Here is a 72,089-nt window from a genome sequence, read left to right as displayed (position 1 = left end):
CACACTAAGATGACTACATACAAGTGTACGCATCCTCTCTATGCAAAAAAAGGAAAGAAGGAAGAAAAAAAAGTATGCCTTGTCCTCTATATATTAAATCCTTCACTTCTCACTCTTCTCTCCAGTATATAAACTCATTGCCATATTGCATTCTCATCACTCAATCCATCAAGTTGTAGCCTATCTCCCCCTTTCTCTCACACACTTACATATAAACATATATACCTTTTGCTTGTTTGCTAGACGTTACCTCTAAAATGGAGAGGAGTCAGTTGCTCAGACAGGTTGCCCACCAGAGACAGACTCTCTTTGATGAGGTTTTTACTCATACTTTACTTTGATTTGCAGATACAAAATTACATACAACAAGTTATATTCTCTACTTTTCTAATATGAACATGCACAAGCGTGAAATACTTATCCATTATACGTGACACTAGTTTTCCATGTAGTAATATACACTCTACAAAACCAATACTACTATATATGTGCATGTGTTTGCATAAATTACATGTCTGCAAGCGTTAGTACATATTAAAGTGTTGAAGTATTTGAGCGAGTACACAGTGATAGACATGGTGAATCGACACTAAATTTGAAACACTTGGGAGATGCAATATAGATGCATTGATCTAGATATTATAATTTCTTTGTGTGCACACATAAATTTCATCCATACTATTCCATGATTTTATGTTTTGAGGTTTTGATATTTTGTATATTGTGTCTTTGTAGGGACTCCTAGACGAACAATTTGCCCAATTGGAGGAGTTGCAAGATCGTACTAATCCAAATTTTGTCGAGGAAATTGTCACAACTTACTACCAGGATACATCTAGACTAATCCTCAACATAGAGCAGGAATTGTGAGTTATTTTTTCATTTAACTTTCTTCTTTTATCTTTTCATCTTTATTTCTTTTTTCTTTTGTACCTATTTTGTGAAGGTGATAATGACTTTCTGATTGTGTTTATGCAGGGAGAGGAGGCCACTTGATTATGGTAGGCTGGATGGCTATATGTATCAATTCAAGGGAAGTAGCACAAGGTATATATTTCAACCAAAAAAAAAAAAAATGGTGAAAATTGCATATTACATTTACATTATGAAAGGTAGTAGAGCCGTGTTGGGTTCAACACAATAATGTTCTTTATCTCCATTATATTCTATTGGTGCAGCTTTGGAGCCAAAAAGGTTAAAGCTGAGTGCTCATTGTTCAGGGAATATTGCAGAGCAGGAAATGGAGAAGGGTAATTCATCTTCCAACTTAATTCCATATTATCACATTCATTCACACCCATGGATGGTTGTCAAATTTAAGTCCTTAGTTTTATTTAACCGCCTTTGAGTAAGGCCCTGATGGAGTAATATTTTCTCTAAATTGTTAAAGATTTTCAGTCATGCAAAAAATTGCATGCAATTACTTCTTTTCTCAAAGTCTGTTTTTATTACATAAAGGCATAGAAATTTTGTGTTCATGAAACGGGCGTCACTAATTCGAAGCTCTCTTGAATGTAACCAAAAACTTATCAAAAGAAAATTTCTAATAACTTATAAGCAGAAAACAAAAAGTCTTACTAGACATGTCCTAGTTATTCAAAGATATCCATTTATAGGTCCAAGATCTCTTACTCTTAGTATACGGAAAATCCATGATCCATAATTGATGTCATATAATCATATCAATGTCATAATCATTCTGTTGCAATGAACAAAAGCAGATGCATGAGAACTTTCCAACAACTGAAGAGAGAATATGCCACACTAAAAAGGAAACTTGAAGCTTACTTTCAGGTGCCCTTTCTATTTTCTCTTTTTGAGTGGGATTCTATAGAATTCATACTGATTTTTATCCATAAAAAGGAGTGCTAATGCTATGCATTTTACCTTCATTGCTTTGATTCTTAACCATTCAGCTAGCAAGACAAGCTAGGCTCACCCAGACAGCATCTCGACCCGGGTAAGGAATTGATCAAAAAGAAAGTCAGGGACAGATCCTAGCTACTTGTGTTAAAGTGAGATTGGGGAACTTTGTACTTTGTCTGTGTACGAATTCACCCTAGGAATGTTTTGGTTTCTCAGTAACCTATGTTTTTTTTTTCTTTGGTAGAATAGTAACCTATGTTTTTATATATGTATCTTAGCTCATAAATAAAAATGGAGTAGTGGAAGTTTTGCTGTATCTGTGTATTGAATCTATTGATGACTAACTTGATGCAATGGGCCAGTATGTGTGACAGAGAATACCAGGTTCTATTCCTGTGCTTCAAAGTTTATTCCAAAGCCCAATTGGAGAAATTAATTACTGGGCTAGTGGGCTCAGTCCTTGACCAGTCCTACTTATGTAGGCCACAGCAGAGCCTTCAGCCAAGTAATTGGGCTCGTTTTGAGATTATTTTGGGCCAGTTTTTGTCCAGTCCCACATTCATAGGCCATAGAAGAGCCTTCCGACAAGTATTTGGGCTTGTTTTGCCTTATGCACCATTATAAGCTTACCCCACCACCCCCCCCAAAAAAAAAAAAGAAAAAAAAATCCAAAAAATTTACCGAAGTATTTATTTGGGTGGAACAGCCTCTGTTTATTGATTTAGTTGAGACTTTAAAAATAAGTTAGATCATTTTTTTTGAGGCCAACAAAAATATTGTTATAGCTATAAAGTACATAATTTAAAAAGTTATACATAAGTGAAATAAGCTTAATAATAATAATTTAATGGCAAACATGCTTTTATATAATTTAGCGACCATCATATTTTACTCGTTCAAGCATTTGCTATTAGGCTAGTAGTAGTTTCCTTAAAAAAAAAAAAAAAAAAAAAAGAAGAAGAAGAAGAAGAAGGCTAGTAGTTGAGGTTTCAATCAAGCTTTAAAGGTTTTATATCATTGATTAAAGCTTATCTTCTGCACAATCAGGGAAACTTTTGGAGCTTGATCATATGATCGGTATTGTTAAAATAGAAGCATGTCCTAGAGATATAAATGGTGGCACAGCCATGGGACTTTGATATTCGCCATTGCCAGTATCTACCACAACACCTAACCAAGTGTCGAGGGCAAAAAAGTTTTTCCTTCCAACAAATGAGATTTGTGTTGGGTTGGGAGCCTAAACCGAAACTCGACGATGGGCTCGAGGCATGGCCCAAAGGCTATTGGTGAAGATCTGAAGAATTCACTTTATTTTATGCTTTGGGCTTAGGTTGAGACTGATAAGAATGGCCTATAAACAATTCCTACAACAGACACGTCAGCATGATTAAAAAGCATACTACAAGAAATAGCTCAGTAGTAAAATGTTTCTGCAGTAAAATAGCCCAACGGTAAAATGTCCCAACGGTAAAGAAAGATAGGACAGAAGAAACCTCCAGCTGTTAGCTATTTCACAAGTTAAGGAAAGTATCCACATTTTCAAACTCATCATCCATTGGCTCTGGAGAAGAGTCTTCTAATACAATAATATGAGAGAAAAATTATATAGTAACAGTTACATCATAACCTTCAATAATAAATGAGTAAATGAATATTATGGGCTCCATTATAACAAATAATGGGAAAAACTTAGTGTGAGATGAAGGGAGAGAGAGATTCTAGCTAGCACATCAAGATCATTGTAGTGCTAAGGTATGCTCATGGATATGGTATGAGTAGTGAGTAATGAGCAATGAGGGACATCTCAGGTATTATGAGTAGTGAGAGAGAGTGTTTAGTGAAGCTACTAGGACTTTCTGCTGAAGATAGATAAGTGTTTATGAGTAGAGGTATGAGGAGTGTTTGTAAGCTAGGAGCTGGGAAACTTAGTTTCTAAGCTTTAAACTAAGAACTCAGTGACTTTTTCAGAGCTTAGAGAAGGCTAGACAAAGTAGTTAAGGAAGAACCCCTTTCTATTAGTGTGTCCCTTAGTGTATATTGGTCCCCCTCTGAAGGATTAGTGGAGAGTTCCATTTATAGTTGAGTTTGTGAGAGTAATTAGCAAATAATCTCTACTAAATCTTCTTCAATCTTCAAAAAATCCTTAGAAAATCGTTCCTAGGATTTTGGCCAAGAGTAGTAAGCTCAGCTTTAGGATGTTCTTGCTGTTTTGGGTAATAACAGCTGGGATTCTGACTTGGTATTAAATGCTGATTGGCCTCAGCTGATGGGATTAAAGCATGTATTAGGCTAATGATTTTGGTTTTCCTACTGCTAGAATTAGAGCTCCCTGAGGCAGATTGTATCACCCCAAGCTAGTTGTTAATCTTGGAGCCCTATGCTGGGAACTCTGTTGGAATCCCTTTGGTGAATTGATTTCAAGTTGTTCCAGAAGCTTTCATGGCTTGGTTATGGTTGCCCTTGGCCCTTGACCGAATGGGTTGGAGAAGGAAGGAGATACAGCTGGCTGAAACTTCCCAGCTTTTTGTCATGTCACCTCAATTTTATGTCACATGAGAAATGATGGAATTCAACTTGGCAAGGAAGGGTTTAACCCCTACTGGACACATGTCTTCTTCTAATTTGATTGGACAAGCTGGAATTGATGGCAATGGGCTTCAGCTGCCAGGTTGTACTGAAGTTTGACTGGACAGCTCACGTGAGCTTTAGCTGTCGGGATTTGTATATAAGCTGAGTTGGTTCAGCTGGGCTTTGTAATTGAGCTTCCTTGGGCTTGGTCATCTCTACAAAAATGAATAGTTTTGTCATAGGTAATATACATGGGCTTTTGTAGTTATTTGATTATGAAAAAATAAGCATAGTTCCCATAAATTTTGTGAAAGAAATATTTTTGAGAGATGAGTAATTTATATTTCCCATGAGTTAGGAACTTTAGTATATATTTTGCCAAGAAATAGTTTTGGGCTTTGAGCATAATGTAGTTGTTTTTGCCAAAATAGTATTTTGGGCTTTTATAAATAGTTGCCAAAATAGATTTGGGTTTTGTAAAGTAATGTCAAAATAGTACTTGGGTTTTATAAAATAGGTGCCAAATTAGTATTTGAGCTTTATAAAATAGTGCCAAAATAGCATTTGATCTTTGCAAAATAGGTGCCAAATTAGTATTTGGGCTTTGTAAAATAGTGCCAAAATAGCATTTGGGCTTTGTAAAATATGTGCCAAATTAATATTTGGGGTTTGTAAAATAGTGCCAAAATAGTATTTGAGTTTTGTAAAATATTGCCAAAATAGTATTTGGGCTTTGTAAACTTTTGTAAAAATATTGCCGTGTAGCAACGGACTTTTAAGAGGTGTCGTGTAGTAATAAGCTTTTAAGAGATACCGTGTAGCAATGGGCTTTAGAGGTGCCATGTAGCAACGGGCTTTAGAAGTGCTATGTAATAACGGGTTTTAGAGGTGCCGTGTAGCAACGGGTTTTAAAGGTGCCGTATAGCAACAGGCTTTTAAGAGGTGCTATGTAATAACGGGCTTTAGAGGTGCCGTGTAGCAATAAGTTTTTAATAGGTGCTGTGTAGCAATAGGCTTTAGAGGTGCCATGTAGCTACGGACTTTTAGAGTTGCCATGTAACAACGGGCTTTTAAGAGGTGTCGTATAGTAATAGGCTTTTAATAGGTACTGTGTAGCAATGGGCTTTTAATAAGTGCCGTGTAGCAACGAGCTTTATGAGAGAGTTTTGTTAGGCCTTTTGGATTTTTCCCACAAGGTAAATGATTTTGGGCTTTTTGTGGAGATAGTATAATTTTGTGGACCAATTTTGGTAACAACATGATAAGTATTTTTGTGAAAACCCAAGTTGGATGGTATGTGGGTAATATGTGTGAGAGGGCCCAAGATAATTTATGGGACTTATATAGGGAATATTTGTGAGAGCCCAATACCATGGAGAATATTTGAGTAATATGTGTGAAATATTTACGTGGGCTCAAAATAATTTATGGGCTTATGTGGGTTCTTTTGTGAGTGGGCTAATGAAATTAAGGCCTGAAAATTTGTACCTCAACACCAAGTATTTTTGATTGAAAAAAAAAAAAAGGGCTAGTGAAAGAGAAGAAAATGCCATATAAGGTCAAGAAGGGTTTACTCACCCCAACCCTAAACTAACAATGACTCACAATGAAACTTAAGATCCCAGTTACAGCATAGGATAATAATGAAAGAACATCTCCGTGTGCTAGGATAGCGCTTTATTTGCGTCTTTTTTTTTTTTTTTTTTAAAACAAAATTTTATTGTGACATATGTGCATATATGAGCATATATGATCTTTATTCCTGTGTATGCTTGTGATGAATCATGAATGTGTGCGCAAATTTATAAAGCCAACAAATATATGTAGTTTATTTATTTATTTTTTTTGGGTAAAAATATATATGTTGCTATGATTATATGATTATGTATCAAAAAATTTGAACTTTAATGAGAATCCTACTACTTTGATGTTGTAATTTTGGGACTAAAATTGGGTCTAGTGTCCAGTCGCATTTAACCCATCAAGATGATGACACATGTCTAAAAGTAAATACATTCTTCTCATCATTATTCAACATGAAACTTCACTCACGTGTATACCCAAAAACTTCATAGGTTGGCTAGCCATGAAGGATTAGACTATCAACAAAAATCAAACAGGTGCAATGGGGCTTTAATGGTGATAGCAATAGTCTTTTTTGCAGAAGGTTCATAGCGAGTAGAGATTTTTATTGTTCCTATACAAAGCAGAATTTGGGAGCAAGTGATGGCCCCATGTCTAGTGTCAAGGATCTATAAAACTTGGGAAGACCTGGTAAGTTTTTGCATAGATAATCTAAGAGGATCAAGTTTATGAGTCATTCTTTGCAAGATATGTAACAATTTACAACATGTGGATTCAAATAAATAAATAAATAAAAAATAAAGAATCTATGGAGTGATGTTAAGACAGACGATCAGATACTCAAGTTTATAAAAAGAGATGTTAGGGGAAGAATGGAGAATAGCAGCCAGTTGGATAGCACCATCTTAACAAAATTCTCTGTGCAAATTGGGGAATATTAAGATGTGTTTAATCTGTGTATAGTCCCTTATTGTAAGGGCTGGTGTAATTGGTTGGCTTTGTATTAGCTGTTGTTCTGTATAGAACAGTATGAGAGCTAGTATCTTGAAGTTGAGTTTGATTAATTGCTCAATAGTGTTTTGTTGCTTTGGGTTTGCTAGCTTCTGCTATTGAAGCCAGGGAAGCTAAGGGTTGCAAAGCTTACTCCTTTTTTTTTTTTTTTTTTCCTTTATTTCAATGAAATTCTGAATTACCGGAAAAGAAAAATTGACCATAGTTACTGATGTTAAAAAAAATAATATAAGGCCATAATTAAGCGAAAGTAAATTTAAAATTTTGATTAGAATTTCCAGAAAGTATGGTCAAATTGGTTGTTCTTTTGATTTGCCTGCAAATTTGAACTCGTAATTGGGTGATCTTATGAAATTTGGCTAAAGAATTTATTTATTTATTTTGGGAAAGTCACTGAGATTTCATTGAAAACAAAACAGTATACAAGAGGGAGAAGAATCCCAAAAACAAAGCAGGGACTCTAAAACAGGGGAGCTTCCCACCTACACCCCGGCTAAGAAACTAAGTGAGAGTTTGGATTCAACTTATTCGGCTTATTCTACGTTTGCGTTTTTGTCTCTTTTTTTTTTTTTTTTTTTTTTTGCCTGCCGTTGTTTTTGACTTTTCAACTTGTTTATTGTACACTTTTCATCAACTCATATACTGTTCACAACAAAATAAGTGGTGGAATGCACACCAATAGGTCCCATTTACTGTTCATGGATCCACAAACTTCACTTTTCAGCAACTTTTTTATTAAAAATGGGTCCTATGATACTATTCACACATTTAAAAATTATTTTGCTACAGTGTTTTTAGTATTCAGTATTCAGTTTTCAGTTTCAGGAAAATAAGTTCTATCCAAACAGACCTTAAATCAGGAAGCACAACATATTCAAGACTATCGAGGATCAGTGAGGATGCTATCATTCCCCCAATAATTGTAAATAGTATTAGATTTTGGCAATTATAAAAAAATGCCTATTTCTGGTTTGAAATTTCCATAAATCTTTTTTCAATGTTTTTGGTAACTTGGTACCCAATAATTGAATTTATTATACAACTATGAAGCACGAACGTGGATATGACCACGAGTATGACATGATGACATGACATTTTTTGAAAATAGGGATATGGGTATGATGGGGATGGTTATATTAATTAATTAATTATATATATATTCAAAGCTTATAAATTTTTTTATAAAAAAAATATTATTTGTTTTTAAATAATTGTTAAAATAATTTTTGAAGTATATTAAAGCCTAAACACTAATAATATGTACATTTGTCCACTATCTACCTAAATATTGAAAAATGAATTATAAAAGTTAACTACTTGGCTTGATAAATAGTGGACTTTAACTCATTAAAGGCAAAAAAGAAATTGAAAAGAAACACCTATTTACACATCTTTTGTTCACGTAGGTGACTAGAAATAAATGAGCTCTTCATGTGTGACAGTGTGAGGTAGACAAAACAAAAAAAGTTACATGAACAAAATAAGGAAAAAGGGCAAAGGAGAAAAACTATAAAAGATAAATAAACCTAAGAGCTAGAGAAGGAGAAGAAGGAATCAGCGTGGGAGAAGGAGAAGAAGGAATCAACGTGGGAGGAGAAGAAGGAGAAGAAGAAGAAGAAGATTGGCATGAGAGGAAGAAGTGGGAGAAGTGGGAGAAGATCGGTGAAAGAAGTAGTGCATTTCATCTTTTTTTTTTTTTTTTTTTTTTTTTTTTTTTTCTTTCTTTTGGGCACAGGCTATGTCCCAACTATGTCCCTTCGTGTCCGTCATTTTTCAAAAAATAAAAAAAAAAGGCTTGCAACCATCTTCAATGCATTTACCGTGTCTCGTGCATGTTAGACCCAAGCACAGTAGTCCAAATGTTATGTCCATGCTTTCCAATAACACAGTTACTTTTCCTTGGTTTCTAGTAGAAACAAAATTTTGAGCAAAGTTTGATGAAGGAAAAGGAAGTCAAGGCATACCAGGAAATTAAAAGGCAAAATACCTAAACCAAATCAAGCAAATACCCAAACTTAAAAACAAATACTCAAATTTTACACAAAGCCAGCTTCTCAAGCAAAACCCATGATTTTTAGGCTCCACTTAAATAACAAATTTGACCCACTAAACATCAAATTATTTTATAAACTAAAAAGTTTTAACCCTTTCAATTATTTTTTCAGCCCAACTTAAATAATCTTGATCCAATATCTGAGTAGAAAGTTATGCCCAAAATAATAAGGCTTGTACAAGTTGGAATCTTAATCCAAGTTTGACTTGGATTTAATATGAATTTCCTTTGATTATTTGCTCCAATTTGGCTGGCCTTCTTTAACTTCATTATGACCGTTGTCAAAATTTAGTCCATTAATCTTCTTCATTACACATATTTGCTTATATCTTTCTTGGTAATTCTTGCTAGAATTAATTTCATTCTCCTACAAAAGACATATTCATGCATTAAAATTTTTTTTAAGCTCAAAATTAATTATTCAACATTATTCCAAAACCAAATATAAAATGCATGAATTAACACAAATAAGTATGATAATGCTCTTTAATAATTAATGATATAAATATGCAAAATTAAACTATTATCACATCCCAACCAAAAATTTAAGTGACTTAAAACAAAGACATAAAATAGCAAATTTTCATTACTTTAGTAAAAAAGAATTAATCAAATGCAAAAATACTAACAACTACTAAAGATACTCTATAGGTCATCAACACTCATTGCATGAATAGTTTAGCCAACACAAACATACTCTTGGTCTTAAGATAAAACATGACTTGAATTTATATCTAGATTTATGCTTCAACTTAACATTGTTCAACAAATAAAATCACTTAGAAAATGTGTGTAACACTCTTAAACATATGTGAGCTGAATAATGTAAAACAATGACAAATATCTCACATATGAATAAGATGAAAAGTGGTGAAAAAAATGAAAAAAAAAAAAAAATACATAGTCTCATGAAAGGATGTCAAACGCTAATCATATTACATCACGTGTTGATTAGTCATGTCAATATCCAAACCATACCTTCTTTAAAATCAAGTAAGACTTTTATATGGATGCAATGTATGGTAAAGAGGAGAGATTAAACAAAAGGTACCAGCAAAAATGAAAGGTGCTTCCAAAAATATTTGGAGAAATAACTTCTTTTGAGCATATGGCATTCAATTTTATCTTCTTAACTTCTTGAACGTAACACTTTCATTTTAAAAAAATCAACAACAAATTCATTCTCTTATTTTTCCTCTTTCACATTCTCCCCTTTTTTTATCATTATTTTTTTGAGTCATCCTTCTTTTCTTCCAATTATTTCACCACAAATATACCACAATAAGACAATTTGATCATGTAAATTCTTGAAACACTTGAGAAAGTGATTAGGAAGGAATAGCTAAAATAACATGCTTAAATGGGTTATTAGTGATAATGTACCAAGAAAAAGAAAATTAAAGGCTCAAAATACACAATTATGGCCTAAGATCATATTTTAAGAATTATGGTAGTTCTTCAATATTCATGACTTTAAAATGTTCAAGTGTGACATAAAATTAATGAACTCTTAGCATTTAACCAAAAAAGAGAATAACAAGACTAAACAACAAAAAAATATGTGCTTCCAATTGAAAGATGAGATCAAAGCAAAATAATCGTAAATTTTTTTTTGAATGGCTCAAAAACTCACATGGGATAAAATTTTTGCATTTTATTTTCAAAATTTTCAAAGTCATCTCTATTCTTCAAGCAAGAAACATGTTAATGTGACTAAAGTGCATGTGCTAAATAATTAAGCATGAAAAACAATTGAATTTTTTGGATAGCAATAGCATAATGAACTTCGGCTTAAAACTCATGCTAAAGCAAAAAAAAAAAGGGTAAACTACATATTTGGTCCCTAATCTTTAGGCTATATGTCAATATGGTCTCTAACCTTTTAAATGTGTCAATTTGGTCCCTAACCTTTTGTTATTGTATCAAAATGGTCCATGATGTTAAGTGATGAATGGAAAATGATGATGTGGCTAACGGCCCCCAAAAAAAAAAAAAAAAAAAGGTTATTGAAAATTTGACTACCAATTGTACTAACATTCAATATAACCTTAAATTAAAAATAAAAAAATATAAAAAAAAAAAGAAAAAGAAAAAGAAAAGTGAGTAACACAGCATGTGAGGAAAAATTTGGGGTCAAAATCCCTAACTCACGACTGTAGAACAAATCTTTAGGGACTTTAGGTAAGGACTCAAGCCATGATGGTAACACTCCAGAAAAGGAGTTCAATCCAAAGCAGACAACTTTCAACTAGCCCAAATAAGGCAACTCGTTGGGCAAAGAGCCTTGAAAATTGCTGTTTCTGAAGGATAAATGAGGGAGGAATGATAGGTTTCCCGCTTGTGGAGCAATATTTTATGTAAGACCCATGTGAGAAAGGTTCAAGGTAGTGACTCAAAGGTGTTTGGCACCACAAGAGATCCCAATCCAGTTGCAATCAAAGGTAGAGGTAGACCGATTGCTTGCCAAGGTTTTGTAAGGGTCATTGGTAATATGGCCTTTGAGAGCAAGAAGAGCTAATTGGTTTATGGTGATGCTAGTTTTTACTGTCAGAGTTAAGCTAGCCGTAAAATAGTGCAATAGCAACAACACAAAAAATAAGAAAAAGACAGGAATCTCCATGAGTTTCTATCTGTCGATAGGTTGAGATTTGAGGTTAGCTATATATACAAAACAAGTGTGGCTAAAAGATGTGAATTATATAAATGGAGAAATCAACTTTTTCATCCTAAATTTTTCCTCACGTGCTATGTTAATCACTTATCTGATTGTTTAAAAAAAAAAATTTAATTTAAGGTTATGTTGACATGTTAGTATATTGTGGAAGTTGATGTGGCAGTAAACTATTTTTTTTTTTTTAGTCGTTAGTCACGTCGTTATTTTCCATCTATCACTTAACGTCAGAGACCATTTTGACACAATATCAAAAGGTTAAGGACCAAATTGACACATCTAAAAGGTTAGGGACCAAATATGTAGTTTACCAAAAAAAAAAAAAAAAAAAAAAAAAAAAAAAATTGGACTAAAACCACATTAACTTAAAAGAAAAACCATTTACAAATCATTTCAACTTTTCAATTCTCTCCCCCTCCCCCTCAACCTAAAATTTGTGTTGTCCTTAATGTAAACAAAGGAAAATAGCAAAGGGTAAAGATTATAGGCAGTACCTTGAAGCTTTAACACTTACAAAAAGGGTTAAAAAATACAACCAATAAAAATTTAACAAAAACTATGACACAAAGATCAACGCTAATTACTTGGCGAGTCTTAATAAATAGGATTCTCCAAATTAATGGACTCCTCTTCATGTGAAAAATTATCAAGAAGTGGCTTAAGACGTAGTCCATTCACTTTAAATATATTATCATTTTTAAGGTTCTCAACTTCTATGATACCATGTGGGAAAACAGTCTTGACAATGAAATGTACAATCCATGTAGATCTTAATTTTTTGAGAAACAAATATAACTTATAATTATACAAAATAACCTTTTGAGATGGTTCAAAAGATTTTCTTAAAATATGTTTGTTATGAAAAACTTCATTAATTCTTTATAAATCCAAGAATTATTGTATGCATCACGCTAGATTTATTCTAACTTTTTCTGTTGTAATTTTCTTAGTGAACTAATGGCCTTATGTAAGTTTAAGTTTAACAATGGAAGATCTTTGCTTCTTTCCTTGTTTGCTTGTTTTTTTAACCCCTTTTAATTATGGTTAATTTCCTTCAAAATAAATGTTCCATTTTCCATTCTTTTGATTATACTTAATTATCAAAAAGTGCAAGTCCATCATTCCTCTACACGCCACTCATAGTGTCACCCCTAAACTCTTTTCATTACTACCTACAAATCAAAATTTGCCATATTTTCACAAAGCATGTCATAATATACCACCTCTTAACAAAGGTAAAGTGTACGCTAAAAGAATTAGTGTAATTGGGTAACATGCGAATAACAGCTGAGGATTGAGGAAGTCCAATCCAACAAGAGGCTTTATATAAAGAAAAATATTATGTTCATAATATTTTCACAACAAATCATAGGTGATAAATTATTATTGGTTCTAATTTGAACATATCACTTAAATTTTTTTTTTCCACTAACAACAACCCATAACAACCTGTCACTTAAAATTTGTTGTGAAAGTGCTGTGAAAATCTTGTGGATATATCATTTCTCTTATATAAAGTTAGCAAATAGTTTGGGTGCTTGCAACACATAAGTGAACTAAAAAATAAGACATTTTTTTTTAGAGAGAAGGAAAAAATGGCAAATGGAATGAAGGAAATTTAAAGAAAGTATTGAGGAAACTAAAAGGCTTGGACGCTCTGCCATCAATGAACACAATAGCTAATGCTGAAAAGGGTTTGTTTGATCTCACTTACTGCTAGCATTGCCTAGTGCTATCTTTGTGCGCCCTTTAGGGCTAGCAAGTGGGCTTTGATTTTGTTGGAATGCTGGGGCGGAAATTTGAACCTACCACCCAAAACTAAAATAACCTTTTGATTTTCTCTTACAAGCCCAACCTACTTTCGAATGATGCTCTCCATTGTATATGGCCCTCCATGTAAAAAAAGAAAGTGTGAATTCTTGGAAGCATTACATCAAACCGCCTCATTATTTTGTTGTCCTTGGCTATGCCTTGGAGATTTTAATGTTGTTTTTCTACAAGTTGACAAAAGGCGTGGGAGGCCTCTAAACACTATATCTACCAATGGCTCTATTGTCAATCACCAGGGCCTCATAGACCAAACTTTCTCAAGCAATCCATTTACGTGGTCAAATAAAAAAGACATAATATTGAAAACATCAAAGAACGTCTAGATAGAGCTTTCTCAAATGGTGAGAGGAGAAACACCTTACTAATGCCTTTGTGCATCATTTCCCAACTACCTCATCAAACCAAAATCCTATAATCCTCAAAACAAATGGTGAAGTTTTAAGCTCTCGAAATCCTTTTCGTTTCGAGGCAATTTGGACCAGAGATGGCTCCAAAACCCAAGTAATCAAAGATGCTTCGGAAGGCCTTGTATATGGCTCACCCTTATTCAAGGTAGTTAAAAAGATCAAGTTCTCAAAGAAGAACTCAATCTAGTGGAACAAGCATTGCTTTGGTCATGTACAGACCTAAAATAAAATTCTCTCTAAAGCCATCAATTCCATTCAGCAGCATGACCTCACTCATGCCCACATTCAATAAGAAAAGGCCCTAACATGGGAATACAATGAAAATCTTAGAAGGGAAGAGATTCTTCGGAAACAAAAGTATAGAATTCAGTGGCTCACTTCTCCCAATCTTAGCACAATTCTTCCACATCTCAACCATTATAAGATGAAGGAAGAATGCCACTGATTTTCAAAATAATGACAACAAGAAATGGTTGTTTGGGAGAGAAGATACTGCAAACCTTATTATGCTAATTATTAATAATAATAATGACAATTCTCAACTCTAAGAACCTCCATAAGCAAATTAATGAGATCAAACACTTCCCTTTTTAGCCTTAGCTGTTGTGTTTATTAATGGCAAACTATCTAAGTATTTCAATTTACTCATTACTTCCCTTAATCTCCACCATTCCGCTTGCCATTTTTTTTTTTTCATATCTAAAAAAAAAGTCCGATTTTTTGTTTCACTTATTTGTTGCAAGCACCCCAATTCCTCGCTAACTCTATATAAAGCCTCTCATTAGAGTGGGCTTCCTAGATCCTTGGCTATTGTCCGCATGTTATCCAATTAAACTATTTTTTTAGAAGATATTTTTCCTTTGTTAAGAAGTGGTCTACGACGATATGCTTTGTAAAAATGTGGAAAATTTCAATATGTAGGGTAGTAGTGAAAAGAGTATAGAGGGTGACATTACGAGTGGTGTTTAGAGTGAGGATGGACTTGCAATTTTAAGCAAGCATAATCAAAAGAACAAGAAATTGAACATTTTTTGGAAGGAAACCATAATTAAAAGGAGGGAGTTCTTGCGAGAATTTGTTGAGAAGTTGAAAGAAACAAGGTGGGGAAAATAAGAACTTCCATTGTTGATTTATGGGAGATTTGTCTCTTTTGCACACGATTAATGACTCCACTGAGAAGTTCTTGCTTTTTTTATTTTTATTTTTTTTATATATAAATGTTTTACAAAGTTGTTTCCATGGTTTTAGGATTAAAATTAATTTCGTGGCCTTTATAATCAAAGCTACCTTAGCAGCCCACATTCAGTCTATAGATACAACATGCTTGCTTTGCCACTCACAAGAGGAAACAACAATTCATATATTCACCCCAATGCTCCCCGACCCAATTAGTATGGTGATCTTCCCATTGGCCAATCCACATAGACTGAATCCCACTTTTATCCCCAGCTAATTAGGTCAAATTCATTCCTAGTCAAGGGAAATCTCAACCCACCACCCAACCCAACATGCCACTTTAATGGTTTAACTTGTCCAATTCACTTGGAGATAAACATCATATCCATGTGGGGCAGTGCAGAGCGGAGTAGGTGAGTAGTTTGGGTAGATTGAGTTGGTTGTTGCACAAGACTAGATAGTACCTTGTTTTGATTTTATTCCCAATTTCTACTTTTGAAATGTAACTCATGTTTTGAAACTATTTTGAAAATAAGGTATACATGCTTCATTTGGGAAAATTAAATTGTATTTTATATTAAATATGGCTAACCTCACTCCATAGCATAGCCTAACGAGCTCAATTTTGCAATTAATTCTCCCAAAGCATTTTTCTCATGCAAAAAGATAGCAAAGGACACAACAGTTAGATCCTTGTGAAGTGTGGATGCAATTTGAATGTTATCTAACAACTTATTGATCTTGAAGAAATTCATTTTATTTTGATGAAAATTAAACTTGAAATGATCATTTTGTGCAATTTTTGGAAGTTTAGGGGTCTTTGTGCAATTTTTGGAAGTTCAAAACCCTTCATGCAATTTTTGGAAAGTTTTCGGGTCGAGGTATGATTTTGAAGAATTTTGCAAAAGTTTGAGGTCAAATTTTAATTTGGAAAAGTTTGGACACTTTTGGGTTGAAATGTAATTTTGGAGAACTATTGGGGTTAACATGAAAATTTGAAAATTTTCAAGGTTAAAATGTGATTTTGTGAAAAATTTTGAGTTGAAACGTAATTTTGGAAAGTTTTGAGATTGAAATGTAATTTTGGAGAATTATTGGGTCAAAATGATTTTTTTGGAAGGTTTTGGGGTTGAAATGAAATTTTGAAAGATTTTTAGGGGTCAAAATACAACTTTTGGAGAGTCTGAAGGGCATTTTCGTAATTTCATATTTGATTTTTGGTTTTTGTAATTTGCGTGAGTAATGGCTGGTGGACCTTTTTTGTCTGTTGGGTTTGAGGGTTCAAACTTTAAAGTTGAATGTGTGGGTTGAAATTCTTAAAAAAAATAAAAAATTTGTTGGTCTTAGCCTAGTAGGTACTGTATTAGTATGCCTGCATCATTGTGTGGGCTCATTTTGTTAAGAGGCAAAAATGACCCATTATCATCAATTTTGAAAATAATTTTCCCAGAAACACTGTTTCTGAACTATATAGCAATGTACCACTTTTTCTGGTACTCGAGCTTGGTGAGCTCAAGTACCATCTTTTCATTGGTCAAACATCTTCTCAAAAAAAAAAAACGCCGCTATAGGGTCCGAAAACGTCACTATAGGGCTTAAAAACGCCACTATAGGGCCCTTGAACCTGTTATGGGACTAAAAAACTTTGCAGGAAAACGCCGCTATAGGGCCCAAAAACGTCACTATAGGGCTTAAAAACGCCACTATAGGGCCCCTTGAACCTGTTATGGGGACTTATAAAAATTTTTTTGCAGGAAAACGCCGCTATAGGGCCCGAAAACGTCACTATAGGGATTAAAAACGCCACTATAGGGCTCCTTGAATATGGGGCGAGAGTGGATTAAAAAACATGGTACTCGAGCTCACCAAGCTCGAGTACCAGAAAAAGTGGTACGTTACTATATAGTTCAGAAACAGTGTTTCTGGGCAAATTATTTCCAAAATTGATGGTAATGGGCCATTTTTGCCTTGTTAAGAAGTGTGCCATTTTCAGATTGTGGGAAGTTGGGTTAAAACTAAAAATTGGAGATGTTAGAAACAGATTTGGGCTTTGTAGGTATTATATATACAACAGAGTGCGATGATACAAGAAACAGTACGTAACTTCTAATAGAGATTACCCAGAAATTTTGCTTTCCTCTTTTCTTGATTCTGCTCTGCTATCTTGTTTGATGTTTGCTGTCGTCCTCTTTTCTCCATTGTCTGTGAGTTCATGCAAACAAATAGAGGTAGTAGAAGTAACAGTTAGTCGGAGCTAGCATACCACTTAGTGAATAAAAAAAATGGCGGTGAAGGTGAAAGGAATTAGGAAGTCCTTTGTTGTTCTTTATGGCTGTTGAGATAGCTGCTGTAATTGTTGAAGCTCTCCCTCTCGAGTCTGGTTTTGCTCTGAATGAAGACCCCCTCTTGCTTCTTTTCTCTTCCTCTTTGTGTTTGCTGTGATGGTTGGTTCATTGGTTGGACTTTTTTAGTGAGTTCGTTCGCTGAGTTCCTTTTGGTTTTTTTTTTTTGGTGGTTCAATTTACTGGGTTTGTAGAGGGGATTTGGTAGTATTTTCTGGGTTCTGTTTTCTGCTTTGGGTGTTTCCTTTTCTCTGGGATTTTTGGAGTTTTCTTTCAGATGGTTTTTTCTGGAGTTTATTTGAGGTATTTTATGGGGTTTCAGGGTTTATTTTTCAAGGAAAATCTCTGTGATTTTAGGTTCTCTCCAAGGCTGAAAATTGAAGAAGAATGACGTTAGAGAAGAAGGTGATGAGGGAAGGAAGGGTGTGAGGTAGGCAGACTAGGCCGTGTATATATGTATGTGAGGATTTGTGGGAGTCTAGGCGTTGCTGTGTGATGTAGGGAAATTAGTTCTGGGTTTGTGAAATTTAATAAGTAGGGTGAAGTGGGCAATGGTTTCCATTTATAGAAAGGGAATATTATCATATGGTCCTAGGAGCACAAGCAGTCATATAGTGGATGCTACTTTTTCAATAATGTGTACAATATTGCAAGCAGTGGTTCTTGTGAAGATGAGCAGAATTGATGCTGCAAAGAAGAATATATGTGAAAAGTTCACTAAAGAAATCAATCTTAAAGCTAACTTCTATATGATATGAGCCCTAATAATATACTTGGCAAAAAATAACAAAAACAAAAGCTAGTTATGTTGGTGAAATTTCAAGGAAATTAACCTCTACCGCTTCACCTTGTGTGTGGCCTAGATTCATTTATCCTGCATTAGACACTCAATCCCATAAACTTCAAATGTGTATCAATATGAGACTCAATAACTCTCATTTCTTCTCTTTTAATTAGTCAACCTATCATCTAATAATCATTTTAAGATTAAAAATACCTAACAAATTAGTTTCAAAAAATAAATACCTAACAAATTACTGACCTCCCATTGGAAGTCTGGTTTTGTTACTTTGTATTAGGGTTTTAATTGGAAGTCTAGTGGGTGGGTTCGGGTTGTGGGTTATGGCGGTGGGTGGATTGAGTTTCATGGGTTGTGGATTATGGCAGTGGGTGAGTTGAGATGGTGATGGGCGGATCAGTGGTGATGGGTGGGTCAGCTGGTGATGGGCGAATGGTGATGGCGAATCGGTGGTGGTGCTGATCTCTATTCTGATTTGTTTTTGTCTTTGTTTTTCTGTTTTGGTGGTTGTGATTTGGCGGTGGTTGTGGGTTGATTTTGGTGGTTGTGGGTTTTTTTTTTTTTTTTTTTTTTTTTTTTTTTTTTTTTGTGATTGTGGCCGCAACAATTTTTCTAGTTGTTGTAGTTGTTGTTGTTGTTGTGGTTGTGGTTGATGATGATGATGGGGGAGGAATTTAATATATTATTTTAATGTGTTGTAAATATTATTTTAATGTATAGAATTGAAAAATAAAACATCTGATAAATAAGATATTGTAAAATAATAAAATAGGCTTTTGGTGTGTCAAAATGACAATTTTTTTTTTTTTTTGCAACATCTGCTATGGATGCTCTTAGTGTTCTCTATATTGGCATAGAGTGTGATTCTTCTTTCGTAGGCGTAAATGCACTTTTAGTCTCTACATTTTAGTTTTTTTTTTTTTTTTTTTCATTTTGGTCTCTACATTTTAATTTTATTACTTTTAGTCCTTAACCCAATTAACATGTGTTATTTTCGTCATTTCCATCAGTCAACCAACAAAAATATCTGAGGTGGCTGCCGGAAGAATTAAAATATTATAAAAAAATGTCACATCAGCATCTAATTTTAAAAAAAAATAATTTATCAATTTTAACCCAAAAAAAAAAAAGAAAAAACAGAATTAAAAACAATAAAATACATAAATTTAGATCTAATTCATTTTGAACAAGAACACACAAGAACATGATCACAGATTTAAACATCAACACAAGAACATAAGAGTACAAACCCAGAACCAAACACATACTCAAATTTAAAAACACAAAGAACACAATAACAAACTATTTTAAACAAACTAAATAAATAAAAATTAAAAACAGATTGTTTAAAAAAGAAATTAAATTAATTAAATTAAAAAAAAAATTCTTTACATTATGTTCTTCCCAGTCATCATGAAGAACATGTTCATGTTCTTCCTCAAATAATATGTTTGGTTGTCGAGGAAATTAAAAAAATCAAGAACATGCCAACATGGAACATGTAAAATCAAAGGGCACAGATATATAGAATACAAAAACCTTCAAAGATTCAAAACACAAAGAACACAAACCCAAACCCAACCCTCAATCTCTAGCAAGCCCAGAACATCACATGAAAAATCAAACCCTCCATACAAACATCAAACCCAGAAATAAACCTAGAAAAATTCGAGAAACTAACCCACAAATTCGAGAAACCCAGAAACAAACCCATAAATTTCAAACCTAGAAAAATTCGAGAAACTAACCCGCAAATTCAAGAAGCCCATAAACAAACCTAGAAATTTTAAACCCAAAAAAATTTGAGAAACTAAACCACAAATTTGAGAAACCCAGAAACAAACCAATAAATTTCAAACCCAGAAAAATTTGAGAAACTAACCCACAAATTCGAGAAATCTAGAAACAAACCCACAAATCTCCACCACAATTTCCACCACAAATCTTCCACCTATCTCCACCGCACCACTGAGCTCGGTTCTACCACCTCTCTCTAGCGCAATCTCTACCATCGAGCTGAGAGATTGAGAGATGAAAGAGAGAGACCCACCGATCTAATAGAGACCCACTGATCTGTGAGAGATTGGAGGTAAATGTACTTTAAACCCAAATCCAAACTACCACCGACCTCAACCCCTCTCTCTCTACCCAAATCCAAGCCACCACATCTCAGCCTCTCTTTCTCTAAACCCAAATCAAAGCCATATCCCAAAAACTACAACCTGAACTTAAAGAGAAAAAGAAATGAGAGAAAGCAAAGAGGGAGAGAGTAGAGTTTGAGTGTTTGACCAGAGAGAGAGAGAGATAGGAAAATGAAAATAAGGGATGATGTTGTGTTTGGTTGACAAGAAAATTTAAGAAAAATTAAGATAGTTTGAGAGAGCGAATTGGGTTGCTGCTCGTTTTGCTGAAGATGAATTGATGGGTTTATGTTTTTATTCTTGCTGGATTTGTGTTTGTGTTCTTGCTGGATTTGTCTACATTTGTGTTTGTGTTCTTGCTAGATTTGTCTGCATTTGCGTTTATGTTCTTACTCGATTTGTCTTTGTGTTCATGTTTAATCTTGTGTTTGTTTTCTAAGAAAAAAAAAGAGAGAAAATGTCAAATAAAGAAAAATTTTCTTCTTGTTCTTAAATCTGGATTTGTGTTCTTATTATTCTTGTTCAAGGCACTCTTAAATCCCAATTCACGTTATTTTTTGTTTTTAATTATGTTTTTAATTTTTTTATTTAATTAAAATTAATAAATTAATTTTTTTAATTTAAATGCTTATGTGGCATTTTTTAATGTCAAAATAATTTTTATTATTATTATTTTAATAGTGCCATTAGCCACGTCAGATTTTTCTGTTAGTTGGCTGATGGTAAGGACTGATATGACACACGCTAATTAATTTAGGGACTAAAAGTGGTAAAATTAAAATGTAAGGACCAAAATGAGAAAAAAAATCAAAATATAAGAACTAAAAGTGCATTTACGCCTTTTTCGTATCATTATCTCCTAGTTGACAAGAATCCCACCCCGGACAATGATCAATCTCATGCTTGCAAATGAAATACAAATTTGTAAGGATACAAAATTATCAGCAAAGCAGCAGGCTAGTGATGACACACTACCGAATCCTATAGAAAATTTACATTTCTCTTTTGAATTGCTCATATGAATTTAAATTTGCATTGGCTTTTGTCTGTTACTTTCAGCCTAAAGAAAAAGTCTTAGGTCTTGATCATTGGATTGGTGGTAATAGCGTAGGATAGGTTCTATTAAGACTTGCAGCTACACATGTCACAGATCACATTTTCTCTTATGTTATTGTTATGTAAAAAAGATGTGGCTTTGTTAAAGCAATTGTTAGAAAGAAAATTCACCAAAATCTTCCAGTTATTTGGAAAATGCTTTGTTCGGCTGAATTCAATTGTTATTGTCGACATTTTCACTTATTGGATAGACAGATAAAATCTGGCTCAAGAAAATTTACTGATGTTAGTGATTCACAAAAAACCAATAGTCTTACTGTTACCCATGTTAGTGCACCACAAAAGGTGAGAAACCTATCTTAACATATTCTGATCCACTGGACTCACCCAAACCCCCTATAAGCTTTTTCAACTCTTTTAACAAAGTAGTAGATGTGACCACCCATTTGCAAAAGAAAATGTAAGACAGTGGGACAGTGAATTGTTAAATGTTTCTTTCTCATTCATCTCACTTGTGTTGTGTGTGACAGAGGAATAAAGGGTATGTGGGGGTACATGAAAACGACCACTTCCCTGCAAGGTAAGTTCTTTTGTCAATCATTGGTGGGATTTTTTTTCCTCTCCTAATTACTTTTATTATTTTCCTTTTTTTGGTCACTCTATGATTCTCTCATTCTTGGTGTGTCAGTGTGTGGCTTATCATTATTCTCCACCCATCAAATCTACCATTGTAACCAAAAATTTTCATGTTTTATAATAACTTTTTCGGGAAAAAAAGAAAAACAAGAACACGTATAAATCCGGTACAATAGAAATATACAGAATAAAACTAAATTAAGATATAAATATTGGACACACTCAATGAATGACCTTAATTTATTTGCGAACGTTCTTCACCTCTTTCTTTCTTTTCGAAGAGTTCATTTGGGAGAGACTGTTGATTAATGTATGGTGTTGCATGCTTAATATCCACGCTTTGTGATTAGATAAAGGTCCTGTTGTTTCTCAAAAAAAAAGATAAAGGTCCTGTTCATGCTTAGTGATTAAATGATAAGTTAATCTTTACAGTCATATTCCAGCATGGTTTTCAATTTTCTGAAAGAAATTATCACATCTGAGATACTTCTAATTAATCACATATAGGAGAGAAATGTTTAGTTGGGATTGATTTAAAGGAAGTACTTGTAAAAGTTCTGTTTTCTGTTAACCATTTGTTTGTTTATAGAATAATCAAGAGCCACTTTCAACTGCCTTAATGTCCCTTTTGCTTAAAAAGAATAGGCCAAAACTCAAAATTTACCCTCTAAGTTTCACCACTTTTCATTTTAGTCCTCTAAATTTGCATTTGTTTATTTTAATCCTCTAAGTTTTATAACTCCTCAATTCAGTCATTTGTTAACTTGACATCCATTGCTGCTATTAACACCCCCCCCCCCCCCCCCCACACACAACCAACCCCTACCCCACCCAAAATGATGTTGTTTTGGCATTATTTTAATATTTAATTTAATATTTATTTCATAATTTTAAAAAAAAAGACCCATAAATTATAAGAACCATCATCCCTAACTGTATTTGATGAACCAAAAGAAAAAAAACTCCCACCCACAAAATCAAATCCCTAATCCGATAGTTCAAGAGAAATTGAGAGATTGAGAGATCGAGATGGAGAAGGAGAGCAAGAGTTTACTAAACTTACCCAAAGGTGTATTGGCCAGAGTCCAGTACACCTCTTGGAGTGAAAGCCGCCGAGTGAACCTCCTAGAGCTGAGCCATCGAAAACACCTTGATCTGTCTCTCCCTCTCGTTCTCGTCTCTCTCTTTCTTCCTCTCAGTCTTTCAATTATCGGGTTAGGATATTGATTTTGGTAGATGGGGTTTCTATTTCATTTCTTCATATGAGGAAGACATTGTTTGGTTGGCAATGGATGGCAAGTTAACAGAAAACTGAATTGAGGAGTTTTAAAACTTAGAGGACTGAAATGAATGAATACAAACTTAGATGACTGAAATAACAAATTGTAAAACTTAGATGATAAATTTTACATTTTGGCCAAAAGAATATCTTTAATCAGTATATATACTTGAAAGATATATTGTTAATAGAAGTGAATATGATTAGAAAGTCATTATATCATGGTAATCTTAATCATAGTGGAAAAAATTAATCATGGCAATTATTGATGTGATCAGTTCTATTTTTTTGGCTTTATTTATGTTGATTTGTTTAGACCACAAAAACACACGTTAACCAATTTTAATGTCAAGTTATTAATTAATCAAATTATGAACATCTTTTGATAGGAGTGAACAAGACCATTATGTTGTGTAAATAAAATAAACGGTAGCAAAAAGATAACATACTTAATATGGTCCTGTAAAGGAAACCAATGGAACAAACCATTCCACAATAAAAATTATTGGGTTGAACTATAATTTTAAGAGTTGAAGTATAATTCTAAGCCACATATCCAATCAATTGTCAGTTTTATTCAGAAATTTGGGAACAGTCAAACATAGGAAAAAGTTAAGCCAATATTCCAGGAAAAAATTATCATGGCGCCATTGCAAGGGAAATTGATGCAAGAAAATAATGAGCATTTCCAATAAATAATAATAATAACCTAAAATGGATAATTCTCTTGTTTTTATGATACATCACCCAATTCCAACCTGAATTTTTTCCCATGGACAGTCAAATTGAATGAAATTTCATATTTTGATTCCATTTTCATATTCACCTCTACCAACTGTAATTCATGTATGTCACTAATTTGACTATCAATGATATATTTTTTCTATTTACAACAATGCAATTTTTTATATTTTTACAACATTTTTGAGCTAGTATTTCACGAAATATATACACATATATATACATATAAATAAAAGGGCCAAAATAAAAATAGTCCCAAAGTTTAAGGTTTAAAGCCAACTTTAGTCTAATTATTATATCAAAAAAACATATAATAAAAAATACATGTGATGTGGATATTATTTTTTATTTTTAGAAGAGCGTGGATACTAATTCAAACTAGTCGTTAACCCATGCGATGCACGGGAAAGCTATTAGATATAAGATTTTAAAAACTTTTCATTAAACTTCCCACCACAAAGATATTAAAAAAAGAAAAAGAAAACCAAAATGTCAAAATTGTTGTGAGAGAATTTCACTCTACTATAACCTAGTGGTATATTTTACGGAATCTCCATTCATGAACAGGTGATGTAAGGATGTAAAAACCAATTAACTAAATTGTTTGATGAATATATACATTACAATCTATAATATAAGCCAAGAAATAGCAAACAAAAAGGAAACATAGAATATGAAGGCATCTTTAAAGATTTTGCGTAAGTACCAAGAAATATATTCACACAGACTATTAAAGGAAAAACAAACACAAACACAAACACAAACATAGACCATACACAAACTACTATTAAAGAAAGAATACAAGAACTAAAGAGAGAAAGCTATGAAGAGAAATTTTCGTACCTTGAGAAAGAAGTGTTTGTAACAAAAGAATAGTTTACGGCAATACACATAGATTTATACATATATAGGAGACTAAGTCGACACCTCCTTCACTGTGAAAGAGTTTGCATTGCATACAAACATGATTTAGAGACTTCTACGTCACTCCAATAAAATCCAATTCCTAATGGGACTCTTAATTCATGGCAACCAGCTAAGTGGTATTAATCTTACTATACGTATCTATATATGATCTTCTAATATCTATCATATAAAATCAGAATTTTTTTTTTTTTTGTTTTTAAATAATGCTGACATGGAAAAAGAATCTGAAATAAAAAGAATATAAAATAAAAAGAAAAAGAAAATAGTGATGACGTGGAAAATTACTCTTAATTCATGGCAACCGGCTAAGTGGCATTAATCCTACTATACTTATCTATATATGATCTTCTAATATCTATCATATAAAATTAGATTTTTTTTTTTAAAAATAATGCTGACGTGGAAAAACAATCTGAAAGAAAAAGAAAATAGTGATGACGTGGAAAATTGTAAGAGTTTCAGAGGTTTCGGTTTTATATATATATATATATATATATATATTGATTACTATGTAACGTGTTGGAGGAGGAGGAAGCTACCCCTCAAAGTTTTATTTTTTGGGGAGAATCCCTTCAAAGTTAAAATAGGCTTGAAAGAAAATCTTGTTCTTATTTTTTACTTGAAGTAGAATTATAAACGAGCTAAGTTTTGTCAAGTAGTGCATGTTCAAACTTGACTCGTCAGGAAAAATAAAAAACTTGAGCTTGGCTTTGGCTTGAGCTTGTGACAAGCCTAAAAATAGTGTTTGAGCTTGAGTTCGTAGAAAAGTTAAAAAGTTTGAGCTTGGCTTGGCTTGGCTTGGCTTGGCTTGATTAATTAGTCAAGCCAAACTCAAATTTAATATCAAGCTCAAACTCGAGCTCAGGTCAAGTTTTTGAGCTTGAGATTAAAAAAAATTACATTGTTAAATGTTTAAATCTCTAAAATTAAGGGAAAAAAAAAGAAAAAAAAATAGTATACTCATTTTATCATGCATTTAGTCCTACTTATGATTAGTCATTATTCAAATTAATAATTTACATAATTAAATTTGTTCATTCATCATGCTTTATTTACAGCTTTAGCAATTGTTCAAAATATAATTTTTACATTTACATTAGATGGTGAAGGACTAGAAAAATACCTATTTGTAAATATTATGAATGAGAAAATATTAACATGTTTCATAACTTAACTTTAGATGATTGATAAGGAATGATCATATGTGACCTACTTAATTATTTATTTATTTTTAAATGTAACTATAGTCTAAAGTGGTTCTTGATCAATTTAAAGGAAGGAAAAAATTAAGATAATATAGGTAGTGGTTTTATGTTGGCAATATCATTATTAAGATATGTGTAATGAGTATATTTAATTAATACATATAAATTTATAAATAAGTCTATGCTTGAATTGTTATGTATCAAGCCTAATAGCTCACAATCTTATTTGTAAACAAATTTTTTTACTTGGGCTCGACTTGTTTATTAAATGAGTCTAAAATTAAGACTCAAGTTTGAACAAATTTTTTACCGAGTCGAATCCAAATTGTTCATGGTCTGCTTAGTTCATTTACCGTCCTACTTGAAGATGCGGACTTTATTTATTTATTGAAAAACAAACACTTCACAAAGCCAGCTAAGAAAGAGACTGCAATAGGACTCCAACGAAACTGACACATGAAATTCTTGTCCGATTTGATGGGTCAGGGTCTGGACTAGGGTTAAATAATTGTGGCATGTACTTTGTCTCATTCGACTAGGTTTCTTGAACAAGGCTTCTTGTGAAATTTGCTGGAAACAATTGGCCTTACAATGCATGAATGGGCAATAAATTGAGATGGACCTTCTTTGACCTTTGGACAAAGATTGGCTATGGTTATAGCCCAAAAAAATGAAATGTGTATTTGTTATGTTGCAATGCATATGAAGTTATGTGCATCACACATGATATAGAAACATGTTATCTTTTTATTGTTTTTTTCTCTTTATAAGAAGATCATAATTTTGTTAAAGCAGAGATAAAAACAATATATTTTGAGTCAGAGTAAATTGTTAGTTTCAAACTTGAAACTAAAATTCGTGCTTGACCTTTTTTTATGGTATTTTGTTTTTCTCTTTTTACTAGCGGGCCCCGGCATAGAAAAGATTGATAGGGATCTTTCCACAATATAAGAATCAATCCAATGGGCCAAAATGTTTGTAGCATAAAATGAAATGGGTATATGTTATGTTACAATGCACATTAAGTCATGTGCATTACACACGACAGAAACACATGTCTTCTTCTTATTAGTTCCAAGTTTGTAGCTAAAATTTATGCTGGGCCTGTTTATGGCATTTTGTTTTTCTCTTTTGCTAGCGGTTGGCCTAAGGGCCATGGCATAAAAATATTGATACGAATCTTTCCACACTATAAGAATCAGCCCAATGGGCCAAAATGTGGGCTACAAACATACAAAAGCTTTATATCTGCAATAAAACAGTGGGCTTGGGCTTTGATATAGGTATAAAGCTTTATGGGCCTTAAAAGCGTATAAATAAAAATATCTAAAAAATCATTTTCTTTTCTAAAAAAATATAGTTGTATAAGGCTTCCAAGGAAGGACTATCTTCCGTAAGGTGCTTCAGTGCACTTCTCGCATGTCATTGAAAAGAAATATATACTTCAAATTAACTAATAATTCTTATAGTAAGTGCATATTGCTACAGTTTGTAAAATGACTTATTTCTTTAGTTAGCTCACGTATAACTTTACCAAAATTTTTTTAAACACACTATATTTGTATCGAACGTTTTTGTTAAACAAGATAAGCCAATCAAAAGAAGTTGTCTTAAACATATATATACTAATTAAACTAGAAAAGTTTGAAGGTCATTATTCCTCAATTATTACCTTTTACCACTAGGTCATTACGGTAATGGAATTCTGTTGAAGATTATTATTATTGTTATTTGTCTTCGATGCACATGTAATCCTCTAATACATAAGAAGTTAGACCCAAGGTAGTTTGTAGAGCCTAGTATAAAATTAGTGCCAATAGGTCATTCTTTGGGCGTTACAATTGCATTTTCCCCCACGTAATGAAATAACATTATAAGTGTTTGAATAATGTAAAAAGAGATTTTTTTTCCTTATAAAATAAGTAAACAATAATTTATAATGTTCATAATGTAAAGGAGATCGAGTAAAAACAACAATGCTTAAGACTTATCTTGTATTTTGTTGAGGCTCCTTTTGCTATGAAAAAGCAATGTAAAGTTCAACAACAAAGGAAAGTTTAGTAAACTATGGTGTTGTCATAGTCTATTGCCATGGTCTTTTGCCACAGTATGCTGTCGTAGTGGAAGGCATTTAGGAGTGTCAGACCTGATAAAGAAGTCGACAGCGTTATATGAGCCATCTAGTGGTATTCTGTGGGACATTTTGCAATGTATAGGCTTGTGAGCACTTATTCTCACTAATTTACATAGAGGAAATCTACAGTAAAACATTCAAGTTAGTTGGACCATAAACTTGGCATGCGGAAGCTTCTGTTGGGGTTCCAAGAAAGTAAAATATTGCAGATGATAATATGATGAAGTAAGAGAAGAATTTGTTTGGGCAAGAGAGAGTCAGAGTCGGTGTGTGCATGCTTGGTAGGAGGTTTTTTAGAAGCTAAGTGAATGAGATTTAGAAGGAGAAGATATGAATAAAATACATTGATGTCTATGAGAGCCCCCTCATGTTTTGCCTTTCATTCTCCTTTTATACTAGATATGGTTTGGTTTATGCAAAATAGAGATGTCATTGGTCTGCTGAATAAACCATGATTTTCTGTCTTTCTGTCTTAAATATGAAGGGATTTAGGGGTCTTTACATTAGGAAGAAAGTTGTGGCAGACTTAGCTTAGTTGGAAAATTATAAGGTGAAAATAACACTTGACTTTAACTATAAAGGGAGGGAATATATTTTCTTGAGAAGTTAAAGAGTATATGGGAGCATTTAGTGTAGTGGATTACAACTTTCATTGGATCATAAATTGTATTGACAGGGATAATTGAGTGGAAATAACAAGGAATTATGATGCACACGGTCGAATTGAGTCAAACTCTTGGTTCATGAGCTTCAAGTTAACATCACTAACTAAGGGAATAACTACGCATTCTGCCACTCACCAAAAATCACTTCCACTTCTCCCCTCACTGAAAATCTGAGCTTGTCCATGAGCTTGGGCCATGAGTTAGAAATATTAGATGTTAGCTTAGTGGGTATGATTCCCTTGTATGCTGAGATAGTTAGAATTCACATCCTACTTTGTTACACCATTTTTTTTAATAACTAAAATCAAATTTATATTCTATCATTCATGACAATTAGCAATGAAAAAATATAATCATATATAGTTTATTTGATTAAAAAATATAACAAAAAAAAAAAAAACACAAACAAAAACAAAAAAGCGAAATTTTTTTAAGTAATCAAAATAAGTCAATAATTATTTCAACAATCACAATACATATTTGCTATGCCTTTTTTTTTTTTTTAATAAATTTTATGAATAGGAAAACGTTATTAGCAATAGACAAACAAATTATAAAAGACCAGAATTCTTAATAAGAGCAACCTCCAAATAAGGAGGACATAACACCAAAGGACCCCACACAACTACAATTGAAAGACCACTTTGTAAAACAATAAGCTGCAACATTTGCATCTGTGGAGACTCAACCAATTTTTTTTTTTTTTTTTTGAAAAAGAGAGACCTTAAGTTGCTATTTGCTTTGTGTTGGGTTTGTATTCATTTTTTACACTTACAACTTGTACTCATTTTTTGTTTCCAACTCTTATTATTTTTGGGCATTAATTTTCTGTTAATCGTGTTCTCTAAATTTTTTCTAACAACCCCCAACAAATACAAGTACAGAGGAAGCCTTTAGCAGTTATCATACTTGCTAGAAATCACTTACCTCCAACAAACTAGACACAATCAAGGCAGATATGCTTGAAAACAAATAACACACAGCGATGGATCCACCATTAGATTTCAGCAAACTCGCCTCCTAAAAACCTCAAATCCACCATCAAATGTCCTTTAAAACAAACAACCATCATAACCATTTCAACAAACCAATCCACAAATAAACCCAAAAACAAACACCACACAAAAGGAATCAACTAGCAGTGAGCATTGACCATGGGTCCAATCGGACTTCGCTCCAGAAAAAAGTGAGAGAGAGAGAGAGAGAGTTTTTGATGAGATAACTCACTGTTAGTGGGACTCATGAAATTGGTTTTTTTTTTTTTTTTTAATAACAAAAATGTTACTGTATCCATTTTTACAATAATAAAAACGCCCAAAATATTTAGTCAATTTTTGTATTTAAATCTGATTTTGTGGATACAGAAAATAAAAACGGAGTATAAATAATATAACCCAACTATTTTATTTTGGGTGAGATCCCCCAAAAAAAACTGAAAATAAAATACTAAAAGCATTATATTTTTCCTCAAACCAGACAACCTTTAAAGGTTTCCAAGGTACACTAGAACCTGAAAAAGCAAATTTAGCTACAAGCCTACAAGGCTATTGCATATAACGTGTTACAACTTACAACCTTTGATCTTTTATGTAATCAACAATTTAATTTGAAAATAATTGTAAATTTTGCACCTATTATCTAAACTAGAGTTCGAATGAGTTGCACTGTATTATCTAAAAAATTTATGGTGTAAATTTTTTCCATTCTCGCACGGTTTCTGGTGGATGGTTAACCATTAAATTAAATATATTTTTTGACACTACTTAAAATGTTAAGATTGGAGATTGTAAAGTAACAAAAATTAAAGCGATTACACAATTTCAAAGAATAAGGTGTATATTGTAATTTACAATATCACCCTAATGTAAGATGATGATTGTAATTAATTAAAGTCTTTTTTTCACCTCTTAACAAATTCCTCTTAACAAATTTACCCTCATTTTTTTAGACAAGCACCACCCAATAGAATTCCTCCATATACTTATCTAAAATCTAATATATATATATATGGAAAAACAATAAACTTAGGGGCACATCAAAAATTTAAAAACAAATTAACAATGTTTATAAATTAACCTATCACCTCACACATAAATTCATTACTGTAAGCAATTCAATATTTTCTATACAAAAATATAACATGATGGGTTAATTTGGAAATATTACAAAATTATTATAAATTTTTATCAAGAAAAACATATCGGTAATTAATTCAGTATTTTGTTTTTGAGAAAATTTCTTATTTAAATAACATTTTATGAAAAAAATCAGTAATGAATTTAAATTAAAATTAGTAATAACTTATTTACTATTTAAAATTTATTGTAAACATGTCACGTAATATTTATCTTCTTTTATTTTTATTTTCTTTTTAGGAATCAAATTAGTTTTCTCTTTGGTGCTTTATGAAAAACAAAAACGAAAAGAAAAGAAAAAAGAAAAATAAAAACAAGCATGACGTAAAAGGAATATTATAGAGTAAGGCAGTGTATGCTTGGGTGTGTCTTTCTTTCTCACTGTATTAACCTTATATTTTTTTAGCTGTGATTTTTTGTTTCCGACACTCTCTCCGGTCACTCTTATACGCAAACACAAAACACACACACACACACTCTCTCTGTATCTGTGTGTGTAGTCAGTGTATATATACATTCTACCAATTCACTGGTTTCGAAGGGTTCATCTTCACTGCTCAAATTTAGGGTTTCACTCCCATTATATCAAAATAGGTTATTTCCCAATTGGATTTGGGCTATCAATTTTTGTGGTTTTTCTCTCTCCTAGGGTTTTGCTTTTTCACTCAGTTCCGGCTTCGAATTGGAGAACTTTGTAACTCTAATTTTTCAAATTTTGTTCTCATCCTAGGGTTAAAATTATCAAAGCTCTTCTTTTTAATTTTTTTTTTTTGGGGTTTTCCCTTTTATCTGTGATTCTAGAATCTGCAATTCGGTTTAGGGCTTTGATTAAGCTCTGTTCGTTCTCAAATCTTCAAAATTTTCGATTTTTTTTTCTTCCTCTGGGCCTTTTCAATAATCAGAGATTGGAACCCAGAATCGGAAATCCAATTTTGAAAATCTCCTAGGGTTCTTGCTGGCTGTGTGTTCATTCTGAAATTGAAGAAAATTTTGGAGCTTCAGAGCTCTCTATCTCTCTCTGTTCTAGGGTTTTGATCAGCTTTTACGACTAAACCAAGAAAACCCAAGGTTGGGAATTGAATTCTCTCTCTGTCTCATATCGTGGTTGCTTATTTGAAATTATAAAGATTTGGTTTTAGGGTTTTGATTGATTTTTGAAGCTAATCCAAAGAGAACCCAGAATTGGGAATTTGAATTTTCACTCTGTGATCTCTCTCAAAATTGGCCATGGCCTCGTACAGGCCATTCCCTCCACAAACCTCATTTGCACCACCACCACCAAATCAAAACCCACTTGCACCACCACCACAACCGCCACCACAACCACACCCACCTCAACAGAGAGCTCAATACAATCAGAACTGGGTTGGATATAGTGCTCCTGATACCTCTATTGCCTCAGCTCCTCCTCCTCCTCCACCACCACCATCTTCCTCTTCTGCTGCTTCTTCTTCATATCCTCAAAACTTCAACAATCCTCAATTGCATCCCACTTCCAATTACCACCACCACCCCCATCCACAACAACAGCAACAGCAACAACATTATGGCCCACCAAGGACTCAACCTCCACCACCCCCTCCTCATCAGCAGTACCCTTATCAACCGCCACCACCGCCTCCTCCGGAGTCTTCTTATGCTCCTCCACCGCCGCCCCCGACACAGAATTCAATGAATTTACAGCCCCCACAAGCTCCCATGTATTACCCTTCTAATCAGTTTAATCAGTATAGTCATCAGCCAATGCAACCAATGCAGCAGCCCCCACCTCCCCCGCCACCCCCGCCTTCGTCTCCACCCCCGAGTTCTTCAATTCCACCACCGCCACCTCCGAGTTCACCCCCACCTCCAGCTCCAGCTCCTCCGCATAATAGGGAATCACATGAGCGAGATAGAGGGACTTCCAAGGAGGTTTATGCTTCTGCAAGGGGTGATCCTGGGGTTTCGAATCATGGGGTTCCTTCTAAACAGCAGCATAAGCCACCTGTTCCTCCGATGATGGTGAAGAAATCCAATGGGCCTACGGGGAGGGTGGAGACGGAGGAAGATAGGAGGTTGAGGAAGAAGAGGGAGTTTGATAAGCAAAGGCAAGAAGAGAAGCAAAGGCATCAGTTGAAGGAGTCCCAGAACACTGTTCTGCAAAAGACCCAGATGCTGTCTTCTGCTGCAAAGGGGCACGGGTCGATTGTTGGGTCACGGATGGGGGAGAGGAGAGCTACTCCATTCTTGAGTGGTGAAAGGATTGAGAATAGATTGAAGAAACCAACAACATTCTTGTGCAAGTTGAAGTGAGTATGTTGATGATGATCCTTGGTTTCACATTTGCTTATTTGTTTCTTAGCACGGTTTACCTCTCATTTATAAACAAAAGTAATTTTGGACTAGCCCAATGAGCTTTCCTTAGATGGTACTTCCTCCTCTCACAAGTATGAGTGGAGGGGGAGGTTGTGGGTTCAAAACCTATTGAGTGTGTTGAAATTACCAATAAAAAAATTGTAATATTGGACTAGGACTGAAACTGCACCTAGATCGCTGAAAAGTTCTCATGTACTTAAGCGTAAGTTTTAATCTAATTATAGTGCCTAGGATTGTGTCTTAAATGTTTTCTTTTTTGGAGGCTCTGGACTTAAAATTCATGGCTTTGATCATCCTCTATTTAGCAGTACCATTTTTATATGGGTATTATTGGGACAAAGAGGGAGCACCAAATGCAAGAGTTCATCAAGAATATGTAAGAGGGCAGATGGGGGGTGAATATATGAAAAAAAAAAGTATGGATTTTTCAGTTGATTTCTTCTTATGAATGCTCTATTGTACTAGAATGGGATATTTGCGTACACTTGTGCTAATGCATTAATAGATGCTAGTGATCTTTTGGTCAGAGTTGATACTTCTGAATCTTCCCATGTGACAGTATAACATTTTTCATTTCCTGTACTGACATTCTCATTATGTGCAATATTACTTGTGTGCTTCTTGAAGGTTTCGGAATGAACTCCCAGATCCAAGTGCACAACCAAAGCTTGTGGCTCCAAAGAAAGATAAAGAACAGTACGTCTCTCTCTCTCTCTAATTCTTGGTTTTTTAAAAACTGATGGATGTATCCTACAGTGTATGTTCTGTGTTGTGGACATACTTATAAACTTGCCAGAATCAAAGGTTGAGTCATGGCCTTCATTATTTCCATCTTTAGATTCTAGTAGGCATTATATGCCTCTGCTAGTGAGCACTCCAGCTGCTTAGGTTATGCTTGTTTAGGTGTTGCTGGGATGACAAGTAATATTATTGCAGAATTATAAATTTTATGTTTACTTTATTTAATGTACAATCTCTTTTATTTTATTCTGAGGCTGAATTATCCAGTATGTAGTTTATGTGAGCAAGAAGAATATCTTCCCTGGTTGTTTGGTAGCGGCCATGATTCTGATATTGTTGTGCTACTTGTCATGTTGGAACTGGTGGTAAAAAGCAATGGAGAGGTGTAACGAAAGGATAAGAGAAAAGAAAATAGAAGAAGAGTGATAATCCAGTGAGGCATGAATTTTACATCTAGGGGAGTGTATGGAAAACTATAAAGGAGTTATGTTATCTTAGTCTTGGTGGCACACATAACTTACATCTAATGGAATAGCCCTCTTGATGTTCTGAAGAGAGTGTCTAGAAGCTATAGGAAATGAAGGATGGCATTGCAAATGGACTGTCAAGGCTCAAGATAATCTGAAGGCAGTGCCACTTATTCTTGAATTCTCCAAGATTGCAACCCTCAATTAAGTGATGGTGTTGAAGGAAATATAAATAGTTTTTAGTCAGACGTATCAGAGGTTCCCACGGAAAAATGTTTTAGGCTGAGGTTCATTCATGTGGATTTATTAATTTGTCTCCATTAACTATGGCTTGAGAGCAAAAAAGAATTACCTTCCAATCATGCTGTCCTAAAGACTGCACCTGTAGGTTCTGTAGAAAGACTGGGCAACTGCTTTGGCATCAGTGCTAGTAAACACACCAGCACTACTTTTCCTCCTCATCAGTGCCAAGCAACCAACAAGTGCACCACATAAAGCTTTCCAATCTGCCTGATATATATATGAGATCATCTATTATACTTTAATATCACAGAACAGATATAATTCAAAGAAGACAATTTGGGAGCTCTGAAGGGAGTCAATAATTGTCATCTGATTAAACACCTGTAAATTTAATGATCCACTAGTCCTGATATAAATATAACATCATCTATTATAGACTCTTTTCCAGATTAGGTTCTATGGTTTGGTAGTTTCCAGACAAACTGATAAGAAACAACTGTAAACTAGTAAGCCATAAAAGAAAAAGTCTATAATTGTCATCTGAGGGAAAAGCACACTCGTGTGTAAACCCTGGGCACATGAAATTTGGTTAGATGGGACATCTTTTGTTACTCCTCCAGTATAAGTTGCTATATAAGTTCAATATTATTGAAACTGGTCTGCAGAATTTGATTGGGAATCTGATTTTCTAAGGGATTTTTCCATTAAGCTTTTGGGGTATCATTCTTTTTCTTTGTTTTGTTCATATGTTCAAAGAATCATGATGTAAATCCATTGCCTGAATATTGTGGTCATTTTTATGGTCTATTTTGCAGATATACAAAGTATACCATCACTTCCTTGGAGAAAACCTACAAGCCTAAACTTTTTGTGGAGCCAGATTTGGGAATACCTCTTGACCTTCTTGACCTCAGTGTATACAAGTATTGTCTCTCGATAGCTTAAATTTTTTGGGCACCTCAGCATTTCTATAGCATAACAATGCTGATCATCTCTTTGTACTTGTTTAATCAGCCCTCCCAGTGTTAGACCGACACTTGATCCAGAAGATGAGGAATTGTTGCGTGATGATGTTTCAGTGACCCCTGTAAAGAATAACGGCATAAGAAGAAAAGATAGGCCGACTGATAAAGGTGTTGCCTGGCTGGTCAAAACACAGTATATATCTCCTCTTAGCACGGAGTCAACCAAGCAGGTAGTTGAATACTTACACTATACTCTTGAAGAACTATTTACCCAGGTTCAATGTCATAGCTAAGCTAACTATGTTGGTTTTTTCAGTCTTTAACTGAGAAACAAGCAAAGGAACTGAGAGAAATGAAGGGAGGCCGTAACCTTTTGGAGAACCTTAACAACAGGTTTTGTTTTATTATATCTTTAGGCTGGGAATATACTATTTGATACCTGTTCATTTTCTTATACTGATAGACATTAATATTTATTTTTGGTTTTCAGAGAAAGACAAATCAAGGAAATAGAAGCATCATTTGAGGCATGCAAGTCACGTCCTGTTCATGCAAGTAATAAAGATTTATATCCTGTTGAGGTTCTGCCTTTGTTGCCTGATTTTGATCGGTATGGATTTTAAATGCTATTACATACTTTTTTGTTCAGTAAATGTGATGCTGTATCACATCGCTGTATCACATCTCACACACAAGACCTTTCAGTCAATGTCAATAGATTGAAAAGGAATGGACCATCAGATTGTTGTTTCTAGGTTTATTTCCATCTATGCATAAGTTGATGACTCTGAACTATTTATCAAAAAAAAAAAAAAAAAAGAGCTGATGACTCTGAACCTGTCTAATATTAAGCCAGCTCTAAGATTACGTGTTCATTGATAGGTATAGATAATTATGTGGTGTTGACACAATGATTCATTTGGTATTAATTATATTGCATTCTACTATATTCATATTAATGTTTGCGTTGTATGTGATGCAATGGTAATAGGTCTGAAGAACGATTTGTTATTGCGGCATTTGATAGTGCTCCTACGGCTGATTCAGAAATCCACAGCAAGTTGGACCCAACTGTTCGTGATGCCTTTGAATCACAGGTGAGTTAAGTGAATTATGTTACAGAAATGCAAGAAAATGGTAGGCCATCATTAGGTTCAGATATTGACAAACAATTGAGACAATATGATCATAGCTTCTGATATTGACTGACAATTGACACTATCAGTATTTCTTACCTTCTGAAATTTTAAACCAATTATAGGATTTCTAGTCACTTAAAGAGTGGCAATAAAAAGTCATGTAATCAAGGAAAGAAATAGAATGCAAAGCAACTAGTTAATAGGTAAAATCAAATTCATAGATTAATAAGATAAAGAGGTTTGACAAGCCAAAAAGAAAAGAAAAAATTATAATATACTTGGAGCATAGCTGAAATGTAGTGCTATCTTTACCAGTTTACATAGATCTAGATTTTTTTGGACTGCTCTGGGTCAACATTACATTTGTAACACTGTAAGTTTCCTCAATATATGATAATACAAAGTCGCTATTTAATTAAAAGGTTGAATTTATACTAATCTAATTTAGAGTATTTTCAGTAATATTTTTATTATCTGATCTGTGGCTAGTGATGTGTATGTGTCAAATCTCATCTACCATGAACCTTTTTCAGGCCATTATGAAAAGTTATGTGCCAACAGGCTCAGATACAGACAAATCATTTTTGGCCTACATGGTTCCTTCTCCAGATGAGGTAGATATTGCCTTATTTTACCTTTGAAATATGTTGTACTTAATGTAGGCGGTTCTGAAGCCATTTTTATTGCTTATGTTTTATCATGCAGCTTTGTTATTTAATTCGTTTGTATATGTTTTATGGTCACAGTTATCCAAGGATATGTATGATGAACACGAAGACATCTCATTCTCTTGGGTTCGCGAGTACCATTATGAGGTATGTGCCTATATCTTTGACATGTTACACCAGCAAGCTGGAATTTAATTTCTTACTGATTTTTTTTTTCTTTCACTCGTCAATAGTTTCGTCTTGATGATGTGGAGGACCCCACAACATACCTTGTTTCATTTGATGATGCAGAAGCACGCTATTTGGTATCCACTTCAACCTGGATTTATACTTTTACATTCATGTGTGTCTGTGCAATAGTTTGTGTGTTAGTCAGCAGCTTTTACACATTGTTGTTTAATGCAGCCTCTTCCAACAAAACTCGTTTTAAGAAAAAAGAGGGCAAAAGAGGGAAGATCTAATGACGAGGTTGAGCATTTTCCCATACCATCTAAAGTGACTGTGAGGCGGAGACCAACTGTTTCTGCAGTTGAATTGAGAGATTCAGAGGTATGACCATGGAGCCATCTATTGACTTAATCTAGTGAGTTTTGGATTTTAGTTCTTAGATACCATTGATTTGATTATGCTTCCAGGTTTATTCCCATTCAAAGGGGAGTTTTTCAAATTCTAAGAGGGGAGGGTTAGACATTGAAGATGGTCTTGGAAGACCGCAGAAGGTTGCCCGACATCAGGACATAGATCAATATAGTGAAGCTGAAGATGAGATGTCTGATTGATTTCTTTTGATCCAAATTCTGCTGCCTTCAAGGGATGTTTCCCAAATTTATAGCAGCTAGAGTGGTAGCAGATTGGTTGTGTACTAGCGTGCTAGATGCTGTGGAGTAGTGAGGTAAAATAGTTATATATCTTCTATTTGTATGTTAATTCCAACCTCCAACCATCTACCTAATTATATTTTCAGATTGTAGCTGGTTCTAGTTGATACAGGTTTTTCCTCTAATATATCATGCAAGGAAAAATGACAAATAGATACTGTAAAAAGAAGTGAGACAGAATAGCGCGTTCATCAAAATCATTGAAACAATTAGTTCTTTCCTGCAATGATGGTTGTTCTTTCTTTACCTTCTGCTTCAGTATAAATGTCTGGTGTAGCAATTCAGCCATTATACAATTTTTTTTTGTCTCCATTCATGTTAAGTATAGATTTTGTGCTCATTACCCTATTGACTATTGTTCTTTATCTCCCTTTCTTGATTGGACTCTTTTCCTAGATTTAAATTACTAGAATTACTGTATTAAAGCCACAAATATTAGGCATATAATCTGTGATACAAAAATAATTTTGGTATCCTGAATGTTAGAAACTAGACAAGGAAATCTACATTATATTGTCAATAATCATGTTACAAATTCAAAATTATATGCCACCCTTTTGATGTGGCAATACAACCTAGGTGTGCATGAAATGGTGTTGAAGACTTTGAAGCTAAAGAACGACATGAACAAACTTATTACCCATTGATTGTAGGTTTGTTTAACCGACCAATTATTCGAATTGGCTTTGTTAAGACGTTCGAACATATTACTTGGCTGATTAAGTTGAATCAAATCAAGTACAATATAATGTATTCCTATTGCTTTATTCAAGTACTATACAACTCTAGATGGCCAATAGGGCTGTACATGGCTAGGTATTCCATTGAGCCAACCAACTGAGGGAACATGCACGTACTAGTCATACTGGGCTCAATTTATTAGACACGATCAAATTTCAGTTTTCAGCTTTACCCCTTCTTTTTAGCTAAATATTTTTTATATATTCTAAAAAAATAAAATAAAATAAAAATCTTCTGCATCTTTTATTGGTTTGAAGGGATTAGACCATAGAACCTTAATATCTCAATAATAATAATAATAATAAAGAACATAGATAGAACCTTCTGATTTATGTTTGAAGTAAAATATTTTAATAGTTTTCATTCATACTGAGAATATAATGTACCATCTGATTTATGTTTGAAGTAAAATATTTTAATAGTTTTCATTCATACTGAGAATATAATGTACCAGGCTGGCCCAATAATCTTAGGCCAGAATCAGCATGGCTGGGTTCGAACCAAAAGCCCAACATTAATGTCAGCTAAGTCCAGCCCATGGACACTGCTGCTAGTTTGAATTGGATTGGCATGTGATTAATCATTTTGATATGGAATTCTGAAGGCCCGTATCACTTGAAGTCCTATTGTTGTATCTTACACTTAAATTATTAAACTTTACTTTCTGTTTTTTGAAAACACATTACTACTGACATATCGATTTTTATAGTCTTCAACAACAATAATACCAATAGTCTCTTCTGTATAAAGGTAGCTAGTTTGTTGAATCTATCAAGAAAACTCACGCATGCACAAACGGGTAGAAACTAGTAAGCCCTATAAACTTTACACACTGGAGAATATCATTTGAAGGGGAGGGGAATCGGTTCGAGCAGTAGTGTAGGATTTCTAACCATTATTTTTTTTTTATTTAAAAAAAAAAAAAAAAGACTCTAGCCGCCCTTTATTGTTTGGAATTTCATATGGAAATGATCATTGGAGATTAGCCAAACTCAAATTATTCTTAAAATGCTGATCCTTTCGACAAAGAGTCTTTGTAGATTGATAAAAGAATTTCTTGGCTTAAGAAATTCCTAAAGTTGAAATAAGATATTAATTCTTTTTCTTTCCTCTCAAAGTCTCTCTCTCTTTTCACAAAATTGCATAATCCTCTCTTTGGGATGGAGCTATGTTTGGGCCAGGGGTGTCAATTTGGGTTCTAAAAATATAAACTTGACCCCCCACGTAATCTTGACTAACTTAAAACCAAAACTAGCACAAAATACAATACAAAAGAAGCCCAATGTTGCTCCAATGGTAACAACAACAACAATAAACCATAGAGTCCAATGGTTGAGGAAATTACAAATATAAATCCTTTTGATATGTACTACTACAATGAATTTGGTCTTCCTCATCTCTTTCTTTGCAAATTTGGGGTTTTGAAGGTTATGTCACACACACATTCATACATTCATTCTTGTTCAATACTTCCATACATTCACAAAAAGTACACTTTTTTTATTCAAATATTCATTAAAGTTTGATTCCTTTGTGGGTTTTTTTCTGGTTCTAAATGAGCTATGAAATTTATTTAATTTATCTCAAAGCATTAGTATAGGATAATTGTTGCTTAAGTGTTTGATGAAGTTTCCCAAAGAAGCTTGGGATAAAAAACACACACACACACACACAAATATATATATATATATATATATATATATAAGTAGCTTGGGATAAAAAAACATGGTTGACTTTGGTTAATCTAGAGCTACAATATGAGAGAGTTTAGGCTATAATGAGTTTTTTAAGCATTGGGGTTCAAGTGCATCCCCCCCAGTCTTGGCTCTCTCTCTCTCTCTCTCTCTCTCTCTCTCTCACACACACACACACACAAATGTTGTCCCACAATCAACACACAATCAAGAGGAAGACAGAATTGACATACAAAACACAATCCTTTTCCCATAAAACTATTAAAACCAACAAAATTTAAAAGAAAGAAAGAAAGAAGTGCAATGCTGATCTGAGCTCCACATGCACTTGGCAGTGGGAAGGTAGACCCAAGGCAAAATTGCTCTTCACAAAAAATCATAGATGCGCAAAGAGTAAGCAACCCCTCATAGATTTTTACGTAATCTCTATTTCTCACCCTCACTCTCTCTCCACTGAATCACTTGAGAAACTCATTGCCACCCTTGATTTGTTTATCTCTCTCTTGCTACTTCAATTTTGTCGCCCTTGTGTTTTGGGACAAGCCATGGGTTAGTTTGTGGGTGAATTTTGCTGGTGGGTTTTAAGATGGGTTTGTCTAGGGGTTTGTCCATGATTTGTTCTCTTTTATTTTGAGAGTAAATTGAAGGTGAAAAGGGTGGAGGGTGTGAGTATTGATAAATAAATATTTAAAGGAAGATTAAAGAAAGAATAAAAAATAAATAAAGAAAAAAATTATTTTAAAAGGAATAGAGAAATAATAGAGTTTATTAAAAAGTGTATTTGAAAAAATAGGTAAATCTTTTTTTTTTTTTAAATAAATAAAATCAACCATTTCTCTTCAATTTGGATGAGAAAATGTCTAAATTTTGGAGCTACTCTTTGCCACCCTTTGCCATTTTTGAATTTTTTTTCCCCCCAAAATGACCATTTTCTTCTAATGGTTTGCTTGCAATTATAAAAGTAATGTTACATGCACAAAAAATTGACAACATTTTTCATATCAATTGAGTCGGCAAATCTTTGCTGATTCTCATCTAGGCTTACCACTAACATCATTTATTTACTTATCACTAACAATCTGGCACATCAACATTCAACATGTGTTTGTGTCTGTAGGCTTTGTAGCTATAAAACATAATGTTTTAGTTTTTTTTTTTTTTTAATAAATACCAACTTGGACCTTTTTTTGAGAGAGAAGGGGGGGTGGGGGTCCTAATGTGAGTGTTTAAAGCCCTTTGAGTATCTAACTATTTCTTTGGGTACGTGAAATCTCCTCTTTCTACACACAACAGATAATTACAATGACAAATTCCTTAGTGGCATGTTTGGATGGTAGGATTTGAGCATGTGGATTTGGATTTGAGTAATTAAAATCCAAATACTTTATTTGGATACTTAAAAAAGTCTAGGATTTGGATTTGACAAATCCACCAAAGATTTTAAAACCTTTAAAATACTTGAATTTGAAATGATATATATAATTAATGGATTTGAAATCATGACATTTCAATTATAATTATTTAGAATCCAAATTCAACTTTCCAAATGCAACCTAGAGGTTTTCCTAAGATGCTGACTATGTGTTTTGAATCCGAGACCTCAAGAATCTCACGAGGCCTTAGGAGCCATTAGACTAATCCCTTGGTTTATTAACACCTACCAATTCAGTTTTAAGGGCAGACTAGTTAGCATTTGGAGATCTTTCCTACAAGCTCTTAATCTTTGCTGTCTCTACTGTTTGCTGTTACCTTTCTTGTGCCACCAGGATATAGAGGCTATTACTTGGACATTGTCATGACATAACCCCTTCCCATCATTGGAATGTATGTTACCAAAGCCTATTCTGGTCTGTGGTATATAATGAAGTTATATCATGGAATCAACTCTGATCATCAAACTATAACCCTAGCCTATTCCCCTTTTGGGCAGAACGAAAAGCCTTCATATCTGAGATACATTAGGAAGATAGAGCTGCTTCTTGAAAAAATTATGTTCTGCTGATTGTCAATGATGTTTCTGAATTCCTGTTGTCAATGGCTTAAAAAGGAAACGTTGGCGCAATGGATGTTTGCCTTTTCTTTCTATGGAAAATCAAATTACTTTACACCAACTTCTTAATTACAGCAAAAATTTCATGTCCAATCTACACTCTACAGGTAGTATAGTAGTCTACTAATTAACGATAAGAGACTAATCACATTCTTAATAGCAACAAAATTTCTCGTCCAACTTGGATTATCTACACTCTACAGATAATATAGACTATTGATTAATGTCTGAAGGCTAAACCTAAAGTTTCATACACTATGCTGACTAGGCAGGTTATAGGACCAAAAAACAAAACAATAAAAGATTGTCCAGCAAGCAGCACCCAGCCTCGAAAAAACTCTACTGCGTCATTCAGAAATGAAGACTTCTTGATGCAATTGATGCCCTAATAAATTATCAAGAGAAATTAATTGAAATAAACATAAAATTAACCCCCCCTACCACTGGGCAGGAGAAAGAAAACCTACACATGTAAAATAACATTAAAGGTAAGTAGGATAGATCAAGGACTGACCATGCCTGTCGGCATCTGACAGCTTCCTGCCGAACAGCCCTCCTGGAATCATCAAGAGCCTTTGATATAGCTTGTAGTACCTGAAAATGACAGCATGACACAGACACAGTCAAGACATGTAGATTTGATGATAAGTTGAAGCATTTCTTTGTTTTGTTTTGTTCTTTGGATAAGGATATGATTCATTTGCATAAAGGTGCCAAAAAGTACACACAAGGTAAACCAGAAAATAGTTTCTTTTTGATAATTTGATAGTTGGGGGAGGGGAGATTCTTTAAACTAGACATCTTTGTTGGAAACATCAGGAAGTGCCAATTGAGCTACAAGACTCTTGACCATCAAAAAATTGTTTCTTATTAAAGAATTAAAGAGGGTAAAGAAAGAATGAAAGATATGTTGGTACAAAATGAGCTCCAGTGAAGCATTGTTGTAAATGCCCATGTGATTATTCTTATGGATAATAGCAATGACTCTTTTGATAAGTGAAAATAGCAATGACGCTTATTTTAAGTTTTACTAACCTGTATTCTCATGGGATAGATCCTTGCATGTGGCAGCTCGGACATGGCAACTAGACATTGAATGGCTGTCTCTCGAACAAGCTGAACACAGAAAAAGAAAAATTAAACACCAATAATTTCAATTAGGCTCCACTAGCAATATATTATAAAGCTCTATATGCATAGGTATTTAAAAAAACTACTTATAAGTCATAACAATGTAATGCTTAAGAACATGAGGTCATTTCTGAAGTATAATTATCAGTGATCAATGACCATATAACCTAGTCACACTTCTCCTTTGAACATGGAGGTCAGGGGTCCAACCCATCATGGCTGAAAAAAAAAAGTAAAATAGTAATTCATTTGACAACTAGCAACAAAAAGGTATAAGTCGATCTTATGTAGCATTTGAAGATTGTCAAAGAAACATTTGCATACTAATTTGTACTGAAATTGGAATGCAGCAGCAGGCAGGGATAAAGTACAAAGCAAAGAGGAAAGAAGCTGATGTTTGAGTTAAAAAAAAAAAAAAAAAAAAAAAAAATCTTATAAAGGAATAGTGTCAATTTAAATGAATGTAACAATGAACTCAAGCGATAAGTCAGCATCAAAGTAAATTTGATTTTCTTTCGAAGAAAAATATCTGGTACCATCATATGAGGGTAGGCAATGAGTCCAGTGAGGCAATTAATGACAAGATGAGCATTATCAACTACAGCTTCTTGCCCTGCAAGTAAAAACAGAAAATAGATCATATACTACCAGAACTGGGTGAGCAGTCATAGTAAAACACAGATCATAATCTAATAAGTACTCTATAAAAGTGAGATGCAATGCGATGTTTTTCATAAGTCAGACAAATAGAAATTTACATTTAGCATTACCATCTTTATCTGTCAATATCCCAGATAAGACTAGTAGGAGACTGTACAATGTATCTTTATCCTGAGCATCCTTGTTCAACATGGATAAGCAATCCAGAAGAATAGGTATGAGCTGCCAAATTTGTATGGTATCTTACTAATTAGTTGCTTGATGTAGTCCAAGATAAGAACAAGGGGAAAAAAAAAACTAATCACTGAAAGTACAAAGATATTTGGCACTAACCTTCTTGGCTTCGTCCAGAACAGCAACTAATGGAGTTTCAGATATTATATGTGCAAATGCCCGATACAGCATGGATCTGAAATTGCAGAGCAGTTAAAGAGGATACATGATAAAAGAATGTTTCCAAATATGCCTTTCATTCTACCATTAAGTGGTCAAAGACCCATTCTTCAAGGTGAGCTAGCAGGTAAGTCAATTACATGCTTTGCAGATTCAAGCAAACTATTATGTAAAAGGGTTTCTCATGAATTGCTAGACAAATGGTTCCCTCTTGACTTCATACCCAATTCCAGCAACAAGACAAGTTTGAAACTAGAAGGCAGACAATTAGTAAGGAACAATCTCAGGCAATAGAAATCTCAAGTAAAACACAAATATGCTGTTGTAAAAGAAAATTGTTCAAGTCTGAACACCAATTTACTCAAGCTTTGAGGATACAAGGTAGAATGTAGCAATGCAAGTCAGTCCTCTGTAGATTAAATTACTACAAGTTTGCAATGACCTAAGTGCTTACTGGCATCTTACAGATGAGAAGCATTAAAGAAAATGGAAATATGTTGACATATTATGCTAAGACACAACACCAGATAATAGGCAGGAAGACAGAGCTAAGCTAAAAACCATATGAATTGTGGGGATGTTTTTAAATCATTTTAGAATTCATTTTAGGAAGTTCAATGTTCTGAATTCAGTTGAAAAATGGCTAAAATCATTAAATCAACATGAATATATTATAAGATGAACAATGCATAATTACATAGACAAGGTACACAGCATCTGATGCACACTATAGCAAGCAAAGTGCAATTAGTTCTGAGTAAGAATATTTGGTACCTAGAAAGTAATGAATCACTTTTCATTATCAAAGGTTGCAAAATAGGCATCATGGTGGAGAAAAAACGTTGCTTATAGAGTGGTCGTATTATTGCATGGAACTTCCGATTCAAACAAACTTCAGAATCACTCATAAGAATACGAAATGCATCTGCTGCACTTTTCATCACAGAAGCACGCAAATCCTGCTCACAACTGTTCTCTAGTGAATGCTGACTTAATGGTAAGGCATTGCCATTTGACAATAAACACTCCAGAAAAATCATAGTTACATCTTTAACTTTATCGTGACCCCGCAAAAGCAAACCTTTTCCAATCCATGATAGTCCAGTAATGGCAAGTATCTGGGGCAATTTATTGTTCACAACAGCTTGGCATAAATCAGTGTGACCCATCTCACTTCCATTAACACTACATCTCAGCAAAGCACCATTATCTTGATGGGTCCATAATTTTAATTGAAAAATGATATCCAGTGCTTCTTCCAAGGTACAGTCACTTGAAATCTCAGATCCAGTTGAACTTTTACCAAATTTGTTAACGATAGAACCCAATGCCTGAGCTGCTGGAACATGACCCTTAAGAAGAGTTGTTATGAATAAATTCAATATTACTTTTACATTTGGAATGTGTGTTTGCGGACGAACTGCTATGACTACAGATGCAAATAGTGAAAGAATCCATTCATCTCTACACAACAGATTGTCCATCTTCTGAGTGAGCTGTAGACCTTCCAGTTGGAATGGAATGGTGAGGGCCATGGATTCCTTTAGTGGAAAAGAAGTGCTTGATGAAAGTACATTGTAAGCTTTTTGGATTATTTCGTTCTGGCTTTCCTCAGAACAAAATGCAACAGCATGCTTCATTGCAGTCATCATTGCATCAAGAAGCTCCTAAAGTAGAAGAAATACATCATTTCCACTTCCAGAATAGAAATTATTTAATCATTATAGTTAACCCCCGAACCCCAACCACTGATGTCAAATGTACTTAGAAGTTTTCAGGACATCACTGTCAACATCATTAATAATAATAAAGATAATGAAATGAAATAGCAGCTCTAGTTACCTTTTCTGGGACACTAAAATCAACACAACTTTCAATTTGCTTCCAAATATTAATAGGAAATCGCAACAAAACTTCCTCAAAAACTCCATTTTCATGGATCCTGCAAATGTTCCAACAAAGGGTTTCATGTCATCAGCAGGAAATCACACCAAATGGCACCAAGAATGTCAGCAGATGAATGTTAAAATGGGACAAAATGCTGCTAATGATGCAAGTACATGGTGACATAATTTTTCCTCCCATCTTCCCTACTTCAGTTTGAGGGTTCTGAAAACATTAACTCACTACAAATATCTTTAGAAATGAATCTCTTGTTATATGTTTATTTGTAAATATGAAAATAACTGAACCACAGATCAAAGGTCGAAGTGAAGCAGGGTCTTGGTGGCAGTGGAGGTCTTTGTTATCTTAAGAGAGGAGGGGAGGGTCGAATCTTACATTTTGAAGGGAAGACAAAAAAGAAAAAGAAAGATGTCCTAAACATAGCAAGTATATCACATGTTGCAATAATCGACTTCAAATCCAATTCATGCAAATCATTCAAGAAAAAAAGTACAATGAACTGAAGATAAGGAAAGCAAACATTCAGAGTAGAACTTTATACCATGGAAGCAATTTATTAGAGTAGCATTCCAAAAGCCAAATTGTGAATTTGGCTGACTTTAAATTTCCATGGACCTACACAGATGAGATACAATGTTGAAGTGCCATTAGCTCAAGAAAATAAATGAATTTAAAATTTGAATGTGAACAAGAAAGTAAAGAAAAGATCATTAATGTCTTCAATCCCAAATTTGGTGTAGATACAGACCACTGTTTTTGCTTGCAGAATTCTCAACAGATACACCAACTAAATAAACACACTTCTAATAAGTTAACACCACAAAAGGATGACACAAAGATGCAAACTTTTTACTCAAAGGACATCCCATGACCTAGTTTCTTTAGGCTCCGTTTGGGAGTTCATAAGGGAAGGGAATGGAATGGAATGAAATGATCATAAGGGAATGGAAAGGAACGGAATGGAATGGAATGTATTTAAGCAAGAGAAAGGAATGGAAAAGAATGGAATGGAATGGAATTAAGTAACCTTGATTGGATGTTTTAAAATGAAGGAATGGAAAGGAATGGAATGTAAGTAATTTTGTTTGGGAGCAACATGGAGAGAATGGAATGGATTCATTTTATAACAATATTACTATTAGACCCTTATTTTAAAATAAATAATTGAATATACAGGGGTATTTTGGGAGTTTTAGTAAAAAAATCATTAAATCTAATTCCATTCCCTCCCATTCCTCCCAATTTCGGGGGGAATGAAAATTTAAGATTTTAAGGGAATAGAGAGGAATGAGTGTTCCCTCCTACTCATTTCATTCCCTTCTACTTAAACTCCCAAACAAGAGAATGAGCTTTCCATTCCCTCCATTAAAACTCCCAAACAAGGGGAAGGGAAGAATATTCTAAAATTATTCTTTTTATTCCTTTCCATTCCATTCCATTCCCTCCTCCCAAACGAGGCCTTAGTCCCAAATAGAAGAGTCAAATGATTTATTAAAAAAAAAAAAAGTTAGATGAGTTCAGTGTTATACATACATAAATCTCAGATAAATTGGCAAATAAAGCCTCTTCAAACCCTTGGATAATGTGCAGCATATAATTCAGTCCACTTGTGCCAATGCCTGATATTGCTTCCAGTTTGAGGGGGAAAGGCATGGTAACATCATCAAGAGACACCAGTGAAACAATCTTTTCAACCACAATTCGCATATAGCTTAAAATTTTCTCAGACTCATTATTTCTATCAATAAATGAGCCAATATTCATCAATGCCTTTAATGCCAATCTCCATAATAGTGTCTTCTTGAAATTCACTGTGATAATTGACATGAATGTGATTAAAATATTCTCGAATTCGGATATTGGTACTGGAGAAACATCTCCTGGGAAAGTAGCTAGAATCTGTAAACCCTTCACTGCATATAAGTCCAAAATAAATGATCAATATTGTCAGGTTTTACAAATAATTTATTCTCATTAGAGAAAAAAAGAAAGAAAGAAAAGGAACAGTGATAACTAATTTAAAAAGCAAACAATGGCAAGAAAGAAAGATAAACTTGAACAGCAAAGCTTTCAAAATGACAGATTTTGCACATGATAACATGTGTAATTAGATTTTTTTTTTTTTTTTTTTGGTAAGTGATTACATGTGTAATTAGTATTGCTAATCATATTATATGCTTAATTAAAAAAGGTCTATCCTTAAGATTTTTTATGGAAAAAATTAACATGGTCAGGACAAAAAAATCTATATATCCTATGGTATTGTAAGATAAGAGCATTCACCTCCAAAATAAATATCTGCATCATGAGGACTTGTCACCAAGGTAGAACAAAAGGCCTTAGTTAATAAATTTGAAAAGCTATGAAGCATGCAGTAGCTTGTCTCATATGTAGAAACTGATTTACAAGCAATTTGTGTGGAGCCTGCAATCAAATCTCTGCATGCTGCAAGAAGTTCGACAGAGAGATAAAGAGCTCCAAAATTTAGTCTTTTGGAGATTAAATAATTGTCCTTCGGTGAGTGATCTCCAGATAAATTTTTTTCAGAAAGCCCCAGAATTTCCATCAAGCGGGGGAAGAAGCTTTCGAAAATCATATGACAGCAAGCAACGGAGGTCTTGGTAGAAATAGACAGGATACAACCAGCTGCAAATAATTTAAGCTTGCCTTGCAAGGGAATATCATTATAACTCTCATAAGTAGGGACAGTGTTCAAAATTATATTTATGTCCTCATCTTCAACAATCAAACTTAAAAAAAGACCATTGTTTTGCATAATAACCTGCTGCAGAAGCGTTAAAGCTTCTTTTGCAATTTCATTCTCCTGAAAAACAAGTCCATCTAGAGATTCTGAAGTAAAGGATAAAGTAGGCTCTTGGAGTGAAGTATATAATGCATCTTTAATTGACAACCAGATAGCTCTGGCATGTTTTGCCATTCTCTCTGGTCCATAATTTGATGTGCAACTGCTGAGATACTTCAGTGAATCGAGCTGTGAGCATATAAAGTTGGGGCTCAATCAATTAAACAGCATGATAGTACAGATTGCTGCATTACAAACATTAACAGAGTGAAACTACATTGAATTAGCACCAACCTTTGCTGATGGTAGAGAAGAAGAAAGCTTCTCAAGAAGCAACGGAATGGCAAATGGCTCAAACAGAGGAGTAGAGGAAAATGCCAACTACAGAAGAATGAGGTACATACAGTTACTTTGCAAGTAAAGATAACATATCAAACTAGTGTTTGTATGCAAATAACCCGGTAAAATAGTAGTGATAAGTAAATCTATTTGCCTTCCTTTTTAGGAGTCATATTATCATAGGAAATTCACTTAAGTGATGCATTTAACTTTACTATCATACAATAAAAAATTTGCATATACCTATTTCTCACCTCACATCACATGATCAATTTTTTTTTATTATAAGTAAGAAAGATGTATATTCACAAAAATGCTAAATGCTAAATGCAAAATAGCACAAAGCATATCAAAAAGTACAAAAAAGAAGAGAAAAGCAAAAACATAAAGAAGCACTAATTACAAAGAAAGAGAGAGCTAAGGAACAAAGGGAGAGAATCACTAGATGCGAGTCCCCAAGCCCTAGACCAATCAAAAAGGGAATCAGAAAAGAGAGCAAGCAGCTGGTCATCTGATTTATCCAAGTCCTCAGAAGTATGCCGATTGCGTTCCCTCCAAATACATCACATCAAACACAACGGAACTAAATTCCAAATGCGAGATGAATGCTTCCCCCACCAGTTCCACCAACTAAATAGAAAATTTGTCACCGAATGTGAGGGAACCCACGAAATCCCAAAAGTTCTAAAGACAAAGCTCCACAGCCGATAAGCCTTTCCATAGTGTAACAACAAATGATCCAGTGTCTCCCCACAGCAACGACACATAATGCACCAGTCAATGAAATCAAAGCCCCTAACCCGCAAGTTATCTCCCGTGAGAATTTTATCCCATGCGGCTGTCCAAACAAAGAAAGAGACACGCCAGGGTGCCTTAACCTTCTAAATACCTTTCCATGGAAAAACAACGGAGGAAGAACCATGTAACTTATGATAAAACAAACGGATATTAAAATCCCCGTTCTTTGTCAACTTCCATCTCATAGAATCACCATCAATCACTGAAGGTAAATTGGATGCCAAGAATTGAAAGAAATCATCCACCACATCCACCTCATCACATGATCAATTTAATACCGTTAAATTTTTAATTAACACTTTCTGCATGCATTTTAACGAATTATCAATTATGACTGCTGGCAGTAGCCTGAATAAGGGTATGTTGCAATAGATAGGCAGACAGCCAGCACAAATCTCCTCCCCTTGATCATTGAAAAGATTACGAGAACAGTAATTGGGAGTGAAACCAGTTAATGTGTGCAAAAAGCCCAAGGAATGAACCAGTGCAGATGAGAAGTATTATTCAAGTTTGTTGCATAGCATGGACAAAAGGCCAAAAAGGCATCAGCAGAGATGAGGAGAAAGAACATCATAACATGACATATTGCTCTAGATACAGAATTGAAACTACCAACCCCAAAAAGTTCGGACTTGGGACAAGGTCTTAAGCTTGGTCATAATTAAATTAACCAACAACTGAAAAACCATGATTTAAAAACAAAAACAAAACTAGTTTGAACTTCACAGAACATTATTCATAGACTTCAATATAATTTTTTATTACATATAACAACCCAGGTTCAGGCTACCCCTTCAGAAGGAGGAGAAGAAATAAGAGGGCAAGGAAGTTGTAAAGAATTAACCTCTCATATAGCTAAAAACATCTTCCTAGACCCAAAATCCTTAATTAAAACATTTTAAAGACTAACTTAATCAACCCATTCACAGGCTTCTTTTGTTACTTAAGCACATCCAGCTAGATCCTTAAACAATATGTAAGGCAAACCATAGACCATAATGAATTGATGAAATATGCATAAACCTCTAGTAGAAATCAATCAGACCTGTGTTTCCAGTAACCCTTGCACCACCTTTTTCTTTTGGGGGGTGGGGGGGTGGGAAGAAGAGAGAGTAGGGGTGGGGGGGAGATGTTTTACAATAAATCATCATGAAACTCTACATTGTAAAAAGGCATTATAGCACATATTAATTCACGCACCAGACTAAGTACAATATACTCTAAAAAGTCCAATGTAAGCACCACATACCATTAGTGCCCGAGAGAGGTCATCCCTTTTGATACCAAGATCCTCACCCCTTGGCTGTATAATGCAAAGAAAGAAACCATTTTCACATATCAATGACAGGAAAGAGCATGTGAAACAATAAAACCACTGGTGTGCATTCAGCTTACATGTGTAAAATGAATAGGAAAGTAACAGCTCAAAATTTCAAAAAGATCCCCAGCAAAACTTGCAAATGGACCAGATGTATCTGGAAACAGTTGCACCAGAACTTCAACAATATGAAACGTAAGCATCAAGCATTGAGGATCCTTTTCTGAATCAATGGCTTCACAAATTCCATAAATAAGCTCATCACCCTAGATGACAAAGAACAGCCTAATTAATAAAAACATACAAAAAGGATGAAGTATGTTAAAGTAAGAGACACCATTGGACGACTATAATATCTCTAATGGAGGGTTTGGTGGTGCATTTGTGTATGCTTGTGCATGTGTCTGAGAGAGAGAGAGAGAGAGAGAGAGATTATAAAGCTCAAGTTGCATGCACAGAGCATGAAGCACAGTTGTGGCAAGGAGAAACAAATAAATGAATAATGCCAGAAACAACCCCGTTTTGGGATAATCTAAATGATTTTAATATGGCATGACTAAGAACTAGCTTACAGTTTTGGGATATAAACTTCATTTGAACTCAGTCTTAATATAAAAAAACCATTGCCAAAAGTAGACATGTTTAATTCTAGATTTTACATTAGTCATATAAATAAAGTATCTCTGTGAGTGCAGTGTAGATGCATATGGAAACTAACAGCGATCAAATGGTGGGTCCAGAGGGTATTTCTTGTGGAGAAATGGGGCAAGTCTACAGTCATCATGTTGAACAAAGTAACCCACATGGTTTGTCATTTGACCATAGAAATTCCTTCTCAAACTCAACAGCTTTTATCTTAGTCTTAAGTTAATTTTCTAAGACACTCAATTCAACAGGTTTCAGGAGAAAGCATTGGACCTCTTTCTATAGTAACAGATATGAAAATAATTTATTACTACAAAAAGAGGACAAGAAAAGTAGAATAAAAATGAGACTGGAAATGATACCATTGGAGTAACTGTATTGGGGTAGCGTTCTAACAGGCACTCCAGAAGTTCAAAGCAAAGCTGCAAGAACATTTTTATGGTAAAGTCAAAAACTTTGAAATTGTAATAAGGCATTGTATTGGTAGGTATCTGGTGTAGATTTATTAATTTGTCTCCATTAACTATGGCTTGAGAGAAAAAAAGAATTACCTTCCTATCATGCTGTCCTAAAGACTGCACCTGTAGGTTCTGTAAAAAAGACTCTGCAACTGCTTTGGCATCAGTGCTAGTAACCACACCAGCACTACTTTTCCTCCTCATCAGTGCCAAGCAACCAACAAGTGCACCACGTAAAGCTTTCCAATCTGCCTGGTATAAATATGATATCATCTATTATACTTTAATATTACAGAACAGATATAATTCAAAGAAGACAATGAGAAAGTTCTGAAGGGAGTCAATAATTGTCATCTGAGGAAACACCTGTAAATTTAATGATCCTCTTTTCCTGATATAAATATGATATCATCTATTTTAGACTCTTTTCCAGATTAGGTTCTATGGTTTGGTAGTTTCCAGACAAACTGATAAGAAACAACTGTAAACTAGTAAACCATGAGTAAAAAAGGCTATAATTTTCATCTGAGGGAAATTACATTAAAATCTAAAAAAATCTATATATCATATGAGGTAAAACTAAAATTCCATATATTAAGAGAGATAAAAATTAACAAAAAAGTGCAGAATGACATGTAAACAAAACCCTTGGCCTTAAACTGATATAAACAGCTCTGGAATACCAAACCAGAGAGAGAGAGAGAGAGAGATGAGTAAATCTGTCTTTGGAATTGTTATTATATAAATCATTAAATGCAACCACCTGAACATGTAACATGACCTCCTCCTGGAGAAAAATGCACCATATCCATATGATGACGTTTGTATGTGTAAATTATTCATACATACATTCACATGAATGCATAAATTAATTAATATGAAAATTCAACAGGACATACATAAATACTTATATACGTAAATACATATGAAGATGTTTATGTGTCCAAACATATTCATACATACAGTCACATGAATGCAAACTATTAATTTCAACGGTACAAACACTTTCTGAGATAATGAGCCCGACATTAGGGCTTGAACCTAGGGGTTTTTTTTTTTAATTTTTTTTTATGAATAATCTTGAACAGGATTGAAGCTGTTCATGACCAACTATGTTTTTTCAGAGTAGATGAGACTCACTTTCAAGGGCACATCCTGATCTATTAAGCCATACACATGTAGGAGATGAGTACCTATTAAGTACTACTGACAGTTCTTATAATGAATTGTCAAACTGAAAAGAAACAAAAGAAAGAAATTAAGAAAAGAGACTCCACTTGAATTCCCCTTGACAAAACGATCCAAGAACCAACAAATTTTAAAAGAATAGCTATATGCTACTCTATCAATACACATGGGGAAAAATGCCAAAAAGGAACCTATCCAATTTCCAAAGTACATATCCACAAATATAGCACATCGACTTTATAAGAACTTGTCATTGTTGGAAGCCCCAAACACAATACAAAAACACCACAGCTAAAAAATAGGAAATAATATGAAGGTGATTAACCAAATTCAATCTCCCTTCACACATCTCTATATATTGAGAGAGTAGACCATAGATGTCCTCTTGTCCTTATTTCCAGTATTATCCCTAATGATTAGTCTACACATTTTGTGGGTCAAAGTGTCAAACAGTCACTTAGGGACAAAAAAGCAATTTTAACTACTCTAACTCTCACTAACCCACGTTCGAATCAAAACAATCCCATGCTTCCAATATTGTCAAAATAACCTATGTTTCTGATTTTTACTCAAAATCAAAACAAGCCAATAATTTTTTTAAAAATAATAATAATGCTCATCTTTATCTAGGGCGGTTACATTTTTCATTTGAATTCTAACATTGTAACACCCACGTATTGTTGGAGTTCTCTAAAAAGATAACTTCCAAGCCTTAAACGTATTTCCATTCTAAAATTTAAAACTATATCACTTTTTATTATTATTATTATTTTTTTTATAGATGGACTCCATGTTTAAAACCCACAATTGGATATGATTTTTTTTTTTCCTGATTTCAGTTTTCCCTTCCTCCCCAATCCTTCCTGCTCTCATTTCTCTCCTCTAACTCCCCAAACCTCCCCACAAAAATTAAAGGTCTTTCTGATGGTGACACAATACCTCACATTTGAGAAAGGTACATTTCATTTGATTTTGTTTTTTTTTTTATAAGTAATAAGACTTTTATTCAACAAGAGAAATGCAAACAGCCATTACAAGTGTTCATGATGGTGAACACAAAAAACAGCAAACAAAAACAACTGAAAACAGAATAAGAGAAGCAACTTAAGTGGCACTACTAAGGGTAAAAAAGAACTCCAAAGCAGAAGAACAGTTTGAATAACCCCAGCACTTAGCCCATTCAAAAAGAGTATTTCGGCTGAGCACTTGTAACTGATCAAGCGTTCTCTCCAAACCCTCAAAAGAGGGTCGGTTTCTTTCCAACCAAACAACCCACATCAAACAACCAAGAACCATATTCCATACGTCCAAAGCATATTTTCCCAACCAATTGCTCCAACAAGACACCAAACTCACCACAGAACCTGGCATGACCCATTGAATCCCAAAAGCTTGTAACATTTGCACCCACAAAGCATAAGCTACCGGACAATGAATGAGAAAATGGCCCACAGATTCCGAAGAACAGCAACACATATAGCACCTATTCGCCAAATGGAGGCCCCGGAGATTATCCAAGGTAAGGATCTGGCCATGTGCTGCGGTCCACAAGAAGAAAGCCACCCTCTTAGGCACCTTGACTAAGAGAAATACAAATGTTTTTTTTTTAATTGAAAAAAAAGGAAGTGCCTCTGAACATGCGTGTAGTGCGTGTTCAGAGGCTAGTATAATATCCATTCTCTATCTCTATTTGTGGTATTTACATGATTAACCATGATGAAAACATATGCAACCTCTAAATCAAGATCAAGTCACAAACTTCCTCTCTTGGAAAGACCCTTCCCCATGCCATCAAATCATGAAAAGACAGGCTTCAAAATAGTAACCCATTTCAGCAAGAGGAAGAACAATTAAGGAGGCAACTACAAAACCACCTAAATCAAACCATGTTTGTGAAATTTTCCTGGATTCATGTACCCACAGAGAATGAATATAGAGGCCTTAAGCCTGAAGACGGACAAAAAGACTTCTAGTGTACAGTGTGCAAAGCAATCAAAGTATGATAGATTTACAGATTTTTGTGCAAAAATAAAATAAAAGCCTGATCTCCAATAAGAATTATTTTTGTAATTGACTCTTGATAAGAAAAAAAAATTATTCACATAATTATGAAAAATATATGTCTTAAACGTGTAAAGTTGATGGAGCAGAATCTGTCCAAGGCTCCGGGCACATCATAAAACCACACAAACCAGGTAGAATTTAAAAAGGAAATGGAAGTCATAAACTTGAAAGAAAACAAAGATCACAATCAGAAATTATAAATTAAGATCTTTCATATATGATGCTGCAGAAAATAACTTCCTACTCACCAATCTGTCAGTGAAGAACCCTATCAAGCTATGTAATGTAGCACTGTCTAGTGGCTTTGTTGCAAGACATGTAAGCACTTCTGCAAGAAGAAGGATACCTGGAAAAGAATACCATGTCTCAAGAAATTGTCAGGAACTAATATCATTTTGGTTTAGGAATAAGAAAACCTATCAAAAATCTAGAGTTATATTGTTAACTTATAAGGCCCACAAGACCCCCACCCTCCCCTCCCCCTCTACTTTTTCCAAGCCCATACCAACCAAAAGAGGGAAAAAATACAAAACTTTACCATGCAGATATCTACAAGGGACCATCACAAAGTTTATAACTGACACACACACACACACACACACACACATAAATTTTCTACGTAAAGAAGTTGATGGACATGTTAGGTCTCATCAAAGCACTGCATTGAAAACATTTTTACACTTCATGGTTTTAAGACATGAACATATCCAAGTATCAAAGCATCAGGTAAATCTCAACAAAGCAATACACTGATAACATTTTTACATTTCATGGTTTTAAGATTTGAACATATCAAAGTTTGCTGGGTCAGGGAGGCAACTCCCTAGCTCTGCCATTGTACAGCTGTATACTGAAAAATTCATGCAATCTACTCAAAAAGTGTAGCTGGCTAATAAAATTTTGAGTATTCGAATTCAAGCTTTAGTTTGATTTATTTATATACTAATTACCACAAAAGGAAAAACTACCATTCCATCCAACACCTCATAAGAGATGCTTAAAGTACCTCTCGCACGAACGATGTTATCTGTAGTGGTCAAATACATCTGCATCTCCCTGACCTAAATTTTAGAAAATGATAAGAGACACAAACCAAAAAGTAAATAGACCAACAAGAGAATAATACTAAATAAACACAAATATTATATAAGAGAGGCACACCAGTCCTTCCATAGTTAATACATCATTCTTCACAAGAGAAGCAATTTTGTCCAAGCTTGCAGCCTGTAGTGCACACACATATTGAGTGAATTCAACCTAGCTCACGGCATAGCAAAACATAAATGAAATCCGACAAAAAAGTAGTATAACAATAAAACAAAAAATTGAGTAATCAACAGAAATTGCCCATTTTGAATGAAGCAACTATCATAAAGCTACATACAAATATTACTTGGATGGTCAATACACACATGCACCAGTGAATTCAAATCTTTCCCAGTTGAAATCAGAAAGAATAACACTTATAAAAATAAAAATAAAAAATAAAAATCAGAAAAAATAACAAGAGTAGGAAAAAGGTAAATGTTGAGCAAGACTACCATGATCACATCCCTCTTTTTTTTTTTTTTTTGATAACATAGGGAACCTTTCTAAAGAAGAGCCCTTTGGACTTATCTCTAGACAGTAAAACCTATAGGCAACTGCATGATCACGTCCCTTCTTGCCATTCCTTTCCCTTATTCCATATGTTTATAGCTTACATCCCAAAATTGTCAGTAGCAACATGTATGGCTTCCCATGTGGATATCACGCATACAATTCCAACTTAAAACTTTTATCTCTTTTGTGACCCACCAAACCTCTTGCTCTTCAATAGCCATGTAACCAATGGCATATTTTTCCTAAATTACATTAAATTTTGCATTTTCCAGGCAATGTACTCATGCTATCCAAGGCTTTAATTTCACACAAATAGTACTTATTCCAAAGAACAATATATGAAATATGGTGTCAATATAAAACTTAGATAGCCAAATAATTTCACACCCATCATCGTTTTTGCCATAACAACAATATAAAAAACAAGTAATTCAATATTTAACGACCCAGAACTTAGTAATTTAATATTCTTTTTAACTTTTTTTCCAATAATTATTTGAATTGTGCTAGCCTGAGCAGAGGGTTCATATTGAATTAACACATAATTATGTGAATTAGTTCAAATTCCAAGGTTTTCTTTTTTAAATTGATTTTCTAGGCAACCAAACACGGCATGAAACGAGAGTAATAGTAAAAGATAGTAATAAATTTTAACAATGAAAGGTGACGAATTTGGAGCAGAAGAAAGCAAAGCGTGAACCTGCTGAGTCGGGGAACGAGACGAGTCGACGAAGGACTCAATGAGATGACTCAACTGAATCGGTTCTGCCATTCGAATACAGAAGATTTTAGGGTTTTAGGAGTTTCAGAGAGAGAGTGAGAGAGGGTTTTGGGAGTTTGAGGTGAACGCGCCTACAGAGTCTATAAAAGCAAACAAAAAGGACCAAAAGTTAAAGAAAGAAACGGTGTGTGTATATATATTTGGAAAACGGTATATATTTTGATTCTGTTTTTGTAGTATAATTTTGGTGTGCATGTCTTCGTATATGCTTTTAAAAAAAAAATTATTTTAATTTTAATTTTTACACGAGATTAATGATTAATCCTGAAATTGTTTCGGTTGAAATTATGAAATTGTGTTTACAACTAATATTTTGTGTGTTATTCTAAATAAATAAATAAACTAAACTAAAATAATGTGTGTATGATGTGTGGAAATGAGCTTGATTCTAACCACTAATATGAAGATGATATTTACAATTGTCATTTGCAATTTATATAATTCACTTAATTGAATTAATCAAGTGAGTTATACATATTGCACATAACGGGACATTTGTCATTTTTCTCTTAGTAGTTAGAACCTAAGGATCCAAACATATTTGAAACCAAACAATTCCCTATTTTGTGTTAGACATTATTTGAAACCCAAATATTTAAATATATATTTTTTATAATAAAAAAACCTATTCTAGTAATGAGGCTCTTCTTCCCTCCTTTATTAAAACTGCTTTAAAAAATCGGAATATTTTTATTTTAGGTGTGGGACTCAGGAAAGTAAGATCAACGATTCAACATGTCAAGAAAAACTGGTTTTTTGGGCTTAGGAAGCACATATATGTTTCTTTTTTTTTTTCTTTTTTTTTTGGGGGATAATTTATTATGTGGAGGAGTAAATGTATGTTTTGAACACAATTAAGCTCTCATAGTAAATTTAACTTATTGTTAAATTTGATGGCTATGATATAAAAAAGAATAATAATGATGTGTCATTTTTTATACACAGCTACATGTTATCAATGTGAGAAAGTTAGTGGATAGAAAGTGTCCAAGTTGTGGATGAGAATAAGACTAGATTTGGAGTGAAACATATGTCATAGAAAACTTAATACTCATGCACCTACCCCAAATAGTGACTAAAGGACCGATGGACATGATTGTAGACATAACATGTAAAAAAAAAAATCAAATAACACGTCTCAAAGGGGAAGCTTATTCATATAAGAACAGTTTTGTGTACATAACCAGTTCTATAGTATACATGGTGCAAGGATGCACCCCGCATGACATCCCACAAAAGATGTGGCATGGAACTTTGCAATAGCCAATAGTTGAAACATAGTGTGCTGTTTCTGTATCACGATGAATGATAAATTTATTTAAACAATGAGATAAAAACAGTTCCAACACAATACTAACAGAATAAGCTAACACCATTGCAGACTTCTAGCCAATCCTTCTTTTCATAACCCAACGAGCTCTCACAATCCAACAAAACATCTTCAGAAGACTAATATAAACCAAAAACAGTAGGGCTGTTTAGCTTTTCGATTACAAAAATTGAAATTTGTGCATGGTCCTTGGGCTGTCCCACTGTTGCTCATATGTGCTGTAGTTACTCTTCGGACAAATGATTAGTGAAAATAACGCCACCAAGAGATACATGCATCATAGGTGGTACTGATATATAAACCAATTATAGAGCCTCAAAATACGACCAACATACAACATGATCCACCATTTACAATCAAAATTAAAGAAAAAAGATGTGCTTTCCAGCTCAAATCACACTCATTTAACTTCCATCATTACAAGAGGGCTTATCCAGTTCTGAGCAGTATATTGCAGCACAGACGCATTATAACAAAGCTAAGGAGTGGATACTACTTCAAACTTTGTCCACAACTCTTTCTTTAGAGTATTCTCATCCAGATGTTTGCCTTTGTGAATCACACTTTTAGGTTCCTTCCACATTGAGTGTTGTCTATAAATGGTAAATTGCCACCAAGGTGTTCTGTAGAAAGAGAGAAACTTATATTTTTTAATGGGAAGAACAGAAAGTCTAAAACAAAAAACAAAAAACAAAAAACAAAAACAAAAAAAACCATACCTTGGTTACAATATTTGCTACTTTGTAGAAGGCCACATTGGATATTGTCTTCCTTTGGTGAAGACAAGTTTATTTGCTGATTGGAAATGTGTCGTTATAGGCATCTGCCAGCCATCAGCTACATTGTTCAATGATTTCTCATCAAGTGATTCTAGTAAGACAAGTTTTAGGAGGGCACGTGAACCAACCTGGTGATGCTTCTAGCTTTTGCTTTCCTGTTCCAGGTTTATAAGCCTACTGAATCCCAAGAGCTCCAGAAGCCTCAAAGTGAGACCCTCAGAAGCATCACTGCCAGAGGATTTGGAAAGTGGGGAACTACTGCAATGAAACTGGAAATGGAGCGGCCTCATACCTACCCTGTAATTGCCTTTATGAAAGGACTCAGATATAGGTTCAAACAAAACACAAGACTTAGGAGGTAACATTTCAAGCATTGATTTTTTTTTTTTTTTTCTTTTCCAAAACACAACTGAAGATATAAATACAGATTCAAACTGTAAAGTTTTAATCATTTCAATGGCAGCAGAATAAGAAGGCTTACTTGGAGTTGGCGTTATAAGAATTCTTTCAAGTAAATCATCATTTATATCTTCTGAAATAGTACCAAAAGAATTAATGATGGGCCCTGATGTTTGGGCAATAATTTTTTTGATGTTGGGAGAATTGTGAGCAGAAAAAGTTGTCTACCTCTCTCAATAGTGTGGTCATCACACCATAATACAAGGGGACGAGAGATCATGAATCAAACTTATTTTGTTATGTGCTGTCAACAGGCATCGCATTCAACTTCATTAGTCGAAACTAAAATTATATTTGCATCAGTCAGCCAACTGATTCTCACTCTACAGGATTAGAGAGCAGCTTCCGAAATCTGGAGAACCATGGCTGCATATCTAAGAAAATGATAATCCATATCAAGGGGGGAAAAAGTATGCAATTGTGATCTGACATATGTAGGAATATGGATTAACCTTTGAAGAGGAGAGTAGTTCAGACAAGAAATATGTGAATGATTCAATCTCTTTTCTACTTTGTTTGCATAGCAAGCTATATAATTAGCAATAAATCAAAAAACAGTTGTATTTTTATATTTTATTAACAATCGTGTGCTTAAAAATATTTTTATCTAATATGGTTTTAGAGGCCTCCAACATATGCCATCATAGATAATCAGTCCTCTATCCAGCATTCACATAATATCTAAATTTTCTGTTTATTTTTTTGCTGTGAAGGTTTTGCACTAATGATTAATATTAAATGGTTCATGGAAATTTGGGAAAAACCGAAAAAAAAAATGCCAGGATAGAATTCTAACTCCAGTCTCTATATATGACATGACATAAGCTTTGGATGGTAACAAACCTTGTGTGAGTCTGCAGCTAGCACCTTGAAGAGCCAAAATAGACTCAATGTAATTCTGTAAGAAACCTGCTCCTGTAGTGGTCTCTGCTTGAAGAGCCACCTCCAAGTGGTAAAGACAACCGGCTGAAGAAGTTGGAACCATTTTTAATCAAAATACAGGTAAATAAGTGATTAGCCTACTAGCACAAATGCCCTGTCATATTAACTATAAGACCTAGCTTTCATGTAAGTTCACATGCATCTACTAATATAATAATGGGATCCATTACACACAAACAGACCCACATGAGCAACAAAATTTACAATCAAAATTAAAGAAAAAAGATGTTTTTTCCAGCTCAAATCACATTCATTTAACTTCCATCATCACAGGAGGCCATATCCAGTTCTGAGCAGTATGTTGCCACAGGGGCATTATAACAAAGCTAACAAGTGGATACTGCTTCAATCTCTGTTCACAACTCTTACTTTAGAGTATTCTCACCCGGATGTTTGCCTCTGTGAATCATGCTTTCGGGTTCCTTCCACACTGGAGTGTTTTCTATAAATGCTAAATTGCCCCAAAGGTGTTCTGTAGATTGAAAGAAACTTCTATTTTTTAACTGGAAGAACAGAAAGTTTGAAACAAAAAACAAAAACGAACAAAACAATACCTTGGTTACAATATTTGCTACTTTGTAGAAGGTCACACTGGATATTATCTTCCTTTGGAAAAGACAAATTTTTTTGCTGATTGAAAAGGCATTGTCATAGGCATTTGCCAGCCATCAACTACATTGTTCAATGATATCTCATCAAGTGGCTCTAGGTAGACACAAGTTTTAGGAGGGCATATAAACCAACATGGTGATGCTTCTACCCTTCGCTTTCCAATTCCTGGTTTATAAGACTGTTGAATCCCAAAGAGCTCCTGATGCTTCAAAGTGAGTCCCTCAGAAGTATCACTGCCAGAGGATGTGGAAAGCGGTGAACTACTGCAATGAATTCCAACAAGAAATGGAGCAGCCTTTTACATACCCTGTAATTGCCCTTATGATGAAAGGACTCAGATATAGGTTCAAACAGTACACAAGACTTAGGAGGTGACATTTTCAAGCATTGATTTATTATTATTATTATTATTATTATTATTATTTAAAACACAACTGAAAATATAAATTCCAACTGTAAAGTTTTAACCATTTCAATGACAGCAGAATGAGAAGGCTTACTTGGAGTTGGCTTTGTAAGAACTCTTTCAAGTAAAACATCAATTATATCTTCTGAAGTTGTACCAAAGGAATTAATGATAGGCCCTAATATTTGGGCAATATTATTTTTTATGCGGAGAGAGTAGTGAGCAGAAACAAATGCCTACCTCTCTCAATAGTGCAGTCAGCGCATCATAATACAGGGGGAGGAGAGATTATGAAAACAACTTATTTTGTTTTGGGCAGTCAACCACATCGCTTTCAACTTCATTAGTCGGAGCAACTATTATACTTGTATCAGTTTGCCAGCTGATCCTCAAACTCTACAGGATTGAAGAACACCTTCTGAAATTTGGAGAACCACGGCTGCATATCTAAGAAAATGATAATTCATATCAAGGGGGGAATAAGTATGGAAGTGTGATCTACTGACATATGTAGGATTATGGATTAACCTTTGAAGAAGAAAGCAGTTCAGGCAAGAAATATGTGAATGATTCAATTTCTTTTCTCCTTTGTTTGCAGAAGATCATTTGATGCAGGACAACCAGAAAAAAATTAAACAACAGGAAAATAAATGAATATGAAGTAAAAGTCAGCACTTAGGCCTATCTTGGAGTCAGCACTAAGCGGGGAAACCACTAAAAGACAGCACCTAGGATGGACTTCAAAAGCACCAAACCAAAGAGAGACGAAACGGCCATTTTTTTCATTCATCAAAATATCAATTATCTCCATAAGGAGTACAATAGGTTGCTTATAAAAGATTGCTAAGCCCTAGTTCTAATTGGCCTAGGAAACCCTAGTTGCCTTATTATGAACATAACCTTGCTTCCAAATTAAAATACTAATAGCTTAATAAGTTACATGGACCTAAAACATAAAAATACAATTGACTTGTAAACATAAATAATAATAAATAAAAATATTTTTGCATCTCCTGCATCATCATTAATCTGTCATTTCACAAATCAATTCCTGTATAATTAGCAACAAATCAAAGAAAACATCATTCAAAAAGGAATTCTATCTAAGAGAAGCAATGAGAACAACATTACTAAATGGTCATTTTCTTGCAATTAACAGCTAATGTTGTCCAAACATAAAATAGTTTAATGATAAATGGCTCAACATGGTAAAGCAGTAGAAATACACACACACACACATTGCTACTGCAGAAAGGTATTGACAGTTCTCCAAAACTAGAAAGCAGCCAATTAAAGTATGTGCAAAATGTCTAAATAATAAACTCACCCGCAACAGATACCACTAAACTATGACTATTCAAATGGAAGAGTACATCTGTCTTTCTCTTGCTCTTAAAAATGTCATTGGTTCCTACACTTTCTTAGCAACCAAACAGAACCTAGATCATCCAAAAGTCAACATCTCAAAAAGCCCAAACTCACTCACTGACGCTCACATAAATCCTGTCAAATCAAATAGTGAAGAATCAGAAATGAGTAAGTTTATTGACATTGTCAAGATATAAAGCAAATTAAAACTGTTTGCCACATTTTCATTTTTCTTGTACAGAACCCAAGAAACAAACAGGCATATCTCTCTATTTTGTGTCACTGTGAGTGTTAGTTATACCTGGTGCAAGAGAGAGAGGAGATTGGACTGAAGGAGCAAAAGGTAATCAAGCATATCGTCTTTACACCACTTATGAGATCTCTTCTTCAAATTCACAGCTTCAAGAACCTTCCACCATTGTTGAATATGTCTCTCAATGCCTTTCTTCTAGACTTCGATCTCATTTCATCTTTCATTGGTTTCACAAGAAATTCACATGCCTTTGGGTTTAAACTCATAAGACCTGTAAGTATTGTAACATTAAAGTTTGATGATTAATTAGCAACTTCATTTTCAAGTCCTTAACAATTGAGGATGCATTAGTTTGCAGTTTGGTTAAGTGCCTAGCTCACCTTTCATGTGTCATACCATATATGATACAGGAGTTTCTTCTGTAGGCCTACGTCAACGTATGCTCACGCCTTGAATATTTTCTTGATCACAAATAATGCTTCACTTGATACTGGAATTTGATGATTGTTATAAATAAGAACAAACAAAATACGATAGGAAAAATACATATTATGACAAGATATTAATGCATACTATGTAACATGAAGCATACACAATAGGTGGGACAACAACCGGATTCACATGCTTTTTTGTTTTTTATTTCTAAGAAATGTATAGTGAATAAAAAACTGTCATCCTAATTGATAGCCTCAGCACGACTTATTTTATATAGGAAGTAATACTAGATTTACACAGCTTGTTCATAGTAATATTGCATTGTTATTTTTACTCTATTTTTTATTTGTATTTTTTTGATGAATGAAGGTTATATTAACAAGGAACAGAGTAACAAAGCACACCTAGTACATTGAAAGAGACACGAAAATATGATTGAGAGAGTAATGTAATACCATTATACCACACTCCCATAGTAACATAAGAAAGAAATTTATTTACCAATATTGTTATTTAGTTATTATTTTTTGAGGAAATTTTGAAGGAAAAATAGAATATTTTTAATAGATATAAAAGAAAAAGATGAAGAAGACAAGGTGGAAGAAGTTACCCGAGAATTAATTTTCCCTTGATTGATCATCCTGTCCCACTTATTAATGATAATAAATGTTGAGCAATTGGTCTCCTATCTCCCTTTGGCAACGTTGACTGAGAGATTTGGACTGTTCTGGATATGCAATTGCTTCAATGTAGCTGTAGGAAGGAAGTCTGGCAGCGAAATTGAACTATTTGTCAGATTTAGGTCACAAATCTGACAAATTTATCTGCGAATATTGTTTATTTTTTGTGGAAAAAGAAAGAAAGAAAGAAACGAAGAAGACAAAGTGAAAGAAGTTACCTTAACGGAATGGATGCGACTTGCAGCGCCCGCAATCGAACTGAGATTTAATTTTGCATTGGATGACCATCTCTTCGCACCCATGTATGATCAATAAGGATGTTGGGTATGTGAGAAATCTTGGGCCATTGATCTCCTATCTCTGTTTTGCAACATTCACTGAGAATTGGACTCGTAATGATCTTCAGTGTCTTCAATGGAGTTGTAGGAAGGAAGTCTGGCAGAGACTTCAGCTTGGGGCAATCCGAAATTGTCAAAGACTGAAGACGTGGCATAATAGTGATAGTAATTGCAACACCACTTTCTTGTGCTTCTTCTTCTCTCATTGTTCCTCCAATCCCATCCCATTCTTCCCACTCTTTCAACCCCCAAAATGAGAGGGACTTTAAATTAGGGAATAAGACAAGCGAAGAAGAAGAAGATGATGATGTCGATCCCTTCTCGTCGTCTATCTTCTTCTTGTTGTTGTTGGATTCTTCTTCTATTCCCAAAAATTCAACGCCCACCTTTTTCACTCTTTCGGCACCACCGTATATCTCTAATGATTCGACCAACAACAGCTTCCCCAAAGGGGGCAAATGCTCCACGTCGTTATTCAGACCGAGACAAAGTGTTTTCAATCCGGGTAATGTTGCCAACGTCATCCAATTGGAAATTCGACAATCGACTTCCAATTGCTTTAACGAAGTTGTCTCAAGGAAGTTGGGCAGTGCCTTTAGCTTTGGGCATCTCCAAATATCCAAAAACTGAAGACGTGGCATTATACTTATTAAAACAGAAACACCACTTTCTCCTTCTTCTTCTCTCCTTTCTCCAATCCCATCCCATTCTTCCCACTCTTTCATATCCCCAAATTCGAGAGACTTTAAATTAGGGAATAAGACAAGTGGTGATGTTGATCCGTTCTTCCCATTGGCTTCTTCTATTCCCAAAAATTCAACACCCACCTTTTTCACACTATACGCATCCCTTAACACTAATGTTTCGAGGAACTGCAGCTTCCCCAGAGGAGGCAATTGCTCTAAATTAGGCCAGCACCAAAGATGAAGCCTTTTCAAATTGGACAAAGAATTCATCCAATTAGGATACACTCTACCCATGCACTTATCAATCTTTAAAATTTCCAAGTTTGAATGTGGCTCTAAGGCTTTAAGAACGATTTCATCATTCCTTACTCTTTCAATCTCCTCAACTCTCCTGTCAAACGATAGCCCCAACTCACGGAGATATTTCTTATCTTTAAGCTGTGCATTCTCAGCCTCTTGTACATCTGTTACGTTTTTCAAGCCTTTTATCATAAGAGACCCTTTAAGGTGGTTCAGATTCTTCAATTCTCCAAGTTTACATCCGTCAATATCATCTATACTACCTATTATGAATTTCTCCAATGTTCTAAGAGAACTCAATCTTCCAATCCCTTTTGGAAAGGGTTCGGTCAATTTATAACAATCACCAATAAGAAGATGTCTTAATTTAATTAGCTTACCCATTCCTTGGGGTAATTTCGTAATTTTCCCACATCCACTAATATTCAAAGTTTGTAAATTACATAAATTACACATTGTTTCAGCTAATTCTTTAATATTATGATTTTCTGATAAATCAAGCAATCTTAAATGTATCAACTTTTCCACTTCATTTGGAAGAATCTCAAAGGAATACCATTTCAAAGTCAATGCCCGTAAGCATGTCAAATGCTGGGATAAATTGAGTGGGAAGACAATCCTCTTATTCAATGGAGCGAAAAAGAGAGTGCGTACATTTTTTGCATTACATATAGACATAGGAAATTGTGTTTCCCCTATTAATTCTAATCTCAAATGGCAAGCACTTCTACAATTTGTCCCTAACTCTTTGTCACCATCAATTGTGAAACATTCCTTTGATGCCATTGATTGGGCAAAATCATGTACAATATCATGTATTTTACATGTTATTATCTTATCATTATCGTTGTCTTTTTCAAAATCTTGGAAGAAAGAGCGCATGACTAATATTTCAAAGTACTCTTCTCCTATGTTTTCCATCTCCTCTGGATTTATGCCAAGATATCCTTGTGACATCCATAGGTGGATCAACTCATTTCTTGAAAAAATATAATCCTTTGGGAAGAGAGCACAATATAAGAAACAAGATTTTATTGCTAACGGTTGTTCATAATAACTCAATAATAACGGTCCTAAAAGACCTTTTCGAACATTTTCTAATTTCCATAAATTACTATCCAATTTATCCCTCCATTCTTCTTTACTTCTCTTGTTGCGCATAAGACTTCCTAGAGTCTCTGCAGCAAGTGGCAAGCCTTTGCACTTCTTTGCTAATTCTCTACCAAGTTCTCCTAGTTGCTCATCATCCTTCTCAATATATGCCATTTGACTACATATCAACCAACAATCTTCGTCAGACAATACATCCAATCTAATTGTATAGGCACTTTTCACCATTTCTGCAACTCTAATACTACGCGTGGTTATTAAAATTCTACTACCTAGGTCACCACATTCGAGTGCAAGTTTAAATGGCTTCCAATGATTGAATTCTTCAGTCCACACATCATCTAAGACAAGTAAAAGCTTCTTCCCCCTAATCAACTCACACATTTCATTTAGTAGCTCTTCCAATTCATTGGAGTTGGTGGAACCACGACATCCCTTAATGATTGCTTTGGCAACCCTACGCTCGTCGAAAGGATTGGATACGCAAACCCACAGTTTTTCATCAAAAAGGGCAGTTTGCACCTTAGTATCATTGTAGGCTAGTTTAGTTTGCACCTTAGCATAGGCTAGTTTGGCAAGAGTGGTTTTTCCAATGCCCCCCATGCCTACTATGGAGATGACATAGGGGCTTCTCTCTCCTTCACTACCCCTCACTTCACTACCCTCACCCGAAAGCTTCATCATTTCACTACCCTCTCCCAAAATCATCCTCACTAGATCATCCCTATACTTATCACGACCGTGTATTTCTTTCACATCAACACGGGAGTAAGTTCCTAGTCGCTCACCTACTTCAGGGCTAGTAATCGGCCCAGACACAAAATTGTACCTCCCTTTCTCTTTGTCTATCTCATCTAACGTTTCATTCAAATTTTTTATCTTGAAAACAATGAAACCACGCTGAACAAGCTCAGTAACTACTCTGAAAATCCAGGAAATGCAGGTGGTGCAAGAGGACCATACCTTAGCAGTAGCAGTGGTTGTTTCAGCCTTTTCTTCTTCCTCCTCAATTTTTGCTTTAATGATTGCAGTTTCCACCTCATCCAGCACATTATCCACGTCGTAGGCTGCTTCTTTGAGCTTATCTAACCAAAGTTTCACAGCTTCCTCCTTCAGTTGTCTTTTGTCAGCATCCTCGAGCACCGCCTGGATAGCACGAAGTGTGCTCTGAAGCTTTCGGACTTCATTTTGAAAACACAGGAACGACTTCAGCTCTGGCCATACCTCTTCAGCAAGGAGTGAACCCGACTTTTCCAAGAGGCCAGAAACTATAGCAGTCATGCTTGAAGGTGGAAATTTTGATTGAAAAATGAAAATACAAGACACAGAAAGTGGAAATGGTAATTGATGGACTAAATGAGAAAATGAAATAGCTAGCAGTAGCAGAGGTGTGTTTGTGCTTCTATTGTCCTTTCAGAATTTTATAACGATTGGCGACGTCAATCGGTCAATGACTGCCAATTTTTGTTACCTGACAGTCCTAACCAATAAACTACTTGTATAAGCAACCAACCACATTCACAATTTTGTTAAATAACCAATAAACTACTTCTATTTATGGCATTATGGCATCCACTTGTATTTAATTAACAAAGAGGGCATTTACATTCAAGAGTTATGGTACCTTTTGGTCCTAACCGGTACTCCAATAGACTACTCATCTGACGGTCCTAACCAACACTCCTATAGACCACTCAGCATTATGGCATCCACTTTAATAAATAGAATGGTTTTTCCACCGGCTTCTGTTGTCCTCCTTTAATACACCTAACGTTCCTAACCAATATTCCAATAGACTATTCAGCCTTATGGCATCGACTTGTGTATTTAATACACCTAACGTTCCTAACCAATACTCCAATAGACTACTCAGCTTTATGGCATCCACGTGTGTATTTAATATAGGCCTTTTTCACATGGTTTGTTACGCGAGTTGATGTTACATTTTCAATTCATTAAAACCCATTTTAAACAATGTCAGTAACATAAACTACATTTTAAAAAATTTAGGATAAATTACGGATTTGGTCTATAACCTTTTGCTTGTGTTTCTAATTTGTTTGTTTGTTTGGTTTTTTTTTTTTTTTAAATATATGCTGATGTGTCAATACATGTGACCATCTATGTGGCATGGAAATAATATTTTATTTTGGTCATTAGCTAGGTCAGCATTTTTCATCTATCATTTAATGGCAGAAATTATGTTGACACAATACCAAAAGATTAGAGACCAACCAAATTGTTTCATTGGCTGTCGAACTAGTACTCACTGCTCAAATGTGTAGTTACTCTTCAGATATGCTTTTTTAATTGAAATGACTGCTTCTTTAAATTCACAACTGCAAAACCTTCCCCCATTGTTGGATACATCTCTCAATGCCTTCTTTCTAGACTTCAATTTCACTTCATTTTTCATTGATCTCACAAGAAATTCACATGCCTTTTGGATTCAAACTCATAGAGCTGATAGTATTGTAACATCGAAGCTTGATGATTAGCAACTAAGTTTTCAAGGATGCATCACAGTATCAGTTGCAATTTGGTTAAGTACTTAGCTCACCTTTCTTGTGTCATACCATATGCAAGCTTTGCTATCATTATGAAATGATACAGGAGTGACTTCTATTGGCCTTCTTCAAAGGGCAAAATCTGCCAAATGGTATGATTCTAAAAAAAATTTAGGAGGATGGCATGTGTTCAAAGTTTATTAGTTAGTTGGACTATTTTTTAGAAATCGAGTATAACAAAATTGAGTTCCAACCAAAATCACCAAAATCGACTTTCATATACTCGACTTCCTACGGAAAATTAGCTCTGAGATGGATAAAAATGGAAGTCGAGTATAGTAAACTTGATCTTGGCTGGGATTTTGGCTGGAAGTCGATTTTGCTATACTCGATTTCCAAAAAACAGTCCAACTAATGAATAAACTTTGAACGCATGCCATCTGCCAAAAATTTTCCCAATATTATACTATTTGGCAAATTTTGCCTCTTCAAAGTATGTCCATGTTCGAAAATTTGCCTGATCACAAAAAATACTTCTCTCAATACTAAAGTAGTAGAGTTTGATGTTTGGTCTAATTAAGTACAACAAAATAGGATAGTAAAATACATATTATGACAAGAGATTAATGCAA

The 72,089-nt window shown here is 34.3% G+C and overlaps 4 protein-coding genes across 34 annotated transcripts; 2 read left to right on the top strand and 2 right to left on the bottom strand.

Moving 5' to 3' along the window:
* The first annotated feature begins 36 nt into the window (after positions 1-36).
* On the top strand, positions 37-2,155 carry LOC126729024 (histidine-containing phosphotransfer protein 4-like). Its single transcript, XM_050434784.1, has 6 exons — positions 37-317; positions 736-866; positions 979-1,047; positions 1,179-1,250; positions 1,722-1,794; positions 1,917-2,155. Exons 1-6 carry the CDS (start codon positions 258-260, stop codon positions 1,962-1,964), a joined length of 453 nt encoding a protein of 150 aa, XP_050290741.1. The 5' UTR covers positions 37-257; the 3' UTR covers positions 1,965-2,155.
* Positions 2,156-31,593: 29,438 nt separating this feature from the next.
* On the top strand, positions 31,594-38,928 carry LOC126725363 (protein PAF1 homolog). The gene is made up of 12 exons (XM_050430063.1): positions 31,594-33,514; positions 34,209-34,277; positions 35,848-35,955; positions 36,047-36,227; positions 36,314-36,390; positions 36,488-36,607; positions 36,989-37,094; positions 37,670-37,750; positions 37,883-37,951; positions 38,038-38,109; positions 38,210-38,353; positions 38,440-38,928. The coding sequence occupies exons 1-12, from the start codon at positions 32,454-32,456 to the stop codon at positions 38,581-38,583; spliced, it is 2,232 nt and encodes a 743-aa protein (XP_050286020.1). The 5' UTR covers positions 31,594-32,453; the 3' UTR covers positions 38,584-38,928.
* A 4,286-nt stretch (positions 38,929-43,214) lies between these two features.
* Positions 43,215-59,363, bottom strand: LOC126725361 (MMS19 nucleotide excision repair protein homolog). 3 transcript variants are annotated; one of them, XM_050430060.1, is made up of 20 exons: positions 59,172-59,363; positions 58,031-58,093; positions 57,876-57,930; positions 57,118-57,215; positions 53,711-53,869; positions 53,522-53,581; positions 52,592-52,780; positions 52,446-52,499; positions 50,354-50,440; positions 49,540-50,248; positions 48,790-49,169; positions 47,798-47,871; positions 47,194-47,293; positions 46,126-47,018; positions 45,292-45,367; positions 45,057-45,180; positions 44,835-44,911; positions 44,203-44,283; positions 43,682-43,761; positions 43,215-43,552 (listed from the first exon to the last, which is right to left on the bottom strand). In XM_050430060.1, exons 1-20 carry the CDS (start codon positions 59,241-59,243, stop codon positions 43,519-43,521), a joined length of 3,465 nt encoding a protein of 1,154 aa, XP_050286017.1. In that variant the 5' UTR covers positions 59,244-59,363; the 3' UTR covers positions 43,215-43,518. The 3 variants fall into 3 exon arrangements, with proteins under 3 accessions (XP_050286017.1, XP_050286018.1, XP_050286019.1); XM_050430061.1 differs by having other exon boundaries at positions 45,069-45,180; XM_050430062.1 differs by lacking the exons at positions 58,031-58,093; positions 59,172-59,363 and having other exon boundaries at positions 53,711-53,865; positions 57,876-57,926.
* Positions 59,364-60,381: 1,018 nt separating this feature from the next.
* Positions 60,382-70,429, bottom strand: LOC126725359 (putative disease resistance protein RGA3). 29 transcript variants are annotated; one of them, XM_050430052.1, is made up of 15 exons: positions 66,735-70,425; positions 66,447-66,604; positions 65,782-65,891; positions 65,450-65,672; positions 65,108-65,283; positions 64,021-64,227; positions 63,875-63,925; positions 63,507-63,637; positions 63,317-63,434; positions 63,148-63,234; positions 62,664-62,786; positions 61,989-62,194; positions 61,490-61,893; positions 61,302-61,405; positions 60,382-61,205 (listed from the first exon to the last, which is right to left on the bottom strand). In XM_050430052.1, the coding sequence occupies exon 1, from the start codon at positions 70,229-70,231 to the stop codon at positions 66,782-66,784; it is 3,450 nt and encodes a 1,149-aa protein (XP_050286009.1). In that variant the 5' UTR covers positions 70,232-70,425; the 3' UTR covers positions 60,382-61,205; positions 61,302-61,405; positions 61,490-61,893; positions 61,989-62,194; positions 62,664-62,786; positions 63,148-63,234; positions 63,317-63,434; positions 63,507-63,637; positions 63,875-63,925; positions 64,021-64,227; positions 65,108-65,283; positions 65,450-65,672; positions 65,782-65,891; positions 66,447-66,604; positions 66,735-66,781. The 29 variants fall into 29 exon arrangements, with proteins under 29 accessions (XP_050286009.1, XP_050286011.1, XP_050285989.1 ...); XM_050430054.1 differs by having other exon boundaries at positions 63,507-63,607; XM_050430032.1 differs by adding an exon at positions 64,309-64,366 and having other exon boundaries at positions 63,317-63,925.
* Between the last annotated feature and the right edge of the window lie 1,660 nt (positions 70,430-72,089).

This window comes from Quercus robur, chromosome 5, assembly GCF_932294415.1.
Source record: "Quercus robur chromosome 5, dhQueRobu3.1, whole genome shotgun sequence".
Lineage (NCBI taxonomy): Eukaryota > Viridiplantae > Streptophyta > Magnoliopsida > Fagales > Fagaceae > Quercus > Quercus robur.
The sequence above is the reverse complement of the archived record's forward strand: the minus strand, read 5'-3'. Positions and strand labels throughout refer to the sequence as shown.

Coding starts and splice junctions, on each gene's coding strand:
- LOC126725359 (XM_050430039.1), bottom strand. CDS start 70,231: ATGACTGCTATAGTTTCTGGCCTCTTGGAAAAGTCGGGTTCACTCCTT.
- LOC126725361 (XM_050430060.1), bottom strand. CDS start 59,243: ATGGCAGAACCGATTCAGTTGAGTCATCTCATTGAGTCCTTCGTCGAC. Junction 53,870..57,117: donor GGTTCTTCACTGACAGATTG/GTGAGTAGGAAG, acceptor TATTTATACCAG/GCAGATTGGAAAGCTTTACG. Junction 44,284..44,834: donor TTGCCTACCCTCATATGATG/GTACCAGATATT, acceptor TTCTGTGTTCAG/CTTGTTCGAGAGACAGCCAT.
- LOC126725363 (XM_050430063.1), top strand. CDS start 32,454: ATGGCCTCGTACAGGCCATTCCCTCCACAAACCTCATTTGCACCACCA. Junction 36,228..36,313: donor GCACGGAGTCAACCAAGCAG/GTAGTTGAATAC, acceptor TGGTTTTTTCAG/TCTTTAACTGAGAAACAAGC. Junction 37,952..38,037: donor TTCGCGAGTACCATTATGAG/GTATGTGCCTAT, acceptor ACTCGTCAATAG/TTTCGTCTTGATGATGTGGA.
- LOC126729024 (XM_050434784.1), top strand. CDS start 258: ATGGAGAGGAGTCAGTTGCTCAGACAGGTTGCCCACCAGAGACAGACT. Junction 867..978: donor CTCAACATAGAGCAGGAATT/GTGAGTTATTTT, acceptor GTGTTTATGCAG/GGAGAGGAGGCCACTTGATT. Junction 1,795..1,916: donor AACTTGAAGCTTACTTTCAG/GTGCCCTTTCTA, acceptor TTAACCATTCAG/CTAGCAAGACAAGCTAGGCT.